At 44.1% G+C, this 70,923-nt stretch overlaps 3 protein-coding genes, 3 non-coding genes and 1 pseudogene across 6 annotated transcripts; 5 read left to right on the top strand and 2 right to left on the bottom strand.

Annotated features, from left to right (window-relative positions):
* The first annotated feature begins 24,930 nt into the window (after nt 1–24,930).
* LOC124653188 (heat shock 70 kDa protein 1-like) lies at nt 24,931–28,781 on the top strand. Its single transcript, XM_047192256.1, has 2 exons — nt 24,931–25,240; nt 26,819–28,781. Exons 1-2 carry the CDS (start codon nt 25,027–25,029, stop codon nt 28,546–28,548), a joined length of 1,944 nt encoding a protein of 647 aa, XP_047048212.1. The 5' UTR covers nt 24,931–25,026; the 3' UTR covers nt 28,549–28,781.
* LOC124658490 lies at nt 26,155–26,235 on the top strand. Its single transcript, XR_006989225.1, has one exon. It is a non-coding gene; the product is annotated as a small nucleolar RNA Z195/SNORD33/SNORD32 family (small nucleolar RNA).
* Nucleotides 26,318–26,401, top strand: LOC124658494. Its single transcript, XR_006989229.1, has one exon. It is a non-coding gene; the product is annotated as a small nucleolar RNA Z196/R39/R59 family (small nucleolar RNA).
* LOC124658572 lies at nt 26,470–26,608 on the top strand. The gene has a single exon (XR_006989289.1). It is a non-coding gene; the product is annotated as a small nucleolar RNA F1/F2/snoR5a (small nucleolar RNA).
* A 4,789-nt stretch (nt 28,782–33,570) lies between the features above and the next one.
* Nucleotides 33,571–34,219, bottom strand: LOC124651090 (annotated as a pseudogene).
* A 10,406-nt stretch (nt 34,220–44,625) lies between these two features.
* On the top strand, nt 44,626–46,832 carry LOC124655062 (dof zinc finger protein DOF5.1-like). Its single transcript, XM_047194030.1, has 2 exons — nt 44,626–45,131; nt 45,457–46,832. Exons 1-2 carry the CDS (start codon nt 45,081–45,083, stop codon nt 46,450–46,452), a joined length of 1,047 nt encoding a protein of 348 aa, XP_047049986.1. The 5' UTR covers nt 44,626–45,080; the 3' UTR covers nt 46,453–46,832.
* A 10,010-nt stretch (nt 46,833–56,842) lies between these two features.
* LOC124651936 (protein spotted leaf 11-like) lies at nt 56,843–63,596 on the bottom strand (the record flags this gene model as incomplete). Its single annotated transcript, XM_047190955.1, is given in 4 exon segments — nt 56,843–58,449; nt 58,540–58,974; nt 59,067–59,183; nt 63,351–63,596. Coding segments are annotated over 4 exon segments (2,001 nt in total), but the record flags the coding sequence as incomplete, so codon positions are not given.
* Nucleotides 63,597–70,923: the final 7,327 nt, after the last annotated feature.

Here is a 70,923-nt window from a genome sequence, read left to right as displayed (position 1 = left end):
AGTCACACAAGATAATCAAAGCATATCAGTTTGCATGCCATCATTATCTGCAGAACAACGAGGATGGAGAAGTAAAGATTTGCAAAGTACACACCGATCCGAATGTAGCAGATCCGTTGACTAAAGCTCTCCCTAGGGCAAAGCATGACCAACACCCGAATGCCATGGGTGTTAGGTATATTACAATGTAATCTAGATTATTGACTCTAGTGCAAGTGGGAGACTCGAAGGAGATATGCCCTAGAGGCAATAATAAAAGTGGTTATTATTTATATCTCTATGTTTATGATAAATGTTTATATATCATGCTATAATTGTATTAACCGAAACATTAGTACATGTGTGATATGTAGACAAACAAGAAGTCCCTAGTATGCCTCTTAAACTAGCTTGTTGATTAATGGATGATTAGTTTCATAATCATGAACATTGGATGTTATTAATAACAAGGTTATATCATTATATGAATGATGTAATGGACACACCCAATTAAGCGTAGCATAAGATCTCGTCATTAAGTTATTTGCTATAAGCTTTCGATACATAGTTACCTAATCCTTATGACCATGAGATCATATAAATCACTTATACCGGAAAGGTACTTTGATTACACCAAACACCACTGCGTAAATGGGTGGCTATAAAGGTGGGATTAAGTATCCGGAAAGTATGAGTTGAGGCATATGGATCAACAAGTGGGATTTGTCCATCCCGATGATCGGATAGATATACTCGGGCCCTCTCGGTGGAATGTCGTCTAATGTCTTGCAAGCATATGAATGAGTTCATAAGAGACCACATACCACGGTACGAGTAAAGAGTACTTGTCAGAGACGAGGTTGAACAAGGTATAGAGTGATACCGAAGATCAAACCTCGGACAAGTAAAATATCATGAGACAAAGGGAATTGGTAATGTATGTGAATGGTTCATTCGATCACTAAAGTCATCGTTGAATATGTGGGAGCCATTATGGATCTCCGGATCCCGCTATTGGTTATTGGTCGGAGTGAGTACTCAACCATGTCCGCATAGTTCACGAACCGTAGGGTGACACACTTAAAGTTGGATGTTGAAATGGTAGTTCTTGAATATGGAATGGAGTTGGAACATTTGTTCGGAGTCCCGGATGTGATCCCGGACATCACGAGGAGTTCCGGAATGGTCCGGAGAATAAGATTCATATATAGGATGTCATTTTATGTGAATAAAATGTCGCGGAAGGTTCTATGGAAGGTTCTAGAAGGTTCTAGAAAAGTCCGGAAGAAACCACCAAGGAAGGTGGAGTCCACATGGGACTCCACCTCCATGGCCGGCCAACCCTAGTGGGGGAGGAGTCCCAAGTGGACTCCCCTTAGGGGGCCGGCCACCCCCACATGGGAGGTGGGAATCCCACCTTTGGGTGGGAGTCCTAGTTGGGCTAGGATTGCCCCCCTATGGAAGGATTTGGTTCGGGTCTTATTCGAAGACTTGGACACCACCTCTTGGGGTTCCACCTATATAATGAGGGCCAAGGGGGAGGGGGCCGGCCACCTCAAACACCACCAAGGTGGCCGCACCCCTATAGTGGCCGGCGCCCCTCTCCCCAAACCCTAGCCGCCCGCTCCTCCACATCCCGCATAGCTTAGCGAAGCTCCGCCGGACTTCTACACCGCCACCGACACCACGCCGTCGTGCTGTCGGATTCAAGAGGAGCTACTACTTCCGCTGCCCGCCGGAACGGGGAGGTGGACGTCGTCTTCATCAACAACCGAACGTGTGACCGAGTACGGAGGTGCCGCCCGTTCGTGGCGCCGGAACCGATCGTGATCAAGATCTTCTACGCGCTTTGCAAGCGGCAAGTGAACGTCTACCGCAGCAACAAGAGCCTCATCTTGTAGGCTTTGGAATCTCTTCAAGGGTGAGACTCGATACCCCCTCGTTGCTACCGTCTTCTAGATTGCATCTTGGCTTGGATTGCGTGTTCGCGGTAGGAAAATTTTTGTTTTCTATGCAACGTTATCCTACAGCAATCAGCGTTGTCGCTGACGCAGTCGAGGGAGCCGAATCTCCAGATCAAGCCTGAAGCGACCCGCTCGCCGGTGGTGATGGTGAGGCCCGTCTGGATGAAGACACCGGCCGCGGACGCTGAAGGCCCCACGGTGGGCGCCAAATGTCGTGGTATCGTCACGACATATGCCATAGGGTGGCTAATCGAAGGTGGTTCCTAGATGGTCTCATTGTGGTATCCGGATGCGGGTATGGGCACGAGCGACACGGCGACGTACCCAGGTTCGAGGCCCTCCGATGGAGGTAACACCTCTACTCCTGCTATGAGTGTATATGGTAATCACACAGTACAATGGTGCTCCTAGAGCTGTATCCGGCTGCTCGGGGAGGCTAAGGTAGACGAAGGTCTCTCTCCTCGAGTAGCGCTAAGTCTAGAATGAAGTGAGAAATGATCGATCGTCCCCCGCACGAGGGGGGTAGTGCATCTTATATAGGCGCTGGCACTTTACACTGAAGTCCCTATAGTCTAGTGGCCGGCTTGGCCGGCTCCAGCTTCCGCTCCTTCCCGAGGCGTTGACGTCATGGAGCCGTTGAGGCGTAGTGGCCTGTCTTGTCCGCCAGCGGGAGTCAGCGGCATGGCGAGGAGATGTCCCTGTCTCCATCATGCCCTGTAGCCGGTACGAACCGTCGTATGCCATGATGGCCTGTCCGCCGCGTGGCACTATTGCTCTACAGTGCCCCGCGCTTTACGGGAGATGAGGTCAGCGTGGACCTGCGAACCCGGACCACCTACCCAGTTCCTTCTCATGCAAGACTCGCCAGCCTCGAGTCGGTCTGAGGTACGGACCCCAGTCGGATATGGCTTGTAGAAGCCGGCCTAGCCACAGCGCAGACGGCCGTAGCCAGGCCGACTAGGACTTAGAGCCAGCCGGCTTCCAAAGCAGCCGGCCACGGCTCCAGCCGGCTGCTCCTCAGCCGGCCTTTGCACAAAGTGTCACAAAGGGGTACCTCCTTGTCTCCTGTACAAACGTCCTTAGTAGATGGATCTCATTTGATTTCTCAATTTTGATGAATCTTAACTTTTTTGGACATCCATACCGGGAAAGCAAAGACAACAGATATTTGGACTTTTAACCAGCTGAAACTTCCACCATGTGAACATGGCTTTAGTTGGCGGCCCAATGTTCCTCTCTGACAATATGCATACTCAAATCTTTGCAACTCATGGTAAATCTCCCTTACTTCAAACAAGATGAGCATGCATAGTAATTCACATGATATTCAACAAAGACATATTGATGGTGTTCCCCATAAAAGCTTGGTTATCACACAACAAGCAACTTATAAGAACTAAAAATGCATAAAACATAGTACTTGCCACAATAGTTTTTAGAATACTTTCCCATGAGCTATAATTTACACAAAACCGGTGATTATTTTTTGAAGATTTAAAGGTAGCACACAAGCAATATACTTTGGAGTGGCGGTAAAATACCACATATAGGTAGATATGGTGGACACAATTGGCAACTTTCATTTTTGGTGGTTGGATGCACGAGTAGAGATCATACTCAGTACAAGTGAAGGCTAGCAAAAAGACTGAAAGCGACCAACTAAGAGAGCAATAATGGCCATAATCATGCATAGCAACAAAACATTATCAATTAAAGCATAAAGTGATATTACAAATCAAAAACTAAATGATCATGGAGGCTTTAGTTGACTGGTTATAGTCATAACATGTTATAAGCATGCGCCAAGTCAACCCAATAAAGCATCAAATGAGAATACCACAATACTATGCTTTTATGATAGAAACAATACATGATTATTTAAATGACACATTATGCACTCTCATCCATTTGAAACAAGTCATGCTAAAACAATAAATACTAAGCATATGACAAGAATAACATCCAACATGACATGCCAAAGTCTACGGCACAGTCTAGACAAGCTTCCATTTGCATCACTATAGTCATGAAATATTTTACTCGTATCCAACACCAATCAACTTATTTGAAATAACTCTGAGAGATGAAACAAAATATGTACCAGAGAACTAATCATATACAAATAAAGAATACAAATGTGCTCTGAACAAAATTCAAGTGAAAGAACAAGAGCTAAATGCAGTACCATAAAACTAGAACACTCACAGAACAATAACAGTGAAAACTAGAGCGTTCTATGCAATTAAAAAGAAGCGGGTCTTTCTCCAAAACAAATGTGACAGGATCCAACATATGTTACAGCAAACAAAACTAAACTAAACTAAAAACAAAAATAAATACGCTCCAAGAATAACACATAGCGTATGAAGCAATAAAAATATAGCGTATAGAGAAATGGTCTGTTGCTTTGTTGATGAAGAGGGGATGCCTTGGGCATCCCCAAGCTTTGATGCTTGTACCTCTTGAATATGTCTTTGGGTGCAGGGGCATCCCCAAGGTTGAGCTTTTGTCCATTCTTCATCTCATCACATCATTCTTCTCTCACTACACTTGAAAACCTTCTTCATACAAAAACTTTGCACAATTCTTTATTAGTAGCATTATTACAATCAAAATAAAAAATTCGCTTGTGCTCAGTACCAAACATATATCAATGCATAAGCTATTGTAGCAATCTTTCAAAAAGCTCTTTGATCGAAAGAACTAAAAAAAAGAGATTTAAGAGGCGAATGCAAATAGTGCAGAAATCTATCAAAACAGAACAACGGGTAAAGATCGAAATTTTCGAAAATGCTCTGTTGCTTATTTAGAAAAGTGGTCAAATAACAAAAGTTAGATAATAACCTGGGGCATATGCATAAAAAGTAACAACTCAAAATTACGCTCTGGCTATGTTTACGAATTTTTATGGTAACAACACAAAATCTGTTTTCATGACAACAACTTCCCCAAACATTACTTTCTTCCGATTAGAGGCTATTTTGGCACAAAAGCTAAATAAAAATGATAAAGAGCGGTCATTACAGTAGTAATAACTTCCAATACTCAATAAAAAGAAAAATTACTGTAAATAAAACATGGGTTGTCTCCCATAAGCGTTTTTCTTTAACGCCTTTCAACTAGGCGCAGTAGTTCGAGAAGATGCTCACATAAGAAATATGAATTGAAGCAAAAGAGAGCATCAAGGAGCAAGTATGAAACACATTTAAGTCTAACCGACTTCCTATGCATAAGAATCTTTTACGAAAATAAATTCACAAAGAACAAAGTGACAAACATGGGAAGATAAAACAAGAGTAACTTCAAAACTTTCAGCATATAAAGAGGTGTTTTAGTAACATGCAAACTTCTACAACCATATTTTCCTCTCTCATAATAAGTTTCAGTAGCATCATGAATAAACTCAACAATATAACTATCACATAAAACATTTTTCTCATGAGCCAAATGCATAAAATAATTATTACTCTCCACATAAGCATAGTCATTCTTATTAATTGTAGTGGGAAAAAATTCAAAAAAATATCTATCATTATATTATTCTCATCACCATAATCATGATATATAGGAGACTATTGTAATTATAATTAATTTTCTCCTCAATAGTAGGTGGACTGAAAATATCATATCCATCTTTGTAATCATCATAGCAAATTTTCTCCTCTAAAGCGGGGGAAGTAAAAAGATCATGAAAACTAGATTCCCCAAGTTTAGATTTTTCTATAGCATTAGCAATAATGGTGTTCAAAAAATTCGAACTAATAACATTGACATTAGCATGCAAATAAAGTTTTATAGGTTTTTTAATTTTCTCTTCGAACACATCATGTCCTAACTCAAGGTAAATGTAGGATAACGTAGCATAGAAAACAAAAAATTTCCTACCGCGAACACGCAATCCAAGCCAAGATGCAATCTAGAAGACGGTAGCAACGAGGGGTATCGAGTCTCACCCTTGAAGAGATTCCAAAGCCTACAAGATGAGGCTCTTGTTGCTGCGGTAGACGTTCACTTGCCGCTTGCAAAAGCGCGTAGAAGATCTTGATCACGATCGGTTTCGGCGCCACGAACGGGCAGCACCTCCGTACTCGGTCACACGTTCGGTTGTTGATGAAGACGACGTACACCTCCCGTTCCAGCGGGCAGCGGAAGTAGTAGCTCCTCTTGAATCCGACAAGGCACGACGGTGTGGTGTCGGTGGCGGTGGAGAACTCCGGCGGAGCTTCGCTAAAGCACGCGGGAGCTATGGAGGAGAGGGGGCGGCTAGGGTTTGGGAGGGGGTGGCCGGCCTCAAGGGGGTGCGGCCAACTTGTGGCTTTGGTGTGGCCGGCCCCCTCCCCTATGCCCCTCATTATATAGGTGGATCCCCAAGAGTTGGTCTCCAAGTCTTCGAATAAGACCCGAACCAAAAACCTTCCATAGAGAGGGGAAACCTAGCCTAGCTAGGACTCCCACCAAGGTGGGAGTTCCACCTCCCGTATGGGGGTGGCCGGCTCCCTAAGGGGGAGTCCACTTGGGACTCCTCCCCCACTAGGGTTGGCCGGCCATGGAGGTGGAGTCCCATGTGGACTCCACCTTCCTTGGTGGTTTCTTCCGGACTTTTCTAGAACCTTCTAGAACCTTCCATAGAACCTTCCGCGACATTTTATTCACATAAAATGACATCCTATATATGAATCTTATTCTCCGGACCATTCCGAACTCCTCGTGATGTCCGGGATCTCATCCGGGACTCCGAACAAATATTCGAACTCCATTCCATATTCAAATACTACCATTTCAACATCCAACTTTAAGTGTGTCACCCTACGGTTCGTGAACTATGCGGACATGGTTGAGTACTCACTCCGACCAATAACCAATAGCGGGATCCGGAGATCCATAATGGCTCCCACATATTCAACGATGACTTTAGTGATCGAATGAACCATTCACATACAATACCAATTCCCTTTGTCTCGCGATATTTTACTTGTCCGAGGTTTGATCTTCGGTATCACTCTATACCTTGTTCAACCTCGTCTCCCGACAAGTACTCTTTACTCGTACCGTGGTATGTGGTCTCTTATGAACTTATTCATATGCTTGCAAGACATTAGACGACATTCCACCGAGAGGGCCCGGAGTATATCTATCCGTCATCGGGATGGACAAATCCCACTCGTTGATCCATATGCCTCAACTCATACTTTCCGGATACTTAATCCCACCTTTATAACCACCCATTTACGCAATGGCGTTTGGTGTAATCAAAGTACCTTTCCGGTATAAGTGATTTACATGATCTCATGGTCATAAGGACTAGGTAACTATGTATCGAAAGCTTATAGCAAATAACTTAATGACGAGATCTTATGCTACGCTTAATATGGGTGTATCCATTACATCATTCATACAATGATATAACCTTGTTATTAATAACATCCAATGTTCATGATTATGAAACTAATCATCCATTAATCAACAAGCTAGTTAAGAGGCATACTAGGGACTCTTTGTTGTTTACATATCACACATGTATCAATGTTTCGGTTAATACAATTATAGCATGGTATATAAACATTTATCATAAACATAAGATATATAATAACCACTTTTATTATTGCCTCTTGGGCATATCTCCAACAGATCTCCCACTTGCACTAGAGTCAATAATCTAGATTACATTGTAAGGAACCTAACACCCATGGCATTCCGGTGTTGGTCATGCTTTGCCCTAGGGAGAGCTTTAGTCAACGGATCTCGCTACATTCGGATCGGTGTGTACTTTGCAAATCTTTACTTCTCCATCTTCGATGTACTCGCGAATCGAGTGGTAACGCAGCTTGATATGCTTCAGCCTCTTGTGTGACCTTGGTTCTTGTGCATTGGCGATGGCACCCATGTTGTCACAAGATATGACTAGTGGGTCCAATGCACTAGGAACCACACCGAGCTCTACAATGAACCTCTTCATCCATACCGCTTCGATGAAGCCTCCGAAGCCGCTATGTACTCCGATTCTGTTGAAGACTTCGCCACCGTGCACTCGCTTCGAGCTTGCCCAACTTATCGCGAAGCACCATTCAATATAAACATGTACCCGGATCGTGACTTAGAGTCATCGGGATCGTTGTTCCAACTTGCATCGGTGTAACTTGTTACAACGAGCTCTTGGTCACCTCCATAACAAAGAAACATATCCTTAGTTCTTTTCAAGTACTTCAGGATATTCTTGACCGCTGTCCAGTTGTTCCATTCCCGGATCACTTTGATATCTCGCTAGTCAAACTAACAAGCATGCGCTATATCCGGTCTTGTACATAGCATGGCATACATAATAGAGCCTACCGCCGAATCATAGGGGATCCGATTCATCCTTTCTCTTTCTTCTCGCCGTAGCCGGTCCTTGAGTCTTACTCAAGACCTTGCCTCGGTAACATAGGTAAAAACCCTTTCTTACTTTCGTCCATTCTAAACTTCTTTAGAATCTTGTCCAGGTATGTACTCTGTGATAGCCCTATTAGGCGTCTTGATCTATCTCTATAAATCTTGATGCCTAATATATATGATGCTTCACCAAGGTCTTTCATTGAAAAACTGTTATTCAAATAACCTTTTACATCGCTTAATAGTTCTATATCATTCCCAATCAATAATATGTCATCTACATATAATATCGTGAATGCTACAGAGCTCCCACTCACTTTCTTGTAAATACAGGCCTCTCCATGACATCCGTATAAACCCGAAGTCTTTGATCACCTTATCAAAGCGTCGGTTCCAACTTCTTGATGCTTGCTTCAATCCATAGATTGAACGCTGAAGTTTGCATACTTTGTCAAGCATTTTTAGGATCGACAAAACCTTTGGGTTGTACCATATACAACTCTTCCTCAATGTCTCCATTAAGGAACGCCGTTTTGACATCCATCTCGCCAAATCTCATAATCGAAAAATGCAGCTATTGCTAACAAAATCCTCACAGATTTTAGCTTCGCTACGGGTGAGAAAGTCTCATCGTAGTCAACTCCTTGAATTTGTCGGAAACCCTTTGCGACAAGTCGAGCTTTATAGACAAGTAATATTACCATCAAGCATCTCGTTTTTCTTTTGAAGATCCATTTATTCTCGACAGCCTTTCGGCTATCGGTAAGTCTACTAAAGTCCATACTTTGTTATCATACATGGATCCCATTTCGGATTTCATGGCTTCTTGCCATTTGTTGGAATCCGGGCTCATCATCGCTTCTTCATACGTCGCAGTGGTCCTCATCATTGTTATCCACAATCATGACATTTAGACAAGGATCATACCAATCAGGAGTGGCACGTTCCCTTGTCGATCTCGCGAGGTTCAGTAGTTTCCTCGTTCGAAGTTTCATGATCATTATCATTAGCTTCCTCTCGTTGCCGGTGTAGGCGGTACAGTGTACATCTTCCGGCATCGCGCTACTCGATCAACGAGTATGGATTCATTAATCTCATCGAGTTCTACTTTTCTTCCAAATCACTTCTTTAGTGAGAAATTCTTTCTCAAGAAAGGTTCCGTTCTTAGCAACAAAGATTTTGCCTTCGGATCTCGTGATAGAAAGTGTACCCTATAGTTTCCTTAGGGTATCCTATGAAGACGCATTTCTCCGCTTTGGGTTCTAGCTTGTCCGGTTGTAACTTCTTTACATAGGCTTCGCAACCCCAAACTTTAAGGAACGACGGACTTAGGTTTCTTATTAAACCATAATTCATACGGTGTCGTTTCTACGGATTTTGATGGTGCTCTATTTAAAGTGAATGCGGTCTGTCTCTAATGCATAACTCCAAAATGATAACGGCAAATCGCAAGAGACATCATAGAACGAACCATATCTAAGAGAGTTCGATTACGACGTTCGGACACACCGTTTCGTTGTGGTGTTCCCGGCGGTGTCAATTGTGAAAGTATTCCGCATTTCTTTAAATGCATGCCAAACTCATAACTCAGATATTCACCTCCGCGATCGGATCGTAGAAATTTAATCTTCTTGTTACGTTGATTTTCTACTTCACTTTGGAATTCCTTAAACTTCTCAAAAGTTTCGGATTTATGTTTCATGAAATAGATATACCCATATCTACTCGGATCATCTCGTGAAGGTTAGAACATAACGATAACCACCGCGCGATGCTACACTCATTGGTCCGCACACATCGGTATGTATGATTTCCAATAAGTCAAGTAGCTCGCTCCATAATACCGTAGAATGGAGTCTTAGTCATTTTTCCCATTAGACATGCTTCGCATCTATCAAGTGACTCAAAGTCAAGTGATTCAAGTAATCCATCGGTATGGAGTTTCTTCATGCGTTTCACTCCAATATGACCAAGACGACAGTGCCACATATAAGTAGAATTATCATTCAATTTAATCCGCTTAGCATCAATGTTATGTATATGTAGTCTTCGTTTATTCTTTAGTTCCTGTTTCGAGTTACAAATATGAGCAACCGAACCAGTATCAAATACCCAGGTACTAGAACGAGAACCAGTGAGATAAACATCTATAACATGTATATCAGATATACCTTCTTTCTTATTCTTGACAAGGCCGCTCTTCGTATCCGCCAAATACTTGGAGCAATTACGCTTCCAGTGTCCCTTCTCCTTGCGGTAATAGCACTCAAAGATCGTGCTTAGGGCCGTTCTTAGGTTTCATAGGAGGCGTGGCAGCTTTCTTGCCACCCTTCTTGAATTTTCCCTTAGACTTGCCCCTGTTTCTTGAAACTCGGTGGTCTTGTTGACCATCAACACTTGGTGCTCTTTCTTGATCTCAATCTCAGACAGCTTTTAGCATGCCAAAGAGTTCGTGTAACTCCTTGTTCATGTTCTCGCATATTGTAGTTCATCACAAAGTTCTTGTAACTTGGTGGCAGTGATTGAAGGACACGATTAATCCCCGAATCCGTTAGGAATCACTATTCCCAAGTCACCGAGTTTCTTCGCATGCCCGGCCATGGCGAGCATGTGCTCACTAATGGAGCTGCCTTCTTCCATCATACAACTCGAAGAAATGTTTCGATGCTTCATAGCATTCCACGGCCGCATGAGTCTCAAAAATAGCTTTCAGCTCATTCATCAACTCATGAGGATCGTGGTGCTCAAAACGCTTTTGAAGATCGGATTCCGGATCGCACGAGATGGCACACCGAACTTGAGAGTACCGAGTTTTCCGAGTCTCGTAAACAGCTTTTACTTCATTGGTTTCGGTTCCGTAGGAGGGTCACCTAGCGGTGCATCAAGCACATATTGCAGATTTCCGCCGGAGAGGAAGATCCTCACATGACGGAACCGCCGGTGAAGTTGCTACCGTTGCTCTTAAGCTTTTCTTTCTCTAGGAACTCGGTTAAAATTGATTGGGGACGCCATCTCTACAACATATATTTGCAATAGTTTAGACTAAGTTTATGAAAAATTGAGTTCAAATTTTAATTCAACATAATTAAAAATCTAGGTGAACTCCCACTCAAAACAATATCCCTCGCATTGTCTTAGTGATCACACGAACCAAATCCACCACACCATAGTCCGATCATCACGAGACAAGGTGTAATTTTAATGGCGAACACTCAAAGTGTTCATCATATCAATCATATGATTCATGCTCTACCTTTCGGTATCACGTGTTCCGATACCATGTCTGTACATGCTAGGCTCGTCAAGGCCACCTTAGTATCCGCATGTGTGATACGTCTCCAACGTATCGATAATTTCTTGTGTTCCATGCCACATTATTGATGTTATCTACATGTTTTATGCACACTTTATGTCATATTCGTGCATTTTCTGGAACTAACCTATTAACAAGATGCCGAAGTGCCGCTCTCTGTTTTCTCGCTGTTTTTGGTTTCGTAAATCCTAGTAACGAAATATTCTCGAATCGGACGAAATCAACGCCAAAGATCTTAGAATCCCCTGAAGCATCCAGAACACACGAGAGGGACCAGCAGGGGGGGCACAGGCCCACCACACCATACCCGGCGCGGCCTAGGGGGCCCGCGCCCCCTAGGGTTTGGCCAGCCCTTCGACCCCCCGGCGCCGCCTCTTCGCCTATAAGAAGCCCCCGGATCGAAAACCCGATACCAATTGACGAAACCCACGTAAACCTGCCGCAGCCGCCGCCATCGCGAAGCCAAGATCCGGGGGACAGGATCTCTGCTCCGCACGCCGCCGGAGCGGGGAAGTGCCCCCGAAGGCTTCTCCATCGACACCGCTGCCATCTCCACCGCCATCTTCATCACCGCCGCCGCTCCCATGAGGAGGGAGTAGTTCTCCATCGAGGCTCTGGGCCGTACCGGTAGCTATGTGGTTCATCTCTCTCCTATGTAGTTCAATACAATAATCTCATGAGCTGCCTTACATGATTGAGATTCATATGATGATGCTTGTAATCTAGATGTCATTATGCTAGTCAAGTGAGTTTTACTTATGTGATCTCCGGAGACTCCTCGTCCCACGTGTGTAAAGGTGACAAGTGTGTGCACCGTGTGGGTCTCTTAGGCTAGATTTCACGTAATACTTATTCACCGTTGAATGGCATAGTGAGGTGCTTATTTATATCTCTTTAAGATTGCAGCATGTTGTATCACAATTTATCCATGTGCTACTCTAGTGATTTGTTATTAAAGTAGTTTATTCCTCCCGCATGTGTGCAAAGGTGACAAGTGCGTGCACCGTGTTAGTACTTGGTTTATGCTATGATCATGATCTCTTGTAGATTATGGAGTTAACTATTGCTATGATAATATTGATGTGATCTATTCCTCCTACATATGCATGAAGGTGACAAAGTGTGCATGCTATGCTAGTACTTGGTTTAGTCTCGTTGATCTATCTTACACTAAAGGTTACTAAAACATGAGCATTATTGTGGAGCTTGTTAACTCCGGCATTGAGGGTTCGTGTAATCCTACGCAATGTGTTCATCATCCAACAAAAGTGTAGAGTATGCATTTATCTATTCTCGTTATGTGATCAATGTTGAGAGTGTCCACTAGTGAAAGTGTAATCCCTAGGCCTTGTTCCTAAATACCGCCGAGTTACTACCGCTTGTTTACTACCGCTGCGTTACTACTGCCGAGTTACTACCGCTTGTTACTGTTTTATCGCGTTACTACTGCTGCAATACCACCACCATCAACTACACGCCAAGCACTTTTCTCGCCACCGTTGCTACCGCTCATACTTATTTATACCACCCGTATTTCACTATCTCTTCGCCGAACTAGTGCACCTATTTGGTGTGTTGGGGACACAAGAGACTTCTTGCTTTGTGGTTGCAGGGTTGCATGAGAGGGATATCTTTGACCTCTTCCTCCCCGAGTTCGATAAACCTTGGGTATCCACTTAAGGGAAACTTGCTGCTGTTCTACAAACCTCTCGCTCTTGGAGGCCCAACACTGTCTACAGGAAAGGAGGGGAACGTAGACATCAAGCACTTTTCTCGGCGCCGTTGCCGGGGAGGAAAGGTAAAAGGCTCTCATACTACGGTCTCGTGTAAAGTATTTTTCTTGCGCCGTTGTGTGTGTGCTCAAAGCTATTTCCTTTAGATCCTGCAATTGCATCTTGTTGTTTCTTGTTTACACTAGTTTGGCATAATGTACAAGAGTGAGCTTCTTATTCTATTTCCCGATTTAAAACATGGATTGTTTGATGCGAAAATTAAAAAACCTATGAAATCTTCTTTGCATGCTGGTAGTAATATTAGTATGAACGCTTTGAACACCATTGTTGACAATAATATAGAAAGTTCTAAGCTTGGGGAAGCTGGTTTTCATGATATTTTTAGTCCCCCAAGCATTGAGGAGAAAATTTTCTTTGATGATACTTTGCCTCCTATTTATGATGATAATGATAGTGGTCTTTTGGTACCACCTACTATGGAGAGTAAATTTTGATTGTGATTACACTATGCCTCCTACACTTGATGAGAATAATAATGATAGCTACTTTGTTGAATTTGCTCCCACTACAACTAATAAATTTGACTATGCTTATGTGGAGAGTAATAATTTTATGCATGAGACTCATGATAAGAATGCTTTATGTGATAGTTATATTGTTGAGTTTGCTCATGTTGCTACTGAAAGTTATTATGAGAGAGGAAAATATGGTTGTAGAAATTTTCATGTTACTAAAACACCTCTCTATGTGCTGAAATTTTTGAAGCTATACTTGTTTTATCTTCCTATGCTTGTTACTTTGCTCTTCATGAACTTGTTTATTTACAAGATTCCCTATGCATAGGAAGCATGTTAGACTTAAATTTGTTTTAAATTTGCCTCTTGATGCTCTCTTTTGCTTCAAATACTATTTCTTGCGAGTGCATCATTAAAACCGCTGAGCCCATCTTAATGGCTAAAAAGAAAGAACTTCTTGGGAGATAACCCATGTGTTATTTTGCTACAGTACTTTGTTTTATATTTGTGTCTTGGAAGTTGTTTACTACTGTAGCAACCTCTCCTTATCTTAGTTTTGTGTTTTGTTGTGCCAAGTAAAGTCTTTGATAGTAAAGTAAGTACTAGATTTGGATTACTGCGCAGTTCCAGATTTCTTTGCTGTCACGAATCTGAGCCCACTGCCCTGCAGGAAGCTCAGAAAATTATGCCAATTTACGTGCATGATCCTCAGATATGTACGCAACTTTCATTCAATTTGAGCATTTTCATTTGAGCAAGTCTGGTGGCCTAATAAAATCCATCTTTACGGACTGTTCTGTTTTGACAGATTCTGCCTTTTATTTCGCATTGCCTCTTTTGCTATGTTGGATGAATTTCTTTGATCCATTAATGTCCAGTAGCTTTATGCAATGTCCAGAAGTGTTAAGAATGATTGTGTCACCTCTGAACATGTTAATTTTTATTGTCCACTAACCCTCTAATGAGTTGTTTCGAGTTTGGTGTGGAGGAAGTTTTCAAGGGTCAAGAGAGGAGGATGATATACTATGATCAAGGAGAGTGAAAGCTCTAAGCTTGGGGATGCACCCGGTGGTTCACCCCTGCATATATCAAGAAGACTCAAGCGTTTAAGCTTGGGGATGCCCAAGGCATCCCCTTCTTCATCGACAACATTATCAGTGTTCCTCCCTCGAAACTATATTTTTATTCCATCACATCTTATGTGCTTTTACTTGGAGCGTCCGTTTGTTTGTTTCTATTTTTGTTTGTGTTTGAATAAATTGGATTACATCATGCTTGTGTGGGAGAGAGACACGCTCCGCTGGTTCATATGAACACATGTGTTCTTAGCTCATAATATTCATGGCGAAGTTTCCTCTTCGTTAAATTGTTATATGGTTGGAATTGGAAAATGATACATGTAGTAATTGCTATAAATGTCTTGGGTAATGTGATACTTGGCAATTGTTGTGCTCATGTTTAAGCTCTTGCATCATATACTTTGCACCTATTAGTGAAGAAATACATAGAGCATGCTAAAATTTGGTTTGCATAATTGGTCTCTCTAAGGTCTAGATAATTTCTAGTAAGGTGTTTGAACGACAAGGAAGACAATGTATAGTCTTATAATGCTTGTAATATGTCCTTTATGTGAGTTTTGCTGTACTAGTTCATACTTGTGCTTGCTTCAAACAACCTTGCTAGCCTAAACCTTGTATCGAGAGGGAATACTTCTCATGCATCCAAAACCTTGAGCCAAACAACACCATGCCATTTGTGTCCACCATACCTACCTACTACATGGTATTTCCCGCCATTCCAAAGTAAATTGCTTGAGTGCTACCTTTAAACAATTCAAAATTTATTACCTCTTATTTGTGTCAATGTTTTATAGCTCATGAGGAAGTATGTGGTGTTTATCTTTCAATCTTGTTGGGCAACTTTCACCAATGGACTAGTGGCTTCATCCGCTTATCCAATAATTTTGCAAAAAGAGCTGGCAATGGGATTCCCAGTCCCAAATTAATTAACAAAAATAGACACTCCTCCATGGTATGTGATTGTTGGACGGCACCCGAAGGATTCGGTTAGCCATGGCTTGTGTAAGCAAAGGTTGGGAGGAGTGTCATCATAATAAAACTAAAATAAAAAGGTACTCCTTCATGGTATGAGATTGTTGGCAGGCACCCGAGGATTCGGTTAGCCATGGTTTGTGAAAGAAAGGTTGGAAGGAGTGCCATCCAAAAATAAAATAAAATGGGAGCCGCTCTTTGAAGGTTTGTCCGGCAAGGGGGTTAGAGTACCCGCTACCATTCGTTGACAACAACAAACACCTCTCAAAACTTTACTTTTATGCTCTCTTTATGTTTTCAAAATCAAAGCTCTAGCACAAATATAGCAATCGATGCTTTCCTCTTTGAAGGACCATTCTTTTACTTTTATTGTTGAGTCAGCTCACCTATTTCTCTCCATCTCAAGAAGCAAACACTTGTGTGAACTCGTGCATTGATTCTTACATATTTGCATATTGCATTTGTTATATTGCTTTGCATTGACAATTATCCATGAGATATACATGTTATAAGTTGAAAGCAACCGCTGAAACTTAATCTTCTTTTGTGTTGCTTCAATGCTTTTACTTTGAATTATTGCTTTATGAGTTAACTCTTATGCAAGACTTATTGATGCTTGTCTTGAAGTGCTATTCATGAAAAGTCTTTGCTTTATGATTCAGCTTGTTTACCCATGTCATATACATTGTTTTGATCGCCGCATTCTCTACATATGCTTTACAAATAGTATGATCAAGTTTATGATGGCATGTCACTCCAGTAAATTATCTTTGTTATCGTTTTACCTCGCTCGGGACGAGCAGTAACTAAGCTTGGGGATGCCGATACGTCTCCAACGTATCGATAATTTCTTGTGTTCCATGCCACATTATTGATGTTATCTACATGTTTTATGCACACTTTATGTCATATTCGTGCATTTTCTCGGAACTAACCTATTAACAAGATGCCGAAGTGCCGCTCTCGTTTTCTCGCTGTTTTTGGTTTCGTAAATCCTAGTAACGAAATATTCTCGAATCGGACGAAATCAACGCCAAAGATCTTAGAATCCCCGAAGCATCCAGAACACACGAGAGGGACCGCAGGGGGGCACAGGCCCACCACACCATACCCCGGCGCGGCCTAGGGGGCCCGCGCCCCCTAGGGTTTGGCCAGCCCTTCGACCCCCGGCGCCGCCTCTTCGCCTATAAGAAGCCCCCGGATCGAAAACCCGATACCAATTGACGAAACCCACGTAAACCTGCCGCAGCCGCCGCCATCGCGAAGCCAAGATCCGGGGGACAGATCTCCGTTCCGGCACCCCGCCGGAGCGGGGAAGTGCCCCCGGAAGGCTTCTCCATCGACACCGCTGCCATCTCCACCGCCATCTTCATCACCGCCGCTGCTCCCATGAGGAGGGAGTAGTTCTCCATCGAGGCTCTGGGCTGTACCGGTAGCTATGTGGTTCATCTCTCTCCTATGTAGTTCAATACAATAATCTCATGAGCTGCCTTACATGATTGAGATTCATATGATGATGCTTGTAATCTAGATGTCATTATGCTAGTCAAGTGAGTTTTACTTATGTGATCTCCGGAGACTCCTCGTCCCACGTGTGTAAAGGTGACAAGTGTGTGCACCGTGTGGGTCTCTTAGGCTAGATTTCACGTAATACTTATTCACCGTTGAATGGCATAGTGAGGTGCTTATTTATATCTCTTTAAGATTGCAGCATGTTGTATCACAATTTATCCATGTGCTACTCTAGTGATTTGTTATTAAAGTAGTTTATTCCTCCCGCATGTGTGCAAAGGTGACAAGGCGTGCACCGTGTTAGTACTTGGTTTATGCTATGATCATGATCTCTTGTAGATTATGGAGTTAACTATTGCTATGATAATATTGATGTGATCTATTCCTCCTACATATGCATGAAGGTGACAAGTGTGCATGCTATGCTAGTACTTGGTTTAGTCGCGTTGATCTATCTTACACTAAAGGTTACTAAAACATGAGCATTATTGTGGAGCTTGTTAACTCCGGCATTGAGGGTTCGTGTAATCCTACGCAATGTGTTCATCATCCAACAAAAGTGTAGAGTATGCATTTATCTATTCTGTTATGTGATCAATGTTGAGAGTGTCCACTAGTGAAAGTGTAATCCCTAGGCCTTGTTCCTAAATACCGCCGAGTTACTACCGCTTGTTTACTACCGCTGCGTTACTACCGCCGAGTTACTACCGCTTGTTACCGTTTTATCGCGTTACTACCGCCGCAATACCACCACCATCAACTACACGCCAAGCACTTTTCTCGCCACCGTTGCTACCGCTCATACTTATTTATACCACCCGTATTTCACTATCTCTTCGCCGAACTAGTGCACCTATTTGGTGTGTTGGGGACACAAGAGACTTCTTGCTTTGTGGTTGCAGTGGTTGCATGAGAGGGATATCTTTGACCTCTTCCTCCCTGAGTTCGATAAACCTTGGGTATCCACTTAAGGGAAACTTGCTGCTGTTCTACAAACCTCTGCTCTTGGAGGCCCAACACTGTCTACAGGAAAGGAGGGGGAACGTAGACATCAATGTGCAAAACTGGCTTGCACCCGTTGTATGCACTTGTTGATTCTATCACACCCGATCATCACGAGATGCTTCGAAACGACAAGTCTTGGCAACGGTGCTACTAAGGATGAACACTTAATTATCTTGAGATTTTAGTGAGAGATCATCTTATAATGCTACCGTCGCGATCTAAGCAAAATAAGATGCATAAAAGGATTAACATCACATGCAGCTCATATGTGATATGATATGGCCCTTTTGTCTTTGCGCCTTTGATCTTCATCTCCAAAGCACGGACATGATCTCCATCATCTTCGGGCATGATCTCCATCATCGTCGGCGAAGCACCAAGGTCAATGGCGCCGTCTTCATGATTGTCCTCCATGTAGCAACTATTACAACTACTTTGAAATACTACTCAACATGAAATTTAAAGACAACCATAAGGCTCCCGCCGGTTGCCACAATACAATAATGATCATCTCATACATATTCATCATCACATTATGGCCATATCACATCACCAAACCCCGCAAAAACAAGTTAGACGCTCTCTAATTTGGTTTGCATATTTTACGTGGTTTAGGGTTTTCGATATAGATCTAATCTACCTACGAACATGAACCACAACGTTGATACTAATGTTGTCAATAGAAGAGTAAATTGAATCTTTACTATAGTAGGAGAGACAGACACCCGCAAAGCCTCTTATGCAATACAAGTTGCATGTCGAACGAGGAACAAGTCTCATGAACGCGGTCATGTAAAGTTAGTCCGAGCCGCTTCATCCCACTATGCCATAAAGATGCAAAGTACTCAACTAAAGATAACAAGAGCATCAACACCCACAAACCATTGTGTTCTACTCGTGCAACCATCTATGCATAGACACGGCTCTGATACCACCGTAGGATAACGTAGCATAGAAAACAAAAATTTTCCTACCGCGAACACGCAATCCAAGCCAAGATGCAATCTAGAAGACGGTAGCAACGAGGGGGTATCGAGTCTCACCCTTGAAGAGATTCCAAAGCCTACAAGATGAGGCTCTTGTTGCTGCGGTAGACGTTCACTTGCCGCTTGCAAAAGCGCGTAGAAGATCTTGATCACGATCGGTTCCGGCGCCACGAACGGCAGCACCTCCGTACTCTGGCCACACGTTCGGTTGTTGATGAAGACGACGTCCACCTCCCGTTCCAGCGGGCAGCGGAAGTAGTAGCTCCTCTTGAATCCGACAGCACGACGGCGTGGTGTCGGTGGCGGTGGAGAACTCCGGCGGAGCTTCGCTAAAGCACGCGAGAGCTATGGAGGAGAGGGGGGCGGCTAGGGTTTGGGAGGGGGTGGCCGGCCTCAAGGGGGTGCGGCCAACTTGTGGCTTTGGTGTGGCCGGCCCCCTCCCCTATGCCCCTCATTATATAGGTGGATCCCCAAGAGTTGGTCTCCAAGTCTTCGAATAAGACCCGAACCAAAAACCTTCCATAGAGAGGGGGAAACCTAGCCTAGCTAGGACTCCCACCAAGGTGGGAGTTCCACCTCCCATATGGGGGTGGCCGGCCCCCTAAGGGGGAGTCCACTTGGGACTCCTCCCCCACTAGGGTTGGCCGGCCATGGAGGTGGAGTCCCATGTGGACTCCACCTTCCTTGGTGGTTTCTTCCGGACTTTTCTAGAACCTTCTAGAACCTTCCATAGAACCTTCCGCGACATTTTATTCACATAAAATGACATCCTATATATGAATCTTATTCTCCGGACCATTCCGGAACTCCTCGTGATGTCCGGGATCTCATCCAGGACTCCGAACAAATATTCGAACTCCATTCCATATTCAAATACTACCATTTCAACATCCAACTTTAAGTGTGTCACCCTACGGTTCGTGAACTATGCGGACATGGTTGAGTACTCACTCCGACCAATAACCAATAGCGGGATCCGGAGATCCATAATGGCTCCCACATATTCAACGATGACTTTAGTGATCGAATGAACCATTCACATACAATACCAATTCCCTTTGTCTCGCGATATTTTACTTGTCCGAGGTTTGATCTTCGGTATCACTCTATACCTTGTTCAACCTCGTCTCCCGACAAGTACTCTTTACTCGTACCGTGGTATGTGGTCTCTTATGAACTTATTCATATGCTTGCAAGACATTAGACGACATTCCACCGAGAGGGCCCAGAGTATATCTATCCGTCATCGGGATGGACAAATCCCATCGTTGATCCATATGCCTCAACTCATACTTTCCGGATACTTAATCCCACCTTTATAACCACCCATTTACGCAAGTGGCGTTTGGTGTAATCAAAGTACCTTTCCTGGTATAAGTGATTTACATGATCTCATGGTCATAAGGACTAGGTAACTATGTATCGAAAGCTTATAGCAAATAACTTAATGACGAGATCTTATGCTACGCTTAATATGGGTGTATCCATTACATCATTCATACAATGATATAACCTTGTTATTAATAACATCCAATGTTCATGATTATGAAACTAATCATCCATTAATCAACAAGCTAGTTAAGAGGCATACTAGGGACTCTTTGTTGTTTACATATCACACATGTATCAATGTTTCGGTTAATACAATTATAGCATGGTATATAAACATTTATTATAAACATAAGATATATAATAACCACTTTTATTATTGCCTCTTGGGCATATCTCCAACAGTAAATACTATAAATCTCTCTAATTTTTGTTGTTGTTTTCCATTAAGCCTAACTAGTGAAAAATAAAAACAAGAAACATCAACATGAAAAGTAAGCATGAAATAAACTAAGCAACAGAAATAACAGCTATAATAGAAACTATTTTTTTTGTGTTTTTGATACAAAGAAGCAAACAAAACAAAATAGTATAAACCAAGCAAACTATAACAAAGTAAAGAGATTGGAGATGAGAGACTCCCCTTGCAGAAATCCTCTTTCTCCCCGGCAACGGCGCCAGACAAAGTCTTGCTGGCGTGCACTCGTAGTACGCACATCAGCAAATTTCCCTTAGTACGAAACCAAGGTTTAATCGACCAGTAGAAGAAAGGCGTGACTTCTAATGGTGTTGCTGGCTGATTAGTGGCAGGGCGCACTACCGACGTCAGCAACAACGTGGAACCTGCACACACCACAACCCAAATATTTTGCCCCAACTTATAGTGAGGTTGTCAATCTCACCGGTTTGCTGAACACAAATGATTAGACGTATCGAATGGAAGGAGATATTTGCTGAAAGTAAACAGAATAGGATTGTAGTTGAATTTATTAGTAAAGGAAATAGGACCGGGGTCCACAGTTCACTAGAGGTGTCTCTCCATAAAGAAATAGCATGTTGGGTAAACAAATTACAGTTGGGCAATTGACAGAATATCGATCGATACATGACAAGATGATTACTATGATAATTTGGTATTGGACATTACAACATAATACATAGGCCGTAATCCCAATTGCGTCTATGACTAATAATCCACCTTCAGGTTAGCGTCCGCACCCCTTCCTGTATAAAGTTGCAAGCAACAGACTATCTCATTTAGCAATGTGTGTAAAGTAAACAATAGAGTTTTCCTCGGATAAAACATTGTTGGGTTATCCCTGGTAGCAACAACACATCTACAACCTTAGAAGTTATAAAGTCACTCTCCCAGATTACTAGAGGCATGAACCTACTATCGAGCATAAATATCCCCTTCTGGAGTCACAAGTATCCACTTGGCCAGAGTTTCTACTAGCAACAGAGAGCATGCAAGATCACAAATAACATATGACATGAATATATAATCAATCTTAATATAGTATTCAACATTTATCAGATCCCAGCAAACCAAACATAGAGGATTACATAAAGATGATCTTGATCATATATGGTAGCTCACAAGATCGATACATGAAGCACAAAGTGGAGAAGACAACCATCTAGCTACTGTTATGGACCCATAGTCCAGGGATGAACTATTCACGCATCACTTCGGAGGCGGGCATGGCGATGTAGATGCTCCCGGCGATGATTTCCTCCTCCGGCAGAGTGCCGGGAAGAGCTTCAGAACCCCCTGAGATGGGTTCGGCGATGGCGGCCGCGACGTAACTTTTCGTGGATTTTGTCTCAGTTATCCTGGGTTTTTTCAGAGATCATGAATAAATAGGCGGAGGATTGAGGTCGGTTGGGCGCCTGTGGGCCCCACACCATGCCTTGGCGCGGGCCAGTCCTAGGCCGCGCCAAGGGCAGGTGTTGGCGCCCTGGTGCGCCTCTTCGCCCCCTCCGGATTTCGTCTTCGTTTCGGTAAAATATTGACTTCGGCTTTTGTTTCGTCCAATTCCGAGAATATTTCCTGTACAACTTTTCTGAAATACAAAAACAGCAGAAAACATGGAACTGACACTGTGGCATCTTGTTAATAGGTTAGTGCTGGAAATCATGTAAAAGTGCAACAAAGTGTAAGCAAAACACATATGAATTGGTGTAAAACAAGCAGGAAGCATCAAAAATTATAGTTACGTTTGAGACGTATCAACCTTTGACTAATATTTTGCAAAAGAATCCTCGTTTTACGTTTGGTGATAGTTTTCATGTAGCTTACATAATGTATTTTTCTTGAGACAAGTACAACCTGTTCGATTTTCTCTTCCTCTCTTAGTTCTCGGTGAGAATACACTTTTGTGGATCCAAGTCTTTAATGGCAAAACTTTTGGTCAACTCTTTCTTTAGTGGAGCAATCATGGAGACATTCTCGCCAATAATCTAGATATCATATCAACATATAGCAAAAACATGATAAATCATGACTCGAGAACCTATGAATAAACACATAATGGTCTAAGCTACACCTCTTATAGGCTTGCTCCCCCATGACAGATTCAAACTTCATGTACCAATGACTTGGTGATTGTTTTAGGCCATAGAATTTCTTCAGTTTGCACACATTGTCTTCTTTGCCTTTAACAAGAAACCACTCAGGTTGCTACATGTATATTTTTTCCTCCAACTCTCCATGTAGGAAAGCTATCTTCACATCCATTTAGTCAACTTCCAAGTTTGGAATTTCTTCCATGCCAAGGATCATTCTGACTGATGTCATCTTACCCACTAGATAAAATATCTCATGAAAATCAGTACACTTACTATGATTAAATCCTTTTGCAAGTAGTCCATCCTTGTACCTTCGATGTGACAGTGTGCTCTTCTTGCTTAATTCTTTATCCCCGCACGTTCCTTCGAACTTTCTTGCCCTTGGGAAACTTCACGAACTCATAAGTATGATTGTTATGCAGGGAATCCATCTCTTCTCACATAGACTTATTCCACTCATTCTTGTTCTCATTTTTCATTTCCTTTGAAAATCACTCAGGCTCTGAACCATCAACAAAATAACACCACATATTGTTATGATGTGTACCTAGTGGAAGGGACACGACATTTGTTGGAAGTGGATCTACTGGTTTACTATATGGTACCAATGCTTTTTGTTGATCATGATCATCTTCTTCAACATCACACTCTTGCTGCTGGGGAGAAGATCCATCACGTGCATCACTATATATGTGCATCATCTTACACATCTTCCGGATCATCATCTTCAGCTTGTTGTTGAGCTGAATCTGCAGAACCCGGGTTTGAATCATTTATGTCTTGTTGATGTATTTGAGGAGGAACACCCACCAAAATTGACTTCGGAACTTACATTTGTTGCATTCACGATATTCTCAATTGTATGGTCTTCAACAAACGCAACATCACGTCTTCTCACAACTTTGCTTGCTATCGAATCATACAATTTGTAGCCAAACTGATCATCTTCATAGCCAAGAAATACGCACTGCCGTGTCTTTGAATCACAAGGAACATGAACAAAGGTCTTACTCGTGAAAATCTTCAGGTGATCACATGAGACGTACTTACCATAATAGACCCCTTGATAAAAAAGAAAGAAAGAGGACTTCTTAGCCTCCATGTTTTTCTTTTGTTAGGAGAAGGTGGTACGAACCTTGATCTCGAGAGCATCACCCGTGGAGAAGTCCAAGGATGGGATGAGATCCTTCGGGATAGAGATCTACTAGCCGCCGTCATGAATCGCTTTGATGGTCGCCATGGGAGGGAGTCGCCCGAGAGAGCCATGTGAGAACTTTTCTTATATAAAACTCTAAAACTCTTTTTTTTAACCTTAAAAAAGGAAAGATGACTTCTTAGCCTCCGCGTTTTTTTTTTTGCTAGGAGCAAAGTTGATTCCTTGTACGCACATGGAAGCAAACCCTCTTGCAAAGACCAGGAAATAGCCGTTTGAACGACCCAAACCGAAAGGCGCCCTGGAAAAGGACCTCTCCACGCGCCCTCAGCCGTAGGATCAGATCTGAACGGCTCCAGATCGCCCGACTCGCGGCCCAGAACCTTCTAGAGTCCTACGGCCACGAGCCCCCTTGCACTATAAAATTCGCGGCTCCGCCTCCTGAACTCGTCCTCTCGAAACCCTAGTCCTCCTCCTCCTCCTAGACCCGCCGCCACCAGAGAGAAAAAAACCCTAGCGAGCTCTCAGTTCGCCGGAGAAACAGCGATGGCCGGGAAGGGCGACGGGCCGGCGATCGGCATCGACCTCGGCACCACCTACTCCTGCGTCGGCGTGTGGCAGCACGACCGCGTCGAGATCATCGCCAATGACCAGGGCAACCGGACCACGCCGTCGTACGTCGCCTTCACCGACTCCGAGCGGCTCATCGGTGACGCCGCCAAGAACCAGGTGGCGATGAACCCCATCAACACCGTCTTCGGTGAGCATCCCTGAACCTTACAACTCCCTACATGCCCAGATCTGTTTACTGTTTTCATCAAGTGACTGATCTGATCCGCTTAGTGAGGTTTAGTTAGATGCGCGGTGGTTGTAGTTGGATATATTTAATACTCGCTGGAAAAGTTGGTCGCTCAGATCCGTTGTAGCTGTAGTGATGCTTGTGCTACCAAATGTTTGGTAGTACTAATGGTTATGGGTGTGCAATTGGATCCGGGCTCATAGTTTCGCCTCACTTAAATCTATCTGTTGAGAGTAGATCTACACAGTGGGTTACTAAACACCGTAGGTTTTGGTTCTGAATTGATTTTGGGGCTCAGATCTGATAATTCAGGTCTGTATTGTTGGCCATGATTGAGGTCTTTGTCAAGTAGGTTTCTAATGTAACTTAATCCTTGTAGTTAAATGATGTTTTGTGTGATGACGACACCGTGTTATTTTATTCCCAATTGTCATTGAATTATTAGTTTACTATTGTATTGTGTATTCGTTTTGTATCTCTGGAGCTGGCAGATATATGATGATACAAAATCCGAGCGCTTTTTGCTGACTTTTATGATGGATGGCTATATGCATGCTTGAGTTTGCTACCGTGTTTGTGAAGCGAAACTGGGGCAAATCGACTTTGGTATCTATGGTACCATTGTGATTTGCTCCAGTTTTGCCCGTTTAAGGACGTGGCAAATATGGGCAGCAGGCAAAACATGCCCATAGCTTTCATGGTTTTCAATCTGAACCATCTGCAGCTCAAACCTTTGTTCGACTTCATTTCAATATTTGATACTATTTTTTATTTGTACTGTATTTTGGTCAGGTACTGGTCTTAAAAATCATTCTTTTTTGTTTGGTCTTATTCCTGTTTAGCTTATATGCTTATAATTATTTGTGTCAATTGATTGGAGAAGTGATGATACAATATCCATACAACAATTCTGCATTCACTGTGATGATACATCATGCACTACCATCTGATCTCCTCTCTTTTTTTAGTTGACATTTTCTAGCTGATTTTTTTGGTGAACCACTGAAGATATGCAATGGTTACCTGGTTTTACTGCTGTGCAATCTGTGATGCAAATAATCCCATTTCCTGAATCACTGTGATTATTATAAACTAGATCACCATCTTTCGGCTGAGATTGCACACCTTTCCACGTATTAATATTGATTTGCTTTATAACCAATGATTCTTTTATTGCTTTCAATGTTTTTCATTGCCATTTGGTATCTGACGCTTGATCGTATATGTGATTCTGTGTCTCGAAACATGGCAGAAAGTGAGGGGGAACGGAACTTTGCGACACTGGTTGCTCCTAATGAGCATTCAGTTACTTTATAGCCGGTTATATTACTTCAATTTCCTTTACCTTTTGATGGTATTATACATTGAAGCATGGATTAAAATTCTGATAATTTTTGAGTGTTCCACTTGAGATTGAACTGTTAATGTAATGCCAGATTTTCTTTGTTATGTTTATAGATGTGAATATTCTGTTTAGTATATCTGTTCTTTATTAAGTTTTATTTGGGCAATTTCTGACGTAACCTGTGCTATGTGCAGATGCCAAGCGTCTCATTGGCCGGAGATTTACTGATCCCACTGTCCAGAGCGATATTAAGCTCTGGCCCTTCAAGGTTGTTGCTGGACCTGCTGACAAGCCCATGATCAATGTCCAGTACAAGGGTGAGGAGAAGCAGTTTGCGGCAGAAGAAATCTCTTCTATGGTCCTCATCAAGATGCGTGAGATTGCTGAAGCTTTCCTTGGCAGTACCGTGAAGAATGCTGTTGTTACTGTCCCTGCATACTTCAATGACTCGCAGAGGCAGGCCACCAAGGATGCTGGTGTCATTGCTGGTATCAATGTCCTGCGTATCATCAACGAGCCCACAGCTGCTGCCATTGCTTATGGTCTTGACAAGAAGGCAACCAGTGTTGGTGAGAAGAATGTGCTCATCTTTGACCTTGGAGGTGGTACCTTTGATGTCTCTCTCCTCACCATTGAGGAGGGTATCTTTGAGGTTAAGGCCACAGCTGGTGACACTCATCTTGGTGGTGAGGACTTTGACAACAGGATGGTGAACCACTTTGTCCAGGAGTTCAAGAGGAAGAACAAGAAGGACATCAGTGGCAACCCAAGAGCTCTTCGGAGGCTGAGGACATCTTGTGAGAGGGCGAAGAGGACTCTGTCGTCCACTGCCCAGACCACCATTGAGATTGACTCGCTGTTCGAGGGCATTGACTTCTACTCCACCATCACCCGTGCCAGGTTTGAGGAGATGAACATGGATCTGTTCAGGAAGTGTATGGAGCCTGTGGAGAAGTGCTTGAGGGACGCCAAGATGGACAAGAGCTCTGTGCACGATGTTGTCCTGGTCGGTGGTTCCACCAGGATTCCCAAGGTGCAGCAGCTTCTTCAGGACTTCTTCAACGGCAAGGAGCTCTGCAAGAGCATCAACCCTGATGAGGCTGTTGCCTACGGAGCTGCTGTCCAGGCTGCCATCTTGAGTGGTGAGGGCAATGAGAAGGTCCAGGACCTGCTTCTGTTGGATGTCACTCCTCTCTCTCTTGGCCTGGAGACAGCTGGAGGTGTGATGACCGTCTTGATCCCAAGGAACACCACCATCCCCACCAAGAAGGAGCAGGTCTTCTCCACCTACTCGGACAACCAGCCTGGTGTGCTTATCCAGGTGTATGAGGGTGAGAGGACCAGGACCCGTGACAACAACCTCCTTGGCAAGTTTGAGCTCTCTGGCATCCCCCCTGCCCCCAGAGGTGTACCCCAGATCACTGTCTGCTTTGACATTGATGCCAATGGTATCCTCAACGTTTCTGCTGAGGACAAGACCACTGGGCAGAAGAACAAGATCACCATCACCAACGACAAGGGCAGGCTGAGCAAGGAGGACATTGAGAAGATGGTCCAGGAGGCTGAGAAGTACAAGTCTGAGGATGAGGAGCACAAGAAGAAGGTGGAGTCCAAGAACGCCCTGGAGAACTACTCCTACAACATGCGCAACACCATCAAGGACGAGAAGATCGCCTCCAAGCTGCCGGCTGAGGACAAGAAGAAGATTGAGGACGCCATCGATGCTGCCATCCAGTGGCTCGACACCAACCAGCTTGCTGAGGCTGATGAGTTCGATGACAAGATGAAGGAGCTGGAGGCCCTCTGCAACCCCATCATCGCCAAGATGTACCAGGGTGCTGGTGCCGACATGGAGGGAGGCATGGACGATGACACCCCGGCTGCTTCTGGCGGTGCTGGCCCCAAGATTGAGGAGGTCGACTAATTTAGTCGCCGTTCTCAGTTTGGCAGCGGCTGCCAAGCTTGCTGCTAGTTATCGTCTATATTTTAATCGTTATTTGTGAGATTGTTTGGACCATCTGATGGTCAGTATTAGACCTAGTTTCTGTGCGAGTTGAACATCTGTGTGGTGCAATTGCCACGTTAAGTATTTGTCAGCAGATATATATCTGCTGTGCCTTATTATATAATATCGTTACCTAGAATTATTCTGTTTTTATATGCACTTGCTTTGATGTTAGTATTTCCATCCGTCCGTAAAAGGATGTTGGAAGTTGTCTAAATTCAAATGTATCTGTAGCATACATTTGAATTTGGGCAAAATGTTGACATCCTTATATGGATCTTCTGGAGCTATTTAGTTCTGGGACAGGAGTTTGCTTTTCCCCATTATTCCGGTCAAAGGATCTTGGCTGAAGCGCAAGATTGGAGACTGAAGCCAAGTTCTGGGACTGGAGTTTTATTTTCTTAGAATGTATCCTAATTTTTGGCATGAGTTCTTATTCTGCCTCTGATTAAAAAGAAATAACGGTTGTTTAATTAACGTACAGTTCTAATCCATGCGCTTAGCTTAAGAATGACCACGGCACTGGTGCAAGCAATGTAAACAGAGAAGCAAACTCCAGTCCCAGAACTTAGCTTAGCATAGTGCCACATTTGTGTTAAAAATGTTAGGAATAAATTAGCTTTAGATTTAGCAGATTCCTTAGAATATTCCCTATAGCAGTTAGCACATTAGTGATTTGTCAGCGAACAGTTGTGTTCTTTGCCAAGAGACACCATGTAATAACTGACTATGTACTCACGATTGTTGGGTACTATAAATACTCTCTGTCCATTTTCCCATTCTATCTTTGTCTCTCTTCACGTCATCAGCACTTGTTCTGCCAAAAAGCAGTAGGCCACCGGAGAGAACAGAGAAAGAGTTTCGACAGAGAAAAGAATATTACGGGAAAAATCTGATGGAAGAAGAATTATGTTTAGTGGATAGTGCTACTACTAACACAATTTTAAGGGAAACAAAATACTTCACAAACTCTTACTAAGAGAAAGGAAGATGTTATGACTATAATCGGGAGTAACAAAGCAATAATTGGTTCAGGAAGAGCCACATTCACACTCCCTATGGGTACTACTATTGTAATTCAGAATGCACTCTTGTATCCTGAATCAACGCGTACCCTTATAAGTTTTAAAGATATCCAATCAAATGATTTCCATCTTAAAACTGTTAAGATGGATAAGAATGAATATTTGCTTTTGACAAAAAGCGGCGGATATGAGGAACAAACTCTTGAAAAATTCCCTTCATTTTCATCCGGATTATACTTTACATACATCAAACCCGTACCTTTTGTTGCGTACAAAATAATTTTTCAAAATCTTGATAAATTCAAGACTTGGCATGATCGCCTTGGTCATCTTGGAATAGGTATGATGAGAAAAATTATAAGAAATTCTATTGGTCATAATTTACCAATTAAAAGATTTCCCAAGTCATCAGATTTTGTATGCACCGCATGTGCTACCGAGAAATTAATTATTATGCCATCCTACCTCAAAGTTAAAAATGAGTCACTTAATTTTCTTGAAAGAATTCAAGGAGATATATGTGGTCCAATACAATCTTTATCTGGACCATTTAGGTACTTTATGGTGCTAATTGATGCATCTACTAGATGGTCACATGTGTGTTTATTATCAACACGTAACCATGCCTTTGCCAAATTAATATCTCAAATTATCAAATTAAGAGCAAATCATCCTGAACACAGGATTAAAACAATAAGAATGGATAATACGGCTGAATTCAGTTCACGCGCATTCAATGATTATTGTATGGCCTTAGGCATTCATCTAGAACATTCTGTACCTAATGTTCATACTCAAAATGGATTGGCTGAATCTTTAATCAAAAGAGTAAAATTAATTGCTAGACCATTATTGCAGAATTGCAATTTACCAACCTCTTGTTGGGGACATGCGGTTTTACACGCCGCAGATCTGATGCAAATCAGACCAACTGCATATCATGAAACTTCCCCATTTCAAATAGTACGAGGCAATCAACCAAGTATTTCCCACCTGCGAAAATTCGGTTGCGCTGTATACGTACCGATATCACCACCGCAGCGTACCTCCATGGGCCCCCATAGAAAAATTGGAATCTATGTGGGATATAAATCTCCGTCAATTATAAAATATTTAGAGCCCCTAACAGGGGACCTGTTTACAGCCCGGTACGCTGATTCAATTTTTGATGAGGATCATTTCCCGGCATTAGGGGGAGAAACAAACCACAAAGAATGCCAAGAAATAGATTGGAATGTAACAGGCATCCAATCCTTAGATCCACGTACTAAAGAATCTGAATCTGAAGTTCAGAGAATAATAGATTTGCAACACTTTGCAAATAACTTGCCAGACGCATTTACTGATCACAAAGGTGTCACTAAATCATATATCCCTGCAGTCAATGCACCAGAACGAGTAGAGGTACCAAATAAAACTACTCAACTCCCAACTGCAAATAAAAGGGGGAGAAATCTGGTCTTAAGGGAAAAGGCTTCTCCAAAGCCACCGCGGAAACAAAAGAAATCTATGACGGTAAATGAAAATCAACCTGAAGTTGATAGACACCAAGATGATGTTCAACATCAAGAACCTAGCATAATTGTGCACACAAATTCTAATGCTAGGACATCGAAACAACCAGACGCCGTTGTTATGGGAAATCACACGGTGACTAAAGAAATCAATGAAATTTCCATAAACTATATCGATTCGGGAGAATCATACAATAGAAAGACTACACTTGTCGACACATATTTCTCCTCTAAAATTGCTAAAACCCTTCAACTGGATCCAGAGCCAAAATCTATGAAAGAGTGCCTGAAGTGCTCGGATTGGCCTAAATGGAAGGAGGCAATTGAGGCAGAATTGCGCTCGCTTAATAAAAGAGAGGTATTCTCTAAAGTAATACCTACCCCTCAAAAAGTCTTCCTTGTGGGAGCTAAATGGGTTTTCGTTCGAAAAAGGAACGAAAATAATGAGGTGGTGAGATATAAAGCGAGACTAGTAGCACAAGGGTTTACGCAGAGACCCAATATCGACTACGACGATACATATTCTCCTGTAATGAGTGGAATTACGTTTCGATACTTTATATCATTGGCAGTACAAATGGATTTATCAATGCAGTTAATGGATGTAGTGACCGCATATCTATATGGGTCACTCGATGCGGATATTTATATGAAAGTCCCTAATGGACTTAAAATCCCTAATCCAAATATAAATCGCAACATGTATTGTGGAAAATTACAAAAGTCACTATATGGCTTAAAGCAGTCGGGTAAAATGTGGTATAACCGGCTTAGTGAGTTCCTTCTTCAGAAAGTATACTCAAATAATGATGATTGCCCATGCGTTTTCACAAAGAAATCCTCAAAAAGATTTTGCATCATCTCAGTTTATGTTGATGACCTCAACATCATTGGTAACGCGGCAGATATATCTGTAGCACGCAATCATTTAATGACGGAGTTTGAGATGAAGGATTTGGGAAAAACCAAATTCTGGTTAGGTTTACAACTTGAGCATCTTCCCTCAGGAATACTCGTTTATCAGCCCGCATATATTCAGAAAGTTTTGGAAAAATTCAATATGGATAAATCATATCCATCCAAAACACCCATGGTCGTTAGATCCCTTGATATGGAAAAGGATCCTTTTAGACCTAGGGATGATAACGAAGATGTATTGGGACCCGAGTTTCCATATCTTAGTTCGATAGGAGCACTAATGTACCTTGCTAATTGTACTAGGCCAGATATTGCCTTTGCAGTAAATTTACTGGCTAGACATAGTGCAGCTCCAACAAAACGCCATTGGGTAGGAGTAAAGAATATCTTTAGATATTTACATGGTACTAAAGATCTTGGTTTATTCTATCAGAAAAATCAAGATATGACCTTAACTGGTTATACTTTCAGATCCTCACAATGCCAGATCACAAACAGGTTTTGTATTTTTATATGGTGGAACTGCTATTTCATGGAAGTCAACAAAACAGACTTTAGTAGCAATTTCCACTAACCACTCTGAAATAATTGCATTATATGAAGCTTCACGTGAGTGTGTATGGCTTCGCAGAGTGGTTAATCACATCCAGACATCATGCGGCATAGGTTCATTAGAATCACCAACTATTATCTTTGAAGATAATGCTGCATGTGTTGCTCAAATGCATATGGGATATATTAAAAGTAATATCACAAAACATATTGCTCCAAAACTGTTCTTTCCTCATGAATTACAGAAAAATGGAGAAATTAATATTTTGCAAACAAAATCTTGTGACAATCTTGTAGATTTGTTCACCAAGTCTTTACCAGCAGCTGCATTTCAAAAATGCATTCATGGCATTGGTATGAGACGACTTAGAAATTTTCAAAGTTCAGGAGGAGAAATTTCCCAGAACTGAACTTAGTATTGATCATCCGATAACAATATATTGTACTTTTCCTTATGAGTTCTCCAATGGATTTCTCATATAGGTTTAAATGATACAATTATTATACCAACGGTATATCGGATTCCTATATTTTCTCCTTATAATTTTACAGGTTTCGTTGGAGGATATCAACTCAAGAAGGTCACGAAAAGTCTGTTATTCAAGATTGACAGGATCTTACTAAGATTTTCCATCACTCGGAGATATATTAAGATTAGAATACAGCGTTGTCCAAGGGGAAGTGTTAGGAATAAATTAGCTTTAGATTTAGGCTATCAGGCAGTTAGCAGATTCCTTAGAATATTCCCTATAACAGTTAGCACATTAGTGATTTGTCCAATCGCTGTGCAAAACGAACAGTTGTGTTCTTTGCCAAGAGACACCAACATGTAATAACCGACTATGTACTCACGACTGTTGAGGTACTATAAATACCCCCTGTCCCTATCAATGAAAGCATCCATTTTCCCATTCTATCTTTGTCTCTCTTCAAAAAAATTGTATTCGCTGCAGCTTGCAGTTTATTCACCATGTTGCCGGTCAGCTATTTATGTAGTGCCACCGGCGGCTACGTAGGTACGAAAGTCATGCGTCCGACCAAGTGATGTCGTACTCGCCGACCTCCTCGCCGGTGATCCCGAGCTCGTCCCACACCGCCTGGGATGCGTCGACGATGTTGTTGCGGCATGGCGGCTGGAAGGCGTGCTCGGTGCTCCTGGTCGCACCCGTTGACGGAGTCGCACTCGTCGACGACCTTGGCGAGCACGGACCCGTCGTTGGCTTCGATCCGTATGTTCCTGCCGCAGCGGGAGCTCCCGCTGTACCAACCCGTGGACAGCGCCACCACCAGCTCGGTGTTGTTATGGAACGCGCCGTCGCACTCCGACGGGTCCCCGCCGTCGCCGCCCTCGCCGAAGTCGTTCAGCGTCATGATCGCTCCGGTGGAGGAGGAGACCGGCGGCGAGCACCGGTACGTCGGGTACGCCTCCCCGGCCTTGCAGCAGTCCTCGCACGATTGGCTCTGGCTCGGCCGGAGCGTGCCGCTCTGCTCGCAGCCGGCGCCGTCCACGGCGGCGAGCAGCAGGTGGCTCGCCGCCAGGGCGAGCACCAGCAGGAGGCAGCTGCCGGTGGACCTCAGCATATTTATCCAGGCTGTGCTTGATCGATCGAGCTGTGCCTGCGGTGCGAGGGTCGTGAGAGGAAGAATGCGGTTAGGCAGCTATTTATTCATACAGGCAGGCGGTTTAGAGCGTCGTGCGTGCTGAGTGCTGATCCATGTGATCTTGCATGAATGCGGTCACCGGAGACGCCGTGCAAGTGAGACAAGCTTCGTCCTCGTGATCGAGCGCAAGTCAAACTGAAGACATGTCAAGGTCTCAAGGAAATCTTCAAGAAATCAGTTAATGCAAGGCGTGCCGTCATGCTACGGGCAATTCAAGGAATCTTCAGCTAATCGCTTTTATTAGTTGAGAAGGAGAGTGCCTGCCAGTTGCAGAAGTTTTACTAGTAGCACAACACAGGCTTTTACAGGGAGCCAAGAGCACAGCGCCGCCAGAGTTCAGTTCAGCTCATGCGTGGCGCAGCTGCAGATCCGACCCAGATCAGCTCCGGTCACGGAACTCGTTCATGAAGGCCTCATGGAAGAAGGCCTTGAGGCGTGGGATCATCTGGTTCATCTTGTCCTCGCCGGGGAGGATCGTGCACCGGATGTGCCATGTCCCGGCGGCCATGTTGCGTCCAGAGATCTTCTCGCGTCCCGGACATTTGCAAGAAGATCAATGCCAAAGTCAGGACACCACAATTTACAATGTGATATGCGATCTTTCCCCCACAGTGATTTCGTTTTACTGATGTTAGAGTCTGACCTGGTGGGCTGACGAACGGTTGTGACTAACTGCCAGAAGCCAGCTGCATGTCTTTAGTTCATCGCTAGAGCCTAGATGCCATTGATTATGTTAATTTATTCTGAAGTTATAAGAGCTCTACATAAGTCCAGTTGTCTCAAGATGATTGAATCGTTTCTTTAAGATTTTTGAAGACTTGAATTTCCGATTTTTTGGTGTCTTTGTCGTGTGTGTGGACCAAAGTATAGGAAACTAATATGATGTTTGTGCAGTTATGCTTTATTTAAAAATCACTGAAGATACATTTCCAATTTTTTGTGCTTTTATTGCATTATTTAATGTCAATTTTGCCAGCTGCTGTATGTTGCAGCCAACACTAAATAGAGATGAGATCTTTGTTGTCTATAAACAATTTATTTGCAGGTTTCGCCATCACTTGATGTATCCTTTGCAAGAGTATATTGTGCGCATGGACATCATGAACAGAACTCCATCAGAATCATTTGCACTTCATCAGTTGCCCATGTCAACACCGAGTCCAAGACCCGTGTTCAGCGGCTCAGCTCGGCCCTCAACGACACGCGCAAAAACGATCTCTCCGCCGACAAGTACTTCGCCAAGATGAAGTGCATCGCCTTTGAGCTTGCAGCCGCTGGAAAACTGCTCGATGATGACGAGCTAGTCTACTATGTCCTTCAGAGCCCAGGGCCTCGGGAGTCACTACAACAATCTCCGCACCGCCGTCAATGCCAACCCGAACACCACTCTGTCGGAGCTCCTTGATCAAGTCCACGCGTTCGATCGGCTTCATAAGGCTGAGGACCCCGGCTTCACCTCCTATGCCAACGTCGCCTACCGTGACTCTTGCCCACGCCAGGATGATCATCGTCCCCGCCATGATGATTGCCCTGCTAGGACGATCACCCGCGCCAGGAAGATCGTGGGCGGCAGGACTATCGCGACATCCGTCGCCCAGATGACCGCGGCCGCCAGGACTACCGCCGTGATGAACGCCGCTATGAGAACGATCACCCCTGATGCTATGATGATGGTGGCCGGTCCGCGATGATGGTGGCCGCCGCCGTGATCTCCAGCCCACCCCGTACGTCGACACTACAGGTCAGATTTGCAACATTCACGGCCACCCTGCACGTGACTGTTGGTGGTGCTATGGAGATGATCGTGGTGACAATGGAGATCGTGGAAATAAAGGTCCTAATTTTGCTTCCCATGTCATCGATACTAATTGGTACTATGACACCGGCGCCAACGACCACATCACCGGCGAGCTAAACAAGTTCACTACAGAGATGATATAGGTCAAAGCACTACTACATGAATTTGGTGTGAAGCTTCGTGACAAGCCAATCTTATGGTGTGATAATCTGGATGCCACATTCCTTTCTACCAATCTAGTTTTTCATGCTTGTACTAAACATATTGAGATAGCCTATCATTTTGTCCGTGAACGTGTTGCCAACAATAGTCTCGACATCAAGTTCATTTCTACCAAGGACCATATAGCTGATGGATTCAGTAAAGCCCTGCCTGTCAAAAGTTTAGATGAGTTCAAGCGCCCGAGCTTTAGATTAAGGGGTGATGTTAGAGTATGTATTCATGTACGTGCATACGTGTACGGTGTATGTAGTAGTACTTCAACCGTACACATACCCCCTTTTACACTGCCACGCAGGAGGCTCTTCCTTGCCTGTATAACACGCAGGCGATGGCCCGAGAGGGCATGCATCGTTCCACCAAAACTAACAATCAAAAGCACATTTTTTCCGAGAATACACTATGGAATGGTTTATCAATCATATAGAAGGGTGATAAAGAAGGCAAAGTTATCTCTTCCCAAGTGTGTGTGTGTGGGTGGGTGGGTGGGGTGGGGAGGGGGGGAGGGAGGTCGCCACCTATCAGACTCCTCTCTAATCTTCTCCCTAATGGCCGACTGCGAAGCCACTTCACCAGTGAAGATCATGTTTTTCCGGTGCCTGCAGATGTGTCAAAATACTAGGATGGTAGCCCTCCACATGTCTCATTTATGAGCCGTGGGGCATGAGCGAGAACTCCACCACTCTAGCAGCCCCGAGTCCGCCTCCGGGAGCCATTCCATCCTGTGCCAACACCGGAGTGTCCACACCCGGACCTCCTGCACCACCACGCAGCCAAGAAGCAGGTGCTGCAGGGTCTCCGGTTAGGATCACTTGAAAGCATCCGGATTTTGGATTTGCTCCAAGAAGTTTGCGAGGGTTTTAAAACTACCTTAAAGTTTACCACAAGTGAGTGAGTTGTTCCTTCGTGGAATAGGCTCCGAAGAAGAAGGTGAGTCTTTGTGGCATTGGGAAATCCTTCGTGGGATCCCAAATCTCTCCAACATGACGTGCCTTCCTCCCAAGGAAGGGAACACTAGAATACATCTTCGTCTCCGTGTACTTCGGTTATATCTAACCGATCTATTTAGTTGTGTTGTTTACATTTGTGATAGCCTTGGTGCTTGAAGTACTTTGTATCATCATATAGGTTGCCTCACCTAGTTTGGACACACTTACTATTCCGCAAAGCCTAAAATTGCAAGGAAATTTAATGAAAATTAGTAGAACGTACTCACCCACCTCTAGGTTACCATCTCTATCCTTTCACGCGGTCCCTTCGATGACGACGATGAGGATGACAGCGACAACGTCAACCATGAGGTCCAGCCGTTGGACCTCACCGAGGAGGCTATGGAGATGGCCATCACGGAGAGTGAGCTTCAAGAGCTCGCTCACTGGAATGGTCTCGCCGTCCAGCTGCGCGAGTCCGCGCTGGCGTAGGGAAGGCCGATCACCCCTGTGGTGACCCTCGTGCGCGCCACCGCCTCCTCTCACGATAGCACCGACGTCGGCATCAGGCCCCACTCCGGCACCAGCGCCTCCGCCCGCCCAGGGCACCTTCTACTGGCCGTGCCCGTGGGCACCTCCTCTACGGCAACCCTAGTGACCAGAGGGTTTTAATTTTTAGCTATGTTTTTTTCTTTTTTCTGCAATATGTTATATATTTTCCTATCAATAAAAATATTACTACAAAAATTAGTTGCATCAGGCCGCTGGGCTACCCAACCCAACTGTGCAAACGAGGCCGGGCATCAATTTTCGTATATGCGGCCTGATCCAAATAGGCCGCTGGCAATACCTTAGATGTTGTAGTGATTCCCTCAAAAAAAAAAAGGGCCGTGCTAGCCCTCGGTCGCCCGACCACGGGTCAGACAATCGGTTGCTGTTCCTGCCATTGGATTACGATCATACGTTGGGCAGTAATTTCCTCGCTCACGTCGCTTTCCGCTGTCACGTTGCACACGGTGTCTCTGCTGTCGCACTGAAGGTTGCTTTCCTGCTGCATGTCCTGCATGTCGCTTTCTACTGTAGGCTCGTACCCCACCCCAATATGCTACGTTGAATGTTTACAACAAAAGAATACAATAAAATAGGGAATTTACAACAATACTCAATGAAAAGCAACGGTTTGTGCCAAAATATTTTTACAACAAATCACCAATATATTTACAACAATAAATTAACAACAAAATTTACATTTTTTATTTGGATGTTCACAACAGTTCCCATGCCAAAAAATATATTTACAACAAATCGATAACATATTTATAATATTAATTAACAACAAAAACAACAACTAATTTTGGTGTTTACAACAATCCCAATTTTAACAAAAAACAACAATTTTCATGCCAAAAAGTATATTTACAATAAATCGATAATGTATTTACAACATTAATTAACAACAAAAACAACAACTATTTTGGATGTTTACAACAATAACCAGCAAACAAATTTAACAAAGAAAAACAACAGTTCCCATGCAAAAGTTATATTTACAACAAATCCAAATATTATTTACAACATTAATTAACAATAAAAACAACAACAAAAAATTGCCGTACCCGCACCCCACACGATCCTTGGCCATCTCCACAGTACCGCCGGTGCCGGCGACAACACCGCAGTGGTACCCGGTGCAGTACCTCGAGCGGCTGGATGGAGAGCAAAAATGTGCACTTGCCGGCAGCCGCAGGAGGCTCTCGTCGGGGGAGGAGCAGGGGCGGTGCGCTTGCCGGCCAACGCGCTCGTCGGCAGAGACGCTCGCCGAAGGAGGTGTTGGGGCGGCGACGGACTCGCCGGGGGAGGATCTAGGCCGGCGAGATGCGGTGGTCACGTGGTCCCCGAGGGAGGAGCTGGGCAGAAGCGCTCTCCGGAGAAGGAGCTGGGGCGGCAAACACGCTCGTCGGGGGATGAGTTGGGGAGGCGCCCTCGCCGGAGGAGGAGCAGCGCGGCGCGCTCGCTGGGGCAAGGTGGGATTTGGGTAATGAGAAGAGGAAGCAAGATTTGTGTGGCCAGCCTTAGGATAAGGAGCAGTGGGACCCATCCACGTGCGGGTTGAAAGCAACGACCGATTTTCCTCCCCATGATCGGTGGGCTGATTGGCAGCATTTTCCAAAAAAAAAAGATGTTGTAGTGATGTCATGTTCTCCATTAGTTTTCTCTCGGCGTATAAAAGATCCATTTTCTGGGATTCATTTATCTGAATTTGGGAGTCATGTGCTGTGGTTTGTTCCTTGCCAATGCTCAGTGCTGCATTCCCATGGCGTGGCTTTGCTGCATTTTTCTGCACATCGTATTCCTTGTGGTTTACCGCCTGCTTCCGCTTTGTTCAGGTACCTCGCAGTCACGTCGCGTCGTCCGGCCGGCTTCCGTCCCGTCGGACGGCCGGTCAAGCAGGAACAGAAGATTTTCCTTATCCTCGAAGGATCCCAAAAAAGCAGCGTGATCCAAGACACAAACCTAGTCGTACTAGGACTCCTGCTCAACCATGTTAGAGCATCTCAGGCGCCGGATAATTTTTTGTTCCTAGCCACGCGTTTCAAAGCCTCATTTCATTCAGCGCGGCTTAATATGGTGTCCGGCGCCTCGAGTTCGTCTCCGATTCACAGGGGACGTTTCGGGCACGCCGGATACAACAAAAAACGAGGCGGACTCTCACCTGTCGGCGAACATATCCACAACGGTTGGTTCTCGTCTTTTATTTCTCGTCGCGCCTCCCACCTCTCCGCCGCCGCTCGATTTGCCGGCCATCTCGATGGAAAATCTCTTCTGAGTCGGGCACCGTCATGGTGGCTGGCTCCCTCGCCGGCCTTTTCGCCGCCACCGCTTCGCCAATGCGTCCAGAACGCGTCGTCAAATCCGCCCCACCTCCACACACATAACGTGTTCGACACTTTATCAAGTAGGCACGATAGGTCGCTTTTCGTTGTCTCCTCTGCCACAACTGAATTTTAACAATTTATTTTGCTTCAGACATGGATAGCGACGACGAGATGATCGTCCGAATGTTGGAGGAAGAGCAAGCCTTCGACGACGACATTCGGGAGCATTTGTCGATCACCGCGTCCCTCCAGAACATGCTTGACGCCGAGACGGAGAAGTGGAAGAGGCCGCGCCGCGGAGGTTCAAGGCTCGGAAGAAAGAAGTCGAAGCCCTGCCAGAGGATGGAGGGGCATACCATGCTACACAATGACTACTTCGCAGATGACGCAACACAGATCGAGAATTTTTGGCGGCGGTATAGGATGAGCAAGGGTTTGTTCATGAATATCCTCCACGGCGTTCGAGAGTTTGACTCCTACTTCAAGCTGAAGCACGACGCTGTTGGCAATACCGGGTTCTCGTCGATTCAGAAGTGCACTGCCGCTATGAGAAAGTTTTGCCGAGTTGTGGTGGGAAAGTTTGGCAAATACTACTTGAGAGAGCTAACCGAAGAAGGGACTGCAAGGATCATGGCACGAAATGCTGTGAGAGGATTCACTGGGATGCTTGAATCATCGATTGCATGCACTATCATGGAAGAACTGCCCGTTTGCTTGGCAATGTATATATAAAGGATGTCATGGATATTGCAGTGTGGTGCTTGAAGCTGTGGCAGATTATAACCTGTGAATTTGGCATTCTTTTCTTTGGCATGACGAGATCACACAATGACATCAACGTGTTGCAACGGTCTTTGGTGTTCAGCAAACTAGTGGCAGGTCATGCTCCACCGTGCAACTATGAGATCAGTGACCACCAATATACCAAAGGCTATTATCTAGCCGATGGTATATATCCAAAATGGGCCACTTTTGTCAAAACAATTATGGCTCCATCAGGTCAGAAGAATTGCCATTTTGCTTCGCGACAGGAGGCTTGTATGAAGGATCTCGAGCGGGTATTTGGTGTGCTTCAAGCATAATTTGCAATTGTCCGATATCATGCTCTAAGCTAGTCTCACGGTCAAATTTGAGAGGTGATGCATGCCTGTGAGATCATGCACAACATGATCATCGAGGATGACCGCAAGAAACAGGCCAGGAGACATGTTGGTCCCTATGAGTGTCAGTGCCCTCTTTCGGAGGTTGATCATGAGATGCCTGCAGATTTTGCTGATTTCCTCGCCATGCAGAGATCCGTGATAACAATGTTCACGAGCAACTTCGAAATGATCTCGTTGAGCATATGTGGAGGGTCAAAAAATTATCAGCAAATGCCACGGCGCCTTGATCTAGCCTCACTTATTATATTTGTTTAGTTGTTTTATTATTGTTTATTGTATTTTAATTTGAGAACAATTTTGCAAACATATTTATTTTTATGCTATGTTTAATTAAATGGTTGTGTTTTTGAAAATCCTATAAAAAAATTTAGAACTGTGGTTGGAGACGTGGTTGGAAAGTGACATCCTCGAAACGCGACACGAAAAAAGCGCGTCCCCAAACGCTAAATCCAACACTGTTTGGAGATCATTTTAGAAGACGAGGCTGAAAGATGCTTTTAAATTTGAATAGAAAACTAATCTTAACTAGATATAAACAAGATTACTTATAGTAACAGTTCTTCCGAGCTAGGAGAAGGACCCGACTCACTCGAGGTAGTCAGGCTCCGGCCGGCTGGGGCTGGCGGTGGCCGGCGCTGGGTGGGCAGCTGCTTTACCCCAGATTTGGCCCGGCAGGAAGGCAACAAAAAGCTGCCGCGACGGGACGCCGGCATCGGAGGCCGCGCCGAATCGAAGGGAACGCCGGGAGACGGATCGCCGCCGCACATGGGCGGCACTCGCACCTCACTTGCTCGATCCTATGGATGGCTTCCCTCAAGGCCTGCCTGCTCAATCGGCTTTTGCTCTTTGACTGCCCATATGTTTAGGGCTAGCCAACCTAGAGGACCGACCGAGGAGTCTTCCAGGCCAAGATACGTTTGATGCCGCCTGCCCTGATTGATTGGCTCATCATTCCTCCTCCCGCACTTCCTCGCACTGCCTGCTTTGCTTTGCTCACGCACTCGCGCCTGCTGACGGATGTGTCGTCCTAGACTCCAGCGCGCTTATAGTTTTCCACGACGTGTCAGTTTGCTTATATATACGTACACAAAATATAACAATCATACCTGTTGCTGGCAGGCGAGGGTTTCACAAATTATAAGCTAGGCCGATCCACAATGTATATGTTTTTTTTTTGAACAAACACAATGTATATATGTTAGTATACTGAATAAACTACTCCATCCGTTCACTTATGTAAAGCCGAGATTTTTTTCCCACATCCCCCAAAAGCGGCAACAATGGAAAATTATACCCATTCTAATCGATCAGTTTGCCTTAGGTGCGATTGCCCAACGCGTCGCTGCCCAGATCTATTCGCCCAACGCGTCACCGGACAAAATCTCCTCCTCGCCGCTCAGCTTCCTGCTTGCCACCAGACGTAGCAGCACCTCACCGGCAAGGTCCAGCTCGCCTAGCACCGCCTCCCTTATACCCCGTGTTGCCGGCAAGGTCCGGCTCCTTCACCTCGGGTTTGTCTCCAGCCGCAGCAGATCGCCGACTGTTTCTTCTCGGCTCCTCAATATCAGATCACTACCTCCTCCTCGGCTCCCCATCCGCAACAGATCATTGGCCCAATTGCAAGCAACAAAAGAACTCAAGGTAAAGGATTGAAGTGATCGTCGAGGGAGATATCTGAAGGATTTGTTTCACGTAGTTCCTTTCATTTTAGGGGAAGTACGCCTACGTTGGAGAGGTGTGGCGCCACAAGAGGCCACAAACAACACAAAAGCCTCACCTTATTCTCCGGTGAACCCACCACAAAGAAGAAACCACGCTCCACTAGGTGGTGCCGGTTGAGTTGGTTACCAAACCTTCACACAAGGTTGGGGCACACTCCACAACTCAATTGGAGGCTCCGAACACCATCCCAAGCTCTTACGAACACTAAGCAAGCCTAAAGATGGCCTCTTCACAAGTGTATCCACTATGAAGACCTAGGGTTATAAGTTCCTTGATGGAATCAAGAGGAAATTAGAATTCCTTTGGTCAATGGGTAGATCTAACCGTTATATGTTCCATAGGGCCAGAATATCTAAGTTGGCCAAAAGGCACCCGAAGGATCGGAAACTCCACCCCTGCCCGAAACTTAGAGTTTCTGTCAAAAAATAAGATGTGAGGTAGGCCGAATATTCCTCATCTCCCTACTCTCTAAGACCTATTACTGACTACAACTATGAACTTCACTCTTCTCATTTTTTGAGGGTCATCAACCGTCTTGTGCTTCACATATAAATCCTACACACTTAGAACACAGTTAAAATTCTTCTCGTGTTATCAACAAACATAAAAAACATATGGAGTACAAACTTTGCTCTTTTAGCAAGTAACTGCAAGTTTGTGGAGTGCAAGTCGATCAGGAAGTAAAATTTGCATGGACAATCACAACCTAAATTTCAGCAAGTAACTGGAGTAGATTATCCATGCAAGTAAATTACTCATGACATCCATGAGTAATTTATCTCAACAACCTAAGTAAATTTCCACATGTTGAATTGTCGAGGATGAACGACAGAAAAAATTGAGAACACAGTTTGCGGTGCTGATGAGACAACACAACACCTCTTCATCTCCTGCCCCGTTTGCTAGTCTTGTTTGGCGTGTGTTGCACATAGTACTATAGTAGTAACTTCTAATACAACTCCCCATCCTGGTTATACAAATTTATTTGGTAATTAGTTGGGAGAGATCGATATATAAAGCAATGCTCGAATTAGAGTTGGTGTATGTGCTTTAATTTGAGCACCCAACAATATTGAAGTATGAGTCTAACTGTATAAAGAGGGTTCTACGAAATATTTTCAGCTCGGCTAGCTGGCTCTCAAGTGATCGACTACGTGGTTGTGGGCATGGACAAGTTGGTGCGAGATTTTTATTCGGAGCGTAGGACCATTGATGCAATTGGATCACCTTCTTAAAGCCGGTATGCATACACAACTTGATACCATTTTGGTTCATCTCTTTGTACAAGTGCCTTACATTACACATATTACCTTTCTCCAGATTAAGTAACCCTAAATATGATTAAAGCGCAACATCATCACTCGTCACATCAAACCAAACTTGTCCTATCTTAGCAACATATATACATGTGCACAGGACAGACATCCGTACATACCCAGAAACGAATCTGATTCTCCAGCAGCGCTTGGGATACGTGCAGGCCCCACCCAGAACAAACACTAGGCCAGGCAGCGGGCCAAGAAGACCAACAGCTTTGATCAACTTTCCTTTTGCCTCCGGAGCTGTATAAATACAGGGCAGCGGCAAGGAGAGGGGCCGTCAATTCAATTCAATTCACTCATCTCATACAAACAGACCTCATCTTCTCCCCTCCATTGCTGTGCTGGAGCCACACATTTGTTACTCGTTTCCTTAGCATACCATGTCTCCTCTCACACTAAGCTAGCCCACTTCCCCTCTATCCTACTGTTAGGGTTTGCCCAATCACCTTTAGTTTTCCCCTTATCTGTCTCATGACATCCTTCTCCACTAGCTATAGCTGAGCTTAGTGTGTCACTCTCTCTAGATTTCTCTCTATCTCTGTCCTGTTTGCAAAGCTGCTGTACTAGCTCATCCTCACTTAGCAGCTAAGGCATGCCACATAAATTATAAAGAGAGAGCACTTGCGAGAGGAAGAAAGTTGTGGTTTGGTTTTTGTCCCTCCTCTCTCATACTCTTTCTTCTTGCTCCTACACTTGTCTTCCCAGCTTGGAACTCTCAGAAAGTAGTATCCAAGGAGAAGAACTCATCACCATGGTTTTCTCGTCGTTCCCAATCTTCCTTGACCCTCCAAACTGGAGCCAGGTAATTTGTTTACTGATTCTCTACACATCTCTCTTCTTGAATAACTTTGGTTAATTCCATTCTTAGACCCACACAAATCAGCGCAATCACAATCAAACTCATATGAATGATGGACTATTTAGGCACTTCTTCTCGATGTGTGCTTTTTCCACGGATTGATTTCAAGTTATGGGTGTTATTTTATCATACTTTTGTGGACTTATGTTTAAGAGCTTGAATTAAAATACATAAAAGCCTTATTCTAAGCATGTTCTTGAATATACCTTGCTTTAAAGTTACCGGATCATAGCATTTTGCCTTTAATTCGTCCTGCCGATATATGCAGATGCAGCAGCAACCTCACCTGCAGTGTCTGATGGGTGGAGGAGGAGGAGGAGGCGGCGGCGGCAACGATCACCATCACCAGCAGCACCACCAACTGATGCCTCCGTCGTCCGGTCAGCTGGCGCCACTGCCAGGCGGGCCTGACAACACTGAGTCAAGCGCGCCCGCCGCGGGCGGATCGTCTTCGGCCTCTCTGCAGCTGGTTGTGTCGGGACAGCAGGGCGGTCCGGGTGAGCAGCCCCCTCGGCCGTCGGTGTCGATGACGGAGCGCGCCCGGATTGCCCGCGTGCCCCTGCCGGAGCCCGGCACGCTCCGGTGCCCGCGCTGCGACTCAGCCAACACCAAGTTCTGCTACTTCAACAACTACTCCCTCTCGCAGCCGCGCCACTTCTGCAAGGCGTGTCGCCGCTACTGGACGCGCGGCGGCGCGCTCCGCAACGTCCCCGTCGGCGGCGGCTGCCGCCGCAACACCAAGCGCTCCAGCAAGAAGCGCCAGGGCCAGGGTGGTGGAGGCGCTGTCGCGGCCGCCACGTCATCGTCCTCCACCACCTCGACCTCTACCACCACTAGCGCCGCCGCGACGAACGCGGCCGACATCATCGCCAGCATGCAGGCGCTGCCGCACCACCTCGGCCTCCCGGCCGCGGCCGCGCTGGAAGCGTCGCTGGAGGGGTACCACAGCCACCACCAACACCAGCACCATAACCTGTCTTTTCTGCCGCCGCAGTTCCTGCAGCAAGGGCTGCACGGGTACCACTTCGCCGACGGCGACATCGGATCACAGCTGGCCGACGGGTTCCCGAGGGGCGTGGCGTCGGGGCTGCTTGCACAGCTCGCGTCGATCAAGATGGAGGAGCACAGCTCGGGCGCTGGCGGCGCTGGAGGCGGCTTCATGGGAGGGCACGAGCAGTACTGGCCCGGAAGCGGCGGCGGCGGCGGGTGGCCGACGGAGTTCTTGTCCGGGTTCAGCTCCTCCTCGTCGGGGAATGTGTTATGATCGTCGGGGAATGAGCTGTGACCGTAGGGGATGCATTGGGTTATGCATGGATGTGGATGTCAGTCACTGATGAAATAGGCCTTCCTGCCTTAATTAGTTTCCATAAATTAGGGTTATTATGTGCTGTGGTGTTCTTCAATTAGGGCGGCGTTTTCTTTTTGCCTTTAACATGTTTTTATATTTTAATCTTGGGTTATAAGTTAGTTAAGTGGTGTGTTAATTTCCTACCTGGTAGGTTTGGTGTAGTAGGAAATTACTGGGTGCAAGTGGTGTCAACTGCATGCAAGGGTGATATGAGATGTACCGTGTTAAGTTACTTAACCATACTATGTTTAATTATATGAGGATGGTATGAAAGTTCCTAGTCTTGTATCTTTGCATATCATCCCCTTGGAATATGAATGCAGGCTTGACGGTTCGCCATTTTTTCTGTTGATCATTGTACAATGTCGGAAAGAGTGTCACTAAGTTAAATACATGGACGAGTTACCGGCGCAAAGATGTTGTTTACGTGTATGTAAAAATACGCTGATGATTATATGAGTTAAGATTGCTTGTTGTTGGTGTTGACTGCTAGGAGATGCATTTTCCAGTGATTATCAAGGGGGGCTAAGTGTTTTTTGTCACAATGTCCCTCTCATCAATTTCTTTGAAGACAAAGTTTGCATTTTTATTTGTTGAAAGAGTTCCAATTGCATAGCCAAATTAATACTCCCTCCGTTCCATTCTATAGTGCCTATTGTTTTTTGGCACGGAAATTAGCACAAGAGTGTTCTTTACACAAGACCCCCTAGATTAACGATTTGAGATCTGAGTAAAATGAGGGAAATCGGTAACTTCCTAAATTAACATAACAAATCCCACAAATCTCTCTGGTTGACTCTCCATATATGTGCAACCATGTTATATTAAGGAAATAAAAACATTGCTTACTAAATCTAAGGAATCGTTGGGGTCATGCATTAGGAATCTCAATTAATTGTTTCCTTCCTGTATGGATTTTTTCCACGCATGTAGAGGGGGTGATTGAAAAAGAGCCAAGCTACAACCTTATATTCTGAAACAAATGCCAACAATCTATAGGCATTATAGAAAGGAACGGAGGGAGTACTATTTTTTTACACAAAGCGGATGCGATAGTTGATGAAATTATTAAACTATATATTCGTGATCCTAATGTACTTCAACTAGAATTAAGTATTTGATGGAACTAATAGTATGTTTTACACAAGGGTATACAATATTTGATGAAATTAAACTATATATTATTGATCGAAATATCATTTAGCTAGATTTATACATATATAAATAATAATTTATCCTGTAAAAGCAAGTATGATTCAATTACCCCAGCCCTCTCCTAGCTAGGTACGTGAAAAATATTGTGAAATGGAGATAGTATATTACAAATCATCATAAGGTGTTCTTGCTGGAAAGATAAAGCTGGAGGAACACTCAATCATAAGCACACTTAGATCAGTAGAATTACTATGGATTCCTTATTCCCACGATTTTCAAGTCAAACCATCCCACCCCCCCCCCCCCACCACACACACACCCCCCCACCCCCCAAAAAAAACAATCAATCCAGTTGAGAAATCTAATGAGAAAGCGATAGTTATACAATAGCAGTAGTCTATTGTAAGGTTAAGGTATAAGTTTAAACAGTTGGTCTAGACTCTCTCTACCATAAATATACAAGAGTTGCGCTTATTAGTGTGCTGCCTTGTTGTCCCCAAATCAGGATGATTAGTACTGAGTAGCTAATTCCCCTAAAACTAGGGGTCCAGTAGTATAATATGGTATATCTCTTGATTGTGCAATCCTTTCTTGATGTTGCTCAACTACATGTCCTGCTCTGGCAAGATTAAACAAACACGGGCTTCACATTTCGATTGAAGTTTCATCCTACAAGAATTTCAGTTTCTTCTTGGTGATTTCGGTAGGTACTGAACTTTTTTCTGCGAAAAAGGTACTAAACTATTTACATATATAATAACATTTCAGGAGAAAAATTATTGACACACATGACCTTGAGCAAATCATAATAAATTAAATCCTTAACTTTCCTCAAAGTTAGTGAGTTTCAGCAAAATGTACTTTTGGCAAAAAATCATCAAGTTTGCTAAATATGGCCGAAATACCTCTAAAACCAAACAAATTAACTTAGAAAACCCTGAAAGTTTTGTAGGAAGGAGAAATGTAACTTTAGTTTCCATCCATGCATGGCAGCACCTACTCGGTTAGACTTTTTGTTTTGTTTGGCAAGGTTTGGCTCTAACGAAGGACAAGAGGCGCATGTATTTGCATTGTTAAGAAAATACGATATGCATGCATTTTCATACATCCTCGTATTGTACATGTATATATGCTAGAAAAGCAATCGACATATCCTATTCTCGTCTGTTCAGGCGACAAAGGCGGTATCGATTGTCCCCACCACCATCCAACCAGATTACAACGCCGCTTGCTCCTGCGAAGGCGGTATCGATTGTCCCCACCATTCATTTCGACATATAATGATTTTTATCCTCTCCGGAGCATATGCTCCCCTCTTACCTGCTCATCATGTTCAATCTTCCTCCCAAGAACGAGGTCACACAAACTATGGAGGAAGCAGAAATGATCCAAGAATATAGGCTTTTCTGTATTCTTAGTGTTAGTTTTATAATTTTCGCCAAAGTTGGTTGGATAAGGCTGAACACACTAGCTGACCCTTGTGTAGTTCGTGCGTCTCAGATTGGCTTTATGCAAGGCCGCAACATATTGGATGGGGTAATTATCCTTCATGAAACGGTTTACAACTAAATTGGAAAAAGTTGAATGGAGTTATTTAAAATAATTGATTTTGAGAAATCCTACCACAAAGTTAAGTGGTATTTCCTCCCGCGGACTCTAAGAATGAAAAGTTTTTCTAAAGAGTGGCGTGCATTAATCCATAGCTTCATATCAAGAGGTAGTGGTGACATTGAAGTCAATACTTCTAGACTAAGAAGGGGATAATACAAGGTGATCCATTATCGTCAATTGTATTTAATATAGTGGCTGCTATGCTCGCTGTCATGATTGATCGTGCAAATTTTGATAGTCAAATTGAAGATGTGATACCCATCTTGTTGATGGAGGTATTTGGGTATTCTGATTCACTATCGGAGACTTACAAATGTTGAATGGAAATTGGTGGAGGAGAGATTACAAATTAGATTCACTAGCTGGGAAGGCAAACAATTATTCTTTGGAGTAAGATTGGTACTCATTAAACTCAGTAGTGAGCAACTTGGTACTATATACGATATCATTCTTCCAACTCCTGAAAGGTGTCTTAAAACGATGGGATTACTTCCGATAAAGGTTCTTTTGGCATGGTGATAGTGAGAAAAAGAAATATCGATTGGCTAAGTGGAGTGTGGTTTGCCGCCCTAAAAAGCAAGCTGGACTTGGGATTCATGACCTTGAGGCCAAGAAGAGAGCCCTCTACAATAAATGGCTTTTCAAGCTTCTTTCTAAAGATGGGGTGTGGCAAACCCTCCTTGGAAGGAATTATGTCGGCTCTTGTGCTTTGTCCTAGGTTTATTAGAGACCTGGTGACTCACACTTCTGGGCTGGGCTAATGGCAACGAAGAATATCTTTTTTTTTTCCATATGGTTCTTTATCTATTAGGAATGGACCGAAAATTGGGTTCTGGGAGGATAAATGGAAAGGTAGAGAACAATATCCGACATTGTACAACATTGTGCATCACAAAGACGATACTCTTGCTAAGGTGTTAGAAACTTCACCACCAAATATGTCGTCTAGAAGAGATCACGTGGGTCCTAGGCAAGAATCTTGGAGTGTCTTGCTCCAACATCTCGCTTTTCTCCATTTGACGCAGGGTACGATTTTTTTCGGTAGGATCTTCTTGAGAGTGGTAATTTTCAGTGGATTCAATGTACAAAGCGGTAATGTACCCTAAAGTGCTAGTTTATAGAAATAATAAAATTTGGAAAATAAAGATCTTGCTTAAAACCAAGGATTTTGCGTGGTATCTTCGTCGTGGTGTAATTCTTACCAAAGATAACCTTATAAAACGCAATTGGTACGAAAGTAAAACATGTATCTTTTGTCACGAGACTATTAAACACTTACTCTTGCAATAAAATTTGCTAGATCTATATGGTTAGCCGTCCGAATAGGTTATACATTATACCGACCGAGTAATGTTACGAATATTTTTTCGGCAATTGGCTCAACAGTGTGGATCCTAGGTTTAAGCTACTTATTAGGGTGGGAGCGATGTCTGTTATTTGGTCGCATTGACTATGTACAAATGACAAGGTTTTTAATGATAAGATTGGTTTTCTTATGCAAGCCATCTACAGGTGCACGACTACCTCCATTCATGGTCTTCTCTACAACGTGTGGAGCATCGCGACCTATCTACGGAGGTGTTTACTCGGTTGGAGTATATAGCGAGGGATAAAATTTTCCAACATGCATGAATGGTAGCGGTTGGATTGGCCCTTCGTCAGCATAGGCGGCTATACATTGTCTTGTTTACTTCTATTGCATCTCTTATCATTTTGGTTGAGGCTTGTGGATATATGCGGCTGTGCTCATCTTAGTTATGCAGAATCCGGTGTAATGCTTATGCTATTAAGTAATAAAACGTATTTTATCGAGAGAAAAAATGAAGAAAGAAATGATCAAATGAGCAAAAAAAATGACTTATTTTTGTCCATAAAGTGGCATGCATCCATGACCTATATGAATTGAAGGACATGATGACACGAAATTCCGGCCACTCGATGAATGGATCGGACGAGGAATATTTGCTTTTGGTATCAAATGATTATACCCGATCCGTCTGGTTCACACCAATCATAAGGTAGCCCTAGCTGGTCACGGATCCATGTGCTAGATCTGACATTAGTTTTTAGTATGTGAAAAAGGTATAAGACAGGAAGAGAATTCCCTGCAGAATGATCACTCACTTTGAGCCACACATTCCGCTCCTCTGAAAACATTAACATCATTAAAGATACCCTTAATTATGTAGAGGGCGCTGGCGAGCTCGACTGTGACACGCTGATTACGTGTACTCGAATTCATCCGTCGCTTCATCAGTAGTGTCATTGTCACCTTTTGGTGCTTCACCAAATAATAGAATCACAAGCCTCTCGGCTTCTTCATGCATTACAGGATGCACACAATTAACTATAAGTTATTACAACTGAAAAATACCAATGTTAAACGATGAAGGCAGAGATTCGGCGGAACGATAAAGACATGATTGGTAGGTCGCAGCCTTTTTCGGGCTCTCGAGGGCAGGCGTTGGGGTCCTGATGGGTCGAGATGGATGGAGGTAGAGGAGGAGCGTCCATGCAACGATTGATAGAACGCGAGGGGAAAAGACCAGGATGGCAGTGCAACGGTGACTACAGTCAACGGAGTGGGGCAAGGGAGTTATATCACGTCTCCCGCATTTCTCCACTCGTGCGATCGGCGCAGAAAAAGAGTCGGTCTTTAGCTCTCCTAGGCCTGACTCTATGGAAACCGCTGATTCGGGCGTTTGTATTGAACCTGGCTCGGGCTGCTTTGACGCGTGCTGACCACTACGCGGGGGTGTTCTGAGCAATCAAACGTACCGAATTATGCTTCTAGGACCTGTTTTGAGATGATGTGAGCTACTAATCGCGCTCTAAGCCGCGGGTATCGCGATAGTTTGCTTCTCCTTCACCAAAACCCTATCACAAGGCTTGCTGGAGCGCAAAACTTAACCAATATAGTAGAATAAATACTCTCTTCATTTCGAGTTATAAGATATTTTGGATATTTTAATGTGAACTATGTATGGACCGAAATGAGTAAGCAGACCACTGAAAAGTGTCCAGATACATGCCCGCTTTAAAAAAACGACTACCTCCATCTCAAAAAGGATGTCGCAGAATTGTCTAATGTATCTAGACAATAATTTAATGTATAGATCTATTTAAATTTAAACAAACCCGCGTCATATTTTTTGAGATAGAGGGAGTAGAACATCTTAGAGAATCCCACCGGCAGCCCCAAAATGCATGAGGGCAGCAGCGCTGGCAATAGGTTTTGGGAGGCGCCGGCATGACGTGCTATTGTTTGGGGGTCTCCCTCCCTCCCCCCTCACCCCCACCGATGTTGCCCAAATCGACACTCTCCCTCCAAGGATAAAAAATAACATGTGAAATTTAGATAAAACTCATTCAAACATTTAAATTTAAACAAAGATTGAATGCATTTAACCTAAAAATAATCTAAACTAATCGAAGCGCCAATTGAAGGCGCTAAAGTCGAGGGCGTCGCTGGCGCCGTGGCCAGCATCACCGTCACTGCTATCGTCGGAGGGCGAGAAGCTCCAGCTGTTGCCGCTACCTTTACCCTACTACATCGGCATCCAGGTCGATGACGTTGTCGCTATCGGTGGTGGACCACCACTTTCCGTACTTATCGTCGGCCGCTATGGCCTGGATGTCGTTCATGGATGTTGTCATGGTTTTTGCGAAGCCGGGCAAGTCCTCGGGGTTGTTGGCGCTCTGCAATGCCGCCTGGCGGAAAAGGTACTCGGACAGTTTCTCGTCCTCCTCAGGAGGCAACGTCTTTCGCTTGAGTGTGTTGTTGTGGCGGAAGGAAATTCGGCCTCGAGGGTGATGGTGGCTCCGGCTTCACGGATCGGAAGACATTGCCGATAGATCTACCTCGAGGGGGAAAAGGCGCCTCTAGCTTGACAGCGGCGAAGTGGTCAGAGCGACCTCGAGGGTCGACAGCGGTTCCACCTTGATGGCGGTGCGGCAACCGCGCGAAGAAGACGAGGATGACAACCGCGTAGGCACTTGCGTCAGTGCGACCACTGGAATTAAGGGCGTGCGGCGGAGAAGTGGTGACTCCGTGATGTAGTGCGCCGCTGCGGCATCCTACGTGGGGCCGCGCCGGGGTGGTAACCGGCTTGCGCGAGCACGTCATTGACGTTGCGGCCCCTCCACCAATCCCGCCGGCCAAAGCGGTTGTAGGGGCTGCCGTGTGGCCCGTGGGTTGCAGAGAGGGCAACCTCGCGTTCGGTGACGAAGAGCGGGCCCTAGATCTGATGATCGGTGGCCCAGCTCGGGCCCGCCTACAGTGAGCTCGTTCCACCACCATCACCCATACTCCTCGAACACCGGTCCTTCCGACAGCGGTGGCACGACGTAGCCCCATGCAGAGATCTTTGGCCCGTGGGAGTCGCCAATTCGGCGGAAGGAAGAACCCCACCTCGCACAGTGTGTGCGTCTCCCCGATGGTGAGGTTACGGGAGCGGGTTTCTCCGTCGCCTATGCCGCTAGGCGCCCTTGTTCCGCCGGCTTCGTAGTTATTAGCCATCATGGGGGGCTCGACTAGGGTTCTTTGCGTGGACGGAGGAATAGTGAAGTGGGCGAGGATTGGCCGATGCGGTGGTTTTATTGGCGGACAGCGTGGCGGTGGCAGGTGACACGGCGTGCTTCGCCATTACTTCGGCGTCGGGCGACGAGCTGGAGACCAGGATTTACATCCCGTCGAGGAAGACGAAGGAGCCAGCGTCGCTTTGAATGCGGTTGTGATGCTGCTAGGCTGGTCCCACGTGTCATTACACACGCGGCGTGCGTTGCCAACACTCCCCGTTCGATCCCCAAACCACGGGGTCGGCACAGGTGACGATCGGTTTATCGGGCCGCCCTAGGCTCCTCCATGGTTTGAGGGGTACCAGTGGAAGGCGATTTTAGGCCTGAACTCCAAAAGTCGTTTGGGATGCCTCTAGGAACTCAGGTGGGAATGCTCTTGTAATTCAGAACGGGCGGATTGAAACCAAGAGATTTCGGTGCCTTGGGCAAAAGATTATTAAGTTGGACTTAGTGTGTGTGGCGATAGAATGATGCATGTGGTTGCTGCAGTCACCATCAGAGGGAATCTGTGTGTTCTTTGGTAGATCTGCTTTTGCTAACTCCAATGCAGACTAGCCTAGCGTAGCTATTCTCTTCTTCAGGAGGGAGGGAGAGGAGGGAATAAAGCGGCGATGCAAAATATCACATCAAAGAAAGAGAAAGAGAAGCCCCTGTTCCCCCTGGCCCCACACCCTATCCGTCTAGACAGATCATACACAATCATGCAAGCATCTCCTCTTCCCTCTCTCTTCCTCTAAGATGTGAGCATGACCATCAACAAGTGTTGGGGCAGAAATCTAGAGAGATCGAGACAGTGTGCTGACAAAAGGTGTGGGGCTCTCGAAGTTTTGCTAACTCCAGTGCATATGTTTGAGCCTCGAGGACATGAAATGGTAGGTTCATTCACAATACCAAGACATTAGCAACTCTGACCAAAGCATGATAAGCACCATCTGCATGTACAATCCATTTTAGAAGGTCACTGAGGCCACGCGCCTCAAAGAAGTATAGTGCATGGTTCACATTAAACTATCTAAGAAAATATCCACTGCAAACCATGTTTGGACGTTTCAAGAAATTATAAAAATGTATCTTTTATATTAGGAAAGGTGATATTTTATATAACATGTGAAATTTGGAAGTTCAAACACGTACAATTATTTGACAAGTAATGTTTGCCACTATTCATTGATGATTATGTTTTTTTATAGTTCAAAAGTGAATTTGTTTCTAAACTCAAAGTTTCCACATTTATAGAACATCAGATCACCTATTATTTTTCATCAGAATTTTCAGAAAGCTTTGAAACATAGTATACACTTGGTAATTTTCATTGGTTTGCATCATAGCTTGGTTCCGATGGATATTTTCTGAAACTAGCTAGTGTTCATTAGTAGATGAAGTTTTTTTTTACTTAGCTAATAGGGCGATTCCGACAATCTCTTCTTTGATGTTACCACTATTCACCGTGAATTTACCTTTTCGTACCTCCAAAATAAGTTTGATTTAAAACTCGAAGTTTACACATTTGTAGAACATCAAGTCTCGTAGGTACTTTATATCTCTGCTTTGGAATTTTCAGAAACTGTGAAACATAGTTTGCCCTTGGTTTTCATCGGTTCTAGCGGCATATTTTCTGAAACTAGCTACTGTTCATTAGTTTATTATTATTTTTTGCTTACGTAATTGGGTGATTCCGACGTTATCCTCATTGGTCATCCGCAGTACATGTTGTATATTACTGTGTAACAATGTGATTTGTAATATTTTCGCCAAATTATAGCCATGCTTAAGCACACATGAACAAACTCTTTCCTCATGGAAAATGGATTGTGTATTTTTATTTACCTCTGTCAGTTTTTAGTGTACAACCGTTACCTACTTACTTTCTCTTTTGTTTAAACAGACAAGTGCTAATCATTTATATCATGAAACTTTTTTCATGGTAGTTATGATGCTATATATTCCCTCTGTCCGGATATCCGTGCATTATAGGTTCAGTCAAAGTCAAATTTTATAAACTTTGCTAAGCGTTTAAGAGAAAATGCCAACATCTACACAACTTCCAAATCTACTACCGTTGCCTAGCTTCCACGTACGACAGAAACCAGTCAAAAAAGATGGCAATGGATCAAAAGACCAAATTACAAGGTCGTTCAGCCTACGTATGTACGGCAAGGCTGCCTATACGCAGGCAGCTAGTGTGCATGGAGCACAGAAACCCACGCATAATCGCATGCATGTCTTTGCCGGCCGGTGACTGCGGCCTGTCAGATCACGGATCACAGATGCTCGCGACAAATCAGAAAGCGCAACAGAACAACTCGCCCTTTTTTTTTAATAAAATCTTCTTCATCTTCTCCGAATCAGATGAACAGTGTGTAAAGCAGCGGCAGAAGCAGCTTGAGCTTGAAGCTAGGCCCTGTTGTCCAGTCAGATCCTGTCATGTGATCTTTGCGGGCGTGTTTGATTTCGTCAGAGCGTGACATGGAAGTGCAATCTAGCTCAGTGCTTTTGACCCACTAGGTAGCCAGTACCACTGTCGATCTGCTGCTGCTCTCCAGTCTCCAGGCCGGTGGAGTGTACTGTGTGCTCGAGCTTTTGTCGGACACTCTTGTGGGACAAATGTGTCTCGAAAACGGCGACGCAGATTCGAACGTTTCTTTGGGTTTCAGACGTGCCTAGGAGATGGCGACGCCAAGTCGGTGCAATTTAGATGGAAGAGGAAATGTGTGTGTTTGCAGAGCAATCCGTGCCATGCATGTTCTGATCTAAACATAGACGTATATAGCTGATTGTGTTAAGGATCAAGGGTTGGACTTTGTGGCAATAGCTCAAATGACTTCCAGCCAGGAGCACGTCCTTGAGCTTTTGTAAAAAAAATTACGAAATTCTCTGTGACAATTGTGTCACGAAAACAGCGATGCAAATTCAAAAACCAATGTTCCGTCAAAATGGTGACGACAATTTGATGCATTTTAGATGAAAAGGGAAAGCATGTTGAAAACAAACAATGCAGCCAGCAGCTGATTCAGTTTATCAAGCTTAGTGTGAACCCACGGTAGCACGAGATGCCAAAGTTTACTGTACTCCTTGTTAAATCCGATATTAAATTTTTTTTTTATTACAGTGGAGATATATACATGGAGGAAACCTTACATTCTGACACTAGTTGATTTCTGACAGTGCATACTCAAGACTGTACATTACCAAGACTGGGCTACTTCACCTGCCCACAACAACCTGATTGGAGTTCCAGCTACAATCACGGAGGAATGTTATGCATATCTCCCAGTTCGCGGGAATCAATCGCCAAACGCAAAAAGACTCCCACTTCGGCCAGTATCGTGGTTGTGAATTGCCGGTACGGCAGTATCCTCATTGTATTCATAACAACATAGGGTATTGAGATGCTGGACTGTCAATTTGATCGGGGATTTCGTTTTCTGGGACCTGTTCAGGGGGCTGGGGTAGGACCTGCGCCGAGGCGGCCTGCAGCCGAGAATGGGATTCCTGCTCCTCCTGTTGCTGAACCAGGAATCTGCTCATCCGCTCCAGCAGCTGTACCGCCTTCCTCTTCCCCCTTTCTGTGCCGTTCAGTGCCAGCTCCCGCAACGGGACCATGATCCCACACTCGTGTGCACGAGTTAAATGTACCAGCTGTTGCTCGCCAATGCATAGATGCAGCATCACTGCTGCAGCATTCTCCCTGTTTCTAGGTGACCCGTTTCCGATCAGCTCCACAAGCGCAGGAATAGGCTCCGCTGCGCCGATAGCTGCCTTCCCCTCTTGGTGGCTGGATAGGATTGAGAGTATCGCCATAGACTCATCCATGAGAGCTCCTGTGGGGTTAGTCACCAGACCCATGATGAGTGGCACAAGGCCAGCTCGTATCGCACGGCCTTTGTTCCCTTGGTATATGCACAAGTTAAACAGGGCTGCTGCTGCGTCCTTCTTACCCCGCTGGCTGCCCTCGCTTAGCAACACTACAAGTGCAGGGATAGCTCCTGTTCCCCCAATTTGGACTTTGTATTCATCGACCACGGAGAGGCTGAAAAGTGTGGCCGCAGCATTTTCCCGGGCCTCCATGCTGCCATTCTTCAGCACATGGACAACACTCGGCACAGCACCAGAGGACATGATGCTTGCCTTGTTGTCCTCGTGTATGGAGAGGTTCAGCAGTGCAGTAACAGCATGTTCCTGAGTCCGTAAGTCAGATGACGACAGCAGACTCAATAGCAAGGGAATTGCACCAGCCTCAGCAATACAAAGTCGGTTGTGTGCATTCCGCTTTGCTAGGAGCCGAAGCTCTGCAGCAGCTGACCTCTGCTCCTCAGGGTCTGGAGAGCATAACTTGGATAGAAGACCGTCAATGTTAGCACGTTCGCTTGAAGAGCATGCCGGCGTCGGCTTGTTAGGCTGAGATGAGCGCTTGGGCGGTTCAATCCCATTGGTTTCACACCACTGAGAGATGAGACTTCTAAGGACATAGTTTGGTGTCAACGTCGTGTTTGCCATCCTTTGTTGTGTAGTCGGGCAAGTATGATGCCCAGATGCTAGCCATTTCTCGATGCACAAGCGTTCGTAAGTCTGCAATTCATGGATAAGAATATTATGTCAGACTATGTACTGAAGTTGGAACAGAACTTTTGGAGTTCAGGTCAAAAATATTTGATTCACCTGTCCAGTAGCAACAATAACAGGATCTTTCATCAGCTCGAGGGAAATTGGACATCGGAATTCATCAGGAACGATTACAGATTTCTGCTCCCCATTGGACTCCATTACTTTGGAAGTCATCGGAGGGCCCATCTCAGGATTGTGAGTTTGCACAAAGTCCTTGATTTTCTTCAGTAGCATTGACATCTTCTCAATGTGCTCTCCTGGATCCTGGCCACCACCGGATGTCACCATCTCATGCAGAGCGAGTGATTCTTGTGTGAGATCAGTGATAGTCATCAGGTGAAGCTTTTCTGACAAACTTTCAAGAATAGCCAGTTCCGCAATTGGGTCATAGGTCTTGTTATACAGAGATATCAGGTCATTGTAGAACTCATCATCAGGCGTATCAACCCGTTCTTTTGCTCTTTTGAGCTGTGTATGCACTAACTCAACCTGGAAAGAATTGTCAAGTATCACTAAAACTGGAGTTCAACACTTAACAACGATTGAAGAAGGATTCTGTTCAGGCGTGTAGTTGATGTTACCTGCTCTCTAACTTCATCTGATATATCCAGTTCATTGTACGGGAAGTCACACAAAGCTTGCTCCAACTGAGCAATTACTTCCTGAAATTTCTTCATTATTCTATCCCTTTCAAAAACCTGCAAGCACGTAAAAATAAGTTACTTTATCTGTATACCTCGTTGGGATGCAGTGCAGCAACACAAATGTAAGTAGGAAGTATCTAGTGCACCGGGGCTTGTGGTGCACCTGAAGCATGTTGCACAAGATAGAAGTTTTTAAAAGCACCGAAAAAAGTATGGAACATAAACACAGCATGTCCATATAATTCCACAGAAATTCAATTCAACCTAAAGTGAAAAATTGTAGTGCTGAGAATGTTGCACAGCTCTACAGCCAAAGTGAACATTTTAGTGCTGAGAATGATAATGGGTTGAATTAATAGCCTAGTGTAAATTAGGTACTCCCTCCGGTCCTTTTTAATTGACTCAAATTTAGTACAAAGTTGTACTAAATCCAAGTCAATTAAAAGAGACTGGAGGGAGTACTATTCATAGTCAGATTTGTCTTCTTTTTTGTAGAGATGTAGATGGAATTTGGTTCTGAGTTTTATGGATTGGTATATTCATATTTTTCTACGTTCTCAATTACTTTTGGAATTTTTCAAAGAATTCTTGAGGGTCAACTGGGATCAGGTGCACCCACATACGCCAATGCACCAGATATGCTCTCCAGAGTAAGTATCAATTTGAAGAGCATGCTCATAAAATTGTACTCCCTCCGTTACGAATTATAAGATGTTTTGGATATTTCAATTTGGACTACATACGGACTGAAATGAGTGAACAGACACACTGAAATGCGTCTAGATACATACAATTTCGAAAGAGCTAGAAGATTGTATAATTCGGACTGATAATTCATGAAGTCATCAAGATATATTCCAAGATTGAGAAGATAACAAATATAAGCAACAAAATGACAACAAAAAAAATGCACTATAAGAACACTTAAATCTTTAAGATGCTTCAAAGACTGCGGTTCAATAAGCATATGCCAGAAATAAGCTATAGGCCTATAGCCTGCCTGGTATCATTTTGCTGGATGGCAAGAACTCAACAGCAAAGGTGTGACACAACATAATAAGGCACATAATAGTCTTCATGTCTAGAACTAAAAGGAAACACTAGGATCATGAACTACGCTTGGGCCACCCACCCACATGAAACCCTAGTTTCTTGTTGGATGGGTCTGGACTACAGATTCAAGGTATGGTGGTAATGCTTGGGAGAAGGAATAGAATAAAAGGAGGAGCCGAGGTAAGATGTGCCATTTTAGCACTATTACAAAGCAATGTTCAAGAAATTGTTTTAACTTATCGGTCGGCCTCAAATGGAGATTAATCGCTTATCGGCCAATTGATCAATTTTATTGGTCGGCCATTAATTGGCTTATTTTTTGTAAATCCTAATTTTTGACACTAATTTTTCTAAAATATGCAATGTAAAAATAATATTGGAGCATCGAACATAAGTATTACCTTGATTCCTTGCATTTGAATCAATAGGAATGAAAATTTTGAGCTAATGCACAGTTCTAAAAGACTAAGACGAAAATATCAACTGCCTGACCGTATTTCAGTGAAATTCCACTGAAAATCGGCTGAAATATCGGCCATCGGACTCAAAACCGGACAAAATATCGGCTGTGGAACTGAAAATCGGCCAAAATAGCGGTGCGGCAATAAATTAGCCGATATGCCGAAATCTTATCGGTTACAAGCCGATTCATGATAAATCGCGATCTCGGACGATTTTTTTAACAATGTTACAAAGTAATATGGCACAATATAAGAAGTGATATAGTGTATATTAAGGAATTCCTTTTTCACCAGAGGCTGTCATCACATACTCATATTTTTATCAATAATCTCACCCCTTCTCCAGATCAACGAAGCAACAACTTTGTTTATCTACTCTAGTTTTAGCAGGCTTAACCTATGGATCTTTTGCATTGATGATGTTCGATAATTTGTTGTATTTCTGTAAAATATTAAATTTTACCTATCGTGTGTAGCAAGAATTTGGGCCTTCGGTCACTGTGCTCAGCATTCAAAAAAATAGCAAGTAAAAGATGATTACTTAGAACGATGGTCGCTTTAAGTTCAAAAACTTGCGCGCCCTTTGAATTGAGGGAATTCAGGGTACGTTTGGTTTACGCCCACAGAAGCCCAGCCAAATTCCTGGCATGATCAATCTTTTAGCAAACAATTTGACCGACGCAGATCGCCGGCGATTGGTGCGAAAATGAACTTCTCCTTACGACTGGGCTGGGCTGGCCAAAATATTGGTGGCCAACCAAACAAGAGCTAAACATCATGGGCGTGCCAAGTTTTTGACAAGGCCTGCATTGGCTGAAAACTAAACAGACTCTTAGTAGTATTTTCACAGGAAATTTGATTCCATAGGAACAGTTTACTTTGGCCTATTTGGAACAGAGGAGAAAAGCATCCTCAAATTATTATGGAGCACTGCTCCTATCCTATGCTTCCACAGGAAACTGAGAATCCACTCAGACCTCTTGGAAACTTTCCTGCAGACTATGTGCGTGACACACAGAAAAGAAGGGGCCGAGCCTCAGTGTTGCACCATGGAAGGAGGCCTCGTGTCATTGGGCTGATGCTTGCCATCGCAACAGATTGAGAAAGGCGGAGGCAACGACTGAATGCCTTTCATTGTAGAAGCAGATGCTGAATGGGTGGAAATGTCAAGGAATCGAGGTAGAGATCCGCTACTTCAGCCAGAGTAGCATCAAATCTGTGAGAACTCCCGTGGAAACGAGGGAGCTATTTCGTGAGGGCGTGACCTCATGGGACCTGCGAGTCGATGAGAAGGACAAAGTCCACCAATTCTTCTCCCATTCAAATGAGCCCGTTTGTCATTGGTTTAAGACTACCATGGTATCATGCAAAACAATGTAGATGACTCTTTAGGATAAATTTTGAGTTAAGTTTGTTAGGAATATAGTTGTTGCTGTAAAATAGCCTTCAATAAGATTCCTACGTTTTCCTATTACTTGGTTTCAAACAGCTTTGTATGAAAAGTTTGCATGTTTCGCAATTCTATCTTTTGTACATGCATTCATTTCCTTTTGCTGTGTTCAAAGCGGGGCCTTAACAATCTGAAAGCAGATAGGAATTATATAGGCACAGTATGTAATGCATTGTCTTAAAAAAACAGAGGGCCTAACCTGAACCAAAACCAACCACTACTTGGAAGATCCAGCACCGTATGGAATTTATTGTGTTGAAAAAAAAACAGAGGGCCTAACCTGAACCAAAACCAACCACTACTTGGAAGATCCAGCACCGTATGGAATTTATTGTGTTGAAAAAAAAACAGAGGGCCTAACCTGAACTAAAACCAACCACTACTTGGAAGATCCGAATCCTACCTCAGAAATTCCCTCATTGAGTAAATGTATGCGTTACCCAGACTGGAAACAATACCAAAGGTTCCCAGACTAGCTCCATTTGCAGGTGATAAGTGGAGGGATCAAGGCATGATAGCATTAATGTTTAGAGGGAAGTGAAACACCAAATTTGATCAAACAAACCAGGTTTGGTAGAACATGACGACCAAGGGAAGAACAAGTCCAAGGATTTAAGCCATACTTGGACAATGTTAACACCCGTCCCTTAATCCACCATCTCATATTGCGCTGTAACACACTAATTGTTGTTATCCTAGCGTGATGAATTATGTAAAGATGAAGAGTTTGATGTTTGATCGAGAGATTGACCAGAGAGAAATGGAAGAGGTGTCTGATTGACCACACCCATAATGCATCAATTTATACTCGAAATACAAATCTGGTGGGTAGAAAAAATCAACAGGATCATAACAGAGGACCATCCTAAGACAACAGGGCTGATACAGAAGGAAGTGCAACAATCTCAGGAAATAAAACTAGGTTCACGCACTATAACTAGATTATTATGGTCGTTGGTCAAGCAAATGCCACATATACCAGATGAAAATCGATATTCTAATTCAAGAATCTAAAGCCCCCATGATAGCATTTTCTTAATATAGGATACTGAAGTTTACTGGTTGATGCAAAGTGATGAAGCGCTTTTGCATCTCCCTAAAAAATCGATAATACTACTAGCGAATCACGCACCCAATTCGCGCACGGAAGCAGCCAGGGACGAGGAATCCGACTGAATCAGGAACCGCTGCCGGTGGCCGCGTAGCGCGTAGGTAGGTAAAGGAAGGAAGGAGGGAGGTAATTACGCACGCACGTACCAAGGAGATCCTGCTCCCGTCGCGGCCGAGGCGGAGCAGGTCAAGCGCCATCTCCAGCGCGGCAGCGAGCGGCGCCAGCGCGCGCTCCTCCCTCTCGTCCACCCGGCGCCGCCGCTCGCGGAGCTCCTCGGCGAAGGGCCCGAGGAGGCGAATCCGGCGGGACAGCGCCAGCAGCTGGCGCCGGTACGCGTTCCGGAACTCCCCCGCCGCCGCCACGGCCTCCACCGCCCTGGCGACCCGCTCCGGAGCGGACGACGTCGGCGGGTGGCGTGTGGGGGGCTGCTGCTCCTTCTCGCGGTCGCCGGCCATGGGAGGGAGCTGGGAAGGGAAGCGGTCGCAGCCGCCCGCGCGTGGGGATCGGCTGGGCTGCGCTAGTGGCAGGGTGGTAAATACGGGCTGGCGGCTTCCGCGTTGAGGTCAGTCAGCGTGTTGCGCTGGCCGGGTCGTCGCTTCTTGCCTTTCTTGCACGGCACAAGATTTTTCAAGCCAAGTTTCCATTTCCGCTTGCCAAACCGATCGTTGACTAGTTTTGTCATGAAATTTTGGCGATGACACACTTTCTCAACACGTTTGTGACGGGTTTTTGGGTGGCGACTGCCATGGACACGTAAAGTATGTGGATTCGGATTACTAGCAAAGTTAGTAAGACCATTCACTAGAGTAAGAGCATCTTCACTCGTATACCCTATGCATCTCTAAATGTTTTTTGGGACATGACAAACATTTTTTCGGCCCTAGTTGGGTGCCCCAAAGCTCTCTTTCGTCCAACGCGGTCAAATATGTTGTCCGACATCTCGATCCCGTCCTAGCTCCACAGGGAACGATTCGGTGGCCGGACAGAGCGAGAAGCCAGGCGGGGAGTGGCCGGCCCGACGCGCCATTGACACACGAACGACGTCCAACCGTCGCCTACCTCGCGACAGAATTATTATTGGCGCGTATCGACGGTGCAGTTGGCGGGAAGGGGAACCGTCGTATTGGCAACCGCGTCGATATCGACGCGCGAACCGCCGAAATGAAGCGCGAACTCAGCGGAAGAGCAACCGTAGCCCTCTTCGATATCTGCGCCACCATTCTTCCCCACTCAATAAGACCCCTACGTCTACGCATTCAAATCTCCAACCGGACGGTGCCCTTCATCTCTACAACTGAGCAACCTCTGCACTCTGAACATGAGCAACCTCTCTTTGCGATCGGACTCCGATAGCGAGGGGAAGCCGCCGGGATGGAACCATTGGTGGGAAAGAACTGCCACGCCTAGCAGCTCTAGTTCACCACTGTGGTGACCCTGCATACCACTGCATGTTGTAGTATGTCAGTCATTGATATAACATTCACGAAGTATCAATCAACAAATATTACATCCCTCAGAGTAGTACAACAGAACATAGCAGGTCTGATACGTCTCCGACGTATCGATAATTTCTTATGTTCCATGCCACATTATTGATGATATCTACATGTTTTATACACATTATATGTCGTATTTATGCATTTTCCGACACTAACCTATTAACGAGATGCCGAAGAGCCGGTTGTTGTTTTTCTGCTGTTTTTGGTTTCGAAATCCTAGTAAAGAAATATTCTCGGAATTGGACGAAATCAACGCCCAGGGTCCTATTTTTGCACGAAGCTTCCAGAAGACCGAGGGGGAAAGGAAGTGGGGCCACGAGGCGCCGACACAACAGGGCGGCGCGGCCTGGCCCCTGGCCGCGCCGGCCTGGCGTGTGGGGCCCTCGTGTGGCCCCCCGCGTTGCCCTTCCGCCTACTTAAAGCCTTCGTCGCGAAACCCCCGCATCCGAGAGCCACGATACGGAAAACCTTCCGGAGACGCCGCCGCCGCCAATCCCATCTCGGGGGATTCGGAGATCACCTCCGGCACCCTGCCGGAGAGGGGATTCATCTCCCGGAGGACTCTTCACCGCCATGGTCGCCTCCGGAGTGATGAGTGAGTAGTTCACCCCTGGACTATGGGTCCATAGCGGTAGCTAGATGGTTGTCTTCTCCTCATGTGCTTCATTGTTGGATCTTGTGAGCTGCCTAACATGATCAAGATCATCTATCTCGTAATTCTATATGTTGTGTTTGTCGGGATCCGATGGATAGAGAATACTATGTTATGTTGATTATCAATCTATTACCTATGTGTTGTTTATGATCTTGCATGCTCTCCGTTATTAGTAGAGGCTCTGGCCAAGTTTTTGCTCTTAACTCCAAGAGGGAGTATTTATGCTCGATAGTGGGTTCATGCCTCCATTAAATCTGGGACGGTGACGGAAAGTTCTAAGGTTGTGGATGTGCTGTTGCCACTAGGGATAAAACATTGATGCTATGTCTAAGGATGTAGTTATTGATTACATTACGCACCATACTTAATGCAATTGTCCGTTGTTTTGCAACTTAATACTGGAAGGGGTTCGGATGATAACCTCGAAGGTGGACTTTTTAGGCATAGATGCATGCTAGATAGCGGTCTATGTACTTTGTCGTAATGCCCAATTAAATCTCACAATACTCATCATATCATGTATGTGCATGGTCATGCCCTCTCTATTTGTCAATTGCCTCACTGTAATTTGTTCACCCAACATGCTATTTATCTTATGGGAGAGACACCTCTAGTGAACTGTGGACCCCGGTCCATTCTTTTACATCGAATACAATCTGCTGCAATACTTGTTCTACTGTTTTCTTGCAAACAATCATCATCCACACTATACATCCAATCCTTTGTTACAGCAAGCCGGTGAGATTGACAACCTCACTGTTTCGTTGGGGCAAAGTACTTTGGTTGTGTTGTGCAGGTTCCACGTTGGCGCCGGAATCTCTGGTGTTGCGCCGCACTACATCCCGCCGCCATCAACCTTCAACGTGCTTCTTGGCTCCTCCTGGTTCGATAAACCTTGGTTTCTTTCCGAGGGAAAACTTGCTGCTGTGCGCATCATACCTTCCTCTTGGGGTTCCCAACGAACGTGTGAGTTACACGCCATCAAGCTCTTTTTCTGGCGCCGTTGCCGGGGAACGAAGAAAAGTTACACCACAAAGATTTCCAACTCCCACGGCAACTGCCAGCATCTTTTTCTGGCGCCGTTGCCGGGGAGATCAAGACACGCTGCAAGGGGAGTCTCCACAATCCAATCTCTTTACTTTGTTTTTGTCTTGCTTTATTTTATTTACTACTTTGTTTGCTGCACTTAAATCAAAACACAAAAAAAATTAGTTGCTAGCTTTACTTTATTTACTGTCTTGCACTCTATATCAAAAACACACAAAAATTAGTTACTTGCATTTACTTTATCTAGTTTGCTTTATTTACTATTGCTAAAATGGCTACCCCTGAAAATACTAAGTTGTGTGACTTCACAACCACAAATAATAATGATTTCTTATGCACACATATTGCTCCACCTGCTACTACAGCAGAATTCTTTGAAATTAAACCTGCTTTACTGAATCTTGTTATGAGAGAGCAATTTTCTGGTGTTAGTTCTGATGATGTTGCTGCCCATCTCAATAATTTTGTTGAATTGTGTGAAATGCAAAAGTATAAAGATGTAGATGGTGATATTATAAAATTAAAATTGTTTCATTTCTCCTTAAGAGGAAGAGCTAAAGATTGGTTGCTATCTCTGCCTAAGAATAGTATTGATTCATGGACTAAATGCAAGGATGCTTTTATTGGTAGATATTGTCCCCCTGCTAAAATTATATCTTTGAGAAGTAGCATAATGAATTTTAAACAATTGGATAATGAGCATGTTGCACAAGCTTGGGAAAGAATGAAATCTTTGGTTAAAAATTGCCCAACCCATGGATCGACTACTTGGATGATCATCCAAACCTTTTATGCGGGACTGAATTTTTCTTCGCGGAACCTATTGGATTCAGCTGCTGGAGGTACCTTTATGTCCATCACTCTTGGTGAAGCAACAAAGCTTCTTGATAATATGATGATTAATTACTCCGAATGGCACACGGAAAGAGCTCCACAAGGTAAGAAGGTAAATTCCGTCGAAGAAACCTCTTCCTTGAGTGATAAGATTGATGCTATTATGTCTATGCTTGTGAATGATAGGACTAATGTTGATCCTAATAATGTTCCGTTAGCTTCATTGGTTGCTCAAGAAGAACATGTTGATGTAAACTACATTAAAAATAATAATTTCAACAACAATGCTTATCGGAACAATTCTGGTAATAACTATTGGCCATATTCTTATAATAATGGTAACGGTTATGGTAATTCTTATGGGAATTCTTACAACAATAATAGGAACACACCCCATAGACTTGAAGCTATGCTTAAAGAATTTATTAGTACACAAACTGCATTTAACAAATCTGTTGAGGAAAAGCTCAATAAAATTGATATTCTCACTTCTAAGGTTGATAGTCTTGCCTCTGATGTTGATCTTTTGAAATCGAAAGTTATGCCTAATAAGGATATTGAAAATAAAATTGTTACTACAGCAAATGCCATCCAAGTTAGAATTAATGAGAATATAAGATTAATTGCCGAATTGCATGCTAGGTGGGAAAGAGAAGAAAATGAAAAACTAGCTAAAAAAAGTTATGTAGCTAAAGTTTGGACTATTACCACCACTAGTAATGCTAATGATTCATATGTTGCTGCACCTCCTACTATCAATGGTAAAATAATTGGTGTTGGCAATGCTTCCTCATCGAGAACATTATCAGGTTCCTCCCCTTCTTCATCGAGAACATTATCAGGTTCCTCCCCTGAAACTATATTTTTATTCCATCACATCTTATGTGCTTTGCTTGGAGCGTCGGTTTGTTTTTGTTTTTGTTTTTGTTTGAATAAAATGGATCCTAGCATTCATTTTGTGGGAGAGAGACACGCTCCGTTGTTGCATATGGACAAATATGTCCTTAGGCTTTACTCATAGTATTCATGGCGAAGGTTGAATCTTCTTCGTTAAATTATTATATGGTTGGAATCGGGAAATGCTACATGTAGTAATTCTAAAATGTCTTGAATAATTTGATACTTGGCAATTGTTGTGCTCATGTTTAAGCTCTTGCATCATATACTTTGCACCTATTAATGAAGAAATACATAGAGCTTGCTAAAATTTGGTTTGCATATTTGGTCTCTCTAAAGTCTAGATAATTTCTAGTATTGAGTTTTGAACAACAAGGAAGACGGTGTAGAGTATTATAATGTTTACAATATGTATTTTATGTGAGTTTTGCTGCACCGTTCATCCTTGTGTTTGTTTCAAATAACCTTGCTAGCCTAAACCTTGTATCGAGAGGGAATACTTCTCATGCATCCAAAATCCTTGAGCCAATCACTATGCCATTTGTGTCCACCATACCTACCTACTACATGGTATTTCTCCGCCATTCCAAAGTAAATTGCTTGAGTGCTACCTTTAAATTTCCATTATTCGCCTTTGCAATATATAGCTCATGGGACAAAATAGCCTTAAAAACTATTGTGATATTGAATATGTACTTATGCACTTTATCTCTTATTAAGTTGCTTGTTGTGCGATGACCATGTTTCTGGGGACGCCATCAACTCTTTGTTGAATATCATGTGAGTTGTTATGCATGTCCGTCTTGTCTGAAGTAAGGGAGATTTACCACTCATTTAAATGGTTAGAGCATGCATATTGTTAGAGAAGAACATTGGGCCGCTAACTAAAGCCATGAATCATGGTGGAAGTTTCAGTTTTGGACATATATCCTCAATCTCATATGAGAACATTAATTGTTGCTACATGCTTATGCATAAAAGAGGAGTCCATTATCTGTTGTCTATGTTGTCCCGGTATGGATGTCTAAGTTGAGAATAATCAAAAGTGAGAAATCCAAATGCGAGCTATCTCCTTAGACCTTTGTACGGAGCGGCATAGAGGTACCCCTTTGTGACACTTGGTTAAAACATGTGTATTGCGATGATAATCCTGGTAATCCAAGCTAATTAGGACAAGGTGCAGGCACTATTAGTATACTATGCATGAGGCTTGCAACTTGTAAGATATAATTTACATGATACATGTGCTTTATTACTACCGTTGACAAAATTGTTTCATGTTTTCAAAATAAAAGCTCTAGCACAAATATAGCAATCGATGCTTTCCTCTTTGAAGGACCTTTCTTTTTACTTTTATGTTGAGTCAGTTCACCTATTTCTCTCCACCTCAAGAAGCAAACACTTGTGTGAACTGTGCAATTATTCCTACATACTTGCATATTGCACTTGTTATATTACTCTATGTTGACAATATCCATGAGATATACATGTTACAAGTTGAAAGCAACCGCTGAAACTTAATCTTCCTTTGTGTTGCTTCAATACCTTTACTTTGATTTATTGCTTTATGAGTTAACTCTTATGCAAGACTTATTGATGCTTGTCTTGAAGTACTATTCATGAAAAGTCTTTGCTTTATGATTCATTTGTTTACTCATGTCATTACCATTTTTTTGATCGCTGCATTCATTACATATGCTTACAATAGTATGATCAAGGTTATGATGGCATGTCACTCCACAAATTATCTTTGTTACCGTTTACCTGCTCGGGACGAGCAGGAACTAAGCTTGGGGATGCTGATACGTCTTCGACATATCGATAATTTCTTATGTTCCATGCCACATTATTGATGATATCTACATGTTTTATACACATTATATGTCGTATTTATGCATTTTCCGACACTAACCTATTAACGAGATGCTCGAAGAGCCGGTTGCTATTTTCTCGCTGTTTTTGGTTTCGAAATCCTAGTAAAGAAATATTCTCGGAATTGGACGAAATCAACGCCCGGGGTCCTATTTTTGCACGAAGCTTCCAGAAGACCGAGGGGAAAGGAAGTGGGGCCACGAGGCGCCGACACAACGAGGGCGGCGCGGCCTGGCCCCCGGCCGCGCCGGCTCGGCGTGTGGGGCCCTCGTGTGGCCCCCGCGTTGCCCTTCCGCCTACTTAAAGCCTTTGTCGCGAAACCCCCGGTACCGAGAGCCACGATACGGAAAACCTTCCGGAGACGCCGCCGCCGCCAATCCCATCTCGGGGGATTACGGAGATCACCTCCGGCACCCGCCGGAGAGGGGATTCATCTCCCGGAGGACTCTTCACCGCCATGGTCGCCTCCGGAGTGATGAGTGAGTAGTTCACCCCTGGACTATGGGTCCATAGCAGTAGCTAGATGGTTGTCTTCTCCTCATGTGCTTCATTTTCGGATCTTGTGAGCTGCCTAACATGATCAAGATCATCTATCTGTAATTCTATATGTTGTGTTTGTCGGGATCCGATGGATAGAGAATACTATGTTATGTTGATTATCAATCTATTACCTATGTGTTGTTTATGATCTTGCATGCTCTCCGTTATTAGTAGAGGCTCTGGCCAAGTTTTTGCTCTTAACTCCAAGAGGGAGTATTTATGCTCGATAGTGGGTTCATGCCTCCATTAAATGCGGGACGGTGACGTGAAAGTTCTAAGGTTGTGGATGTGCTGTTGCCACTAGGGATAAACCATTGATGCTATGTCTAAGGATGTAGTTATTGATTACATTACGCACCATACTTAATGCAATTG

This window comes from Lolium rigidum, chromosome 5 (assembly GCF_022539505.1).
Source record: "Lolium rigidum isolate FL_2022 chromosome 5, APGP_CSIRO_Lrig_0.1, whole genome shotgun sequence".
Classification (NCBI taxonomy): Eukaryota; Viridiplantae; Streptophyta; class Magnoliopsida; order Poales; family Poaceae; genus Lolium; species Lolium rigidum.
The sequence above is the reverse complement of the archived record's forward strand: the minus strand, read 5'-3'. Positions and strand labels throughout refer to the sequence as shown.

What these genes read in the sequence shown, in the direction of transcription:
- LOC124653188 (XM_047192256.1), top strand. Translation starts at nt 25,027, where the DNA reads ATGGCCGGGAAGGGCGACGGGCCGGCGATCGGCATCGACCTCGGCACC. An exon ending in CCCCATCAACACCGTCTTCG is followed by an intron (nt 25,241 to 26,818) that starts GTGAGCATCCCT and finishes TGCTATGTGCAG; the next exon opens with ATGCCAAGCGTCTCATTGGC.
- LOC124655062 (XM_047194030.1), top strand. Translation starts at nt 45,081, where the DNA reads ATGGTTTTCTCGTCGTTCCCAATCTTCCTTGACCCTCCAAACTGGAGC. An exon ending in ACCCTCCAAACTGGAGCCAG is followed by an intron (nt 45,132 to 45,456) that starts GTAATTTGTTTA and finishes CGATATATGCAG; the next exon opens with ATGCAGCAGCAACCTCACCT.